This window comes from Pelodiscus sinensis, chromosome 5, assembly GCF_052426305.1.
Source record: "Pelodiscus sinensis isolate ZL-2025 chromosome 5, ASM5242630v1, whole genome shotgun sequence".
Lineage (NCBI taxonomy): Eukaryota > Metazoa > Chordata > Testudines > Trionychidae > Pelodiscus > Pelodiscus sinensis.
In genome coordinates, this window is record NC_143056.1 from 113,280,044 (window position 1) to 113,352,132 (window position 72,089).

The window sequence follows — 72,089 nt, forward strand, 5'->3', positions numbered from 1 at the left end:
TGAGGAATAAGGGTTACTTAGAGACAAAGGTTTTCTCTCGAAATAACCGCATCTTAAAAGCATCGGTTATTTCAAAGTAGCGCTATTTTGAAATAGTTCCATAACGTGAATATGCAAATGAAGTGCAGGATTCTTAAATCCTGGCTTCATTTGCAATTTTGAATGTCTTCATTTGTATCCCTCTCTCGAAAGAGGGTGCAAGTGTAGACATACCCCAGGATATTAGAAAGACAAGGTGGGTGAAGTAATATCTTTTTACTGGAAAAGCTTCTGCTGGTCAGAGACAAACTTTGAAGCTCACACAGACCTAAAGATGAATTCTGTGTAAATTCCAAAGCTCATCTCTCTTTGCAACAGAAGTTCATCCAGCAAAAGATATTCCCTTACCCACCTTGTCTCACTAATGAAATATATGTAGATTTCAAAGCAGAAAAAGCCCGTCAGCCAAGAAATGAGTGCTTCTAGATTTATTTGCATCAGCATGAAATTAAAAACATCAGGTCTGGTTTTCAAAAGTGCCTAAGTGATTTAGGAGCACAAGTCCCATTGACAACCTAAGATGCTAACTGGTTTGGGTGCCTAATCCCAGGAAATGGCTCATGGTTGAGAATCCCAAGCAGAAGGAGGCACCTGTGCCTCGCTAATCAGGGGCCTAAAGCCCAGATCTATGGGGATTAGGCACCTAACTATCTCTGAATTTGGGCCCTAAGATTCTGTGTTTCTCTTTTGGCTAGTTTAGGGGCTCCTCTCTCAGCTTGCTGTCTCCTAAGGTTGCCTTTCGTAGGTGCCTTTGCGTTCCCCGTGGATGTCTAACTTGGGGCTGAAGACCCTGCTAGGGAGCAGGACACCAGAGTGTTGCTGTCTAGAATTTCAAAATCACCCGTGATCATCAAAATACTTTTGACAACATTGAAAATCACAGCCTAAATTACCTTTGACCTGTCCAGATGGAATGCATCATGGAAACATTACCAAGGGCCCCCAAGAGAAGTATTTAGTCTAGTCTGTTCATATAACAACATTATCAACTTTATGTCTGAACAATCAATAATATTTGTTCCAAAAGAGCCTGTATCTACCACCGTATGTGAGGAGAATTTCAGGCAATGGAATGTTGGAGCTTAATCTTGCTAGGTGCTGAACACTCTCTCGAGAGGTTCAGGGTCATTGTCCCCCACTGAGATCAGTAGCAATGCAGGATGCTCCCCACTTTGCAGGACTGAACTTCTAGGTCCTATTTATTCACATTACTCCGTTAGGAATTGTGGCTACATGAATCCTCCCATTCTTCCCAATGCCACCTGGAGAGATGGGGGAGATGCTCTGATGGTGGATGGAGAGCTTACACTAGATTTAGGATGGAATAATGGCCACTGAGCAATGCCAGTGACTTTCAACTAACTGGTAGGAGGGAAACATGCACACACACACACACTCATTCAGCCACGTGGCTCAGGCTAACCTTAGAAGAGAGAATTTTGCCCCAAAGAATCCAGGATCTGAAACCAGAGGAAGGAGCCCAGGATGTCAGGAAGAGAGAAGGGTCAGGATGAAGGGGGCATGTTGTACTGATTCATACCCACCTGCCCTCAAGCATAAAGGATGCTATGCTGATGTAGTGACCTTGGTTTTGTTAACATCTTAATCAGAAATGTCCGTTACCTTGTAGCTGTTGTTTTCTTAGTTTAAACAGGCTGGGGCTGCAGGGATCCACAAACTTATGCCAATTACATCTCTCGTTGCTCTATGGTACTTTCAGCCCGACAAGGAAAATATTTTTTGATGTTAGGAGCTGTGCTAAGAGGGAGCTGAGATATGCTCACTGTTGGCTGATGGCAGAGGTGCTGGAACAATTTGTATAGTGGGTTTGCTGAGAGACATTGAACCAAACTGTAAACCCTGTACTTGATGGAAACCCCTTGAAGCCAGGGGATGCTGTTGCATGCACAACACACCTAGGTTGTGTCTAGACTACATGGCTCCATCGATGGAGCCATGTAGATTAGACAGATAGGCAAAGGCAAATGAAGCCGCGATTTAAATGATCGCGGCTTCATTTAAATTTACATGGCTGCTGCGCTTGAGCCGACAAACAGCTGATCAGCTGTTTGTCGGCTCAGCGCGGCAGCCATGTAAATTTAAATGAAGCCGCGATCATTTAAATTGTGGCTTCATTTGCCTTTGCCAAAAAAACAAATCTACATGGCTCCGTCGATGGAGCCATGTAGTTTAGATGTACCCCTAGTTCCAGCCCCTACAACTGATGGCATATATGGCTCTGGGCATCTTCACATGCTGATTTGATTGACCAGTTATCTATAGCTGAGGTTTCTGTTTCTTTATGGAAAACATACTGGTACTTTTTACCTAATTCTACTAGAAAAACACTGAATTCAACTGAAATACTCCTGAATTACAATGATGGAAATGAAAGAAGAATCAGATCCAGTGAATCTAATTTGGGAGTCAAACTTGTTTCTGTTCCCCAGATGTTTAAAGCTGTAGCAAATTTCCTTATTTGGAACTAGCCTATTTGGAGACTGCACTTTTTCTATTTAGCATTCTTGTTTTTCCTTCTATTTAGTATCTTTTAAAACATTTTATTATATAAGCATACACACTGGGATAGTTCCACCCATCAGTGAAATGTAGCTACCTACGAACGAAACTGCAACTGTTTAAGAGCAAATTGTAATGTTCCACAAATATTTAAATGGGAAAAGAAGACATTTATTGACCTACAGACTGAATGGGAAACGAAGGCAAGTGAAAGATATTTAAGCTAGTCCAAATGATGCTCTGGCAGGCTGCAAATGATTCCAAGGTATTTGCTACTGCATCCTTTGAGAGAGCTATGGTACATGTCATTAACCTTGTGGCGTCCTCTCCTCGGACCTGACCCCGTGTCCATTGAAACCAATAGAAAAAAAGCTTCAGATCATTTCAGTGATGCGGGAGCAGCCCTTTGGGTCTTAAGGAAGATTTTGAAAGGATCAGAGTAGCTTGTATCAGGACTAGTGCACTCAAAATTGGAAACCTGGCTCTCAGAGAACTTGTGCCCTTGAACTATGGAAAGAGATTTGGCTATAAAAAAGCCTGATTCTCATTGACTATATCTAGACTGCAGGCTTCTTTTGGAAGAAACTTTTTTGGAAGAGATCTTCCGGAAAAACTTTTTTCGAAAGAGAGCATCTACCCAGGAAAAATGCAATGAAAAAGCGATGTGCTTTTTCGAAAGATAGTGTCCACATTGATTGGACGCTAAATCGCATTTAATGTGATTACTGTGGACAGAGTGGCTACCAGCGCACCTGTGCTTTTTCCTGGAGGACTCTTCTTTCGAAAAAACACTCTCTTCTGCATCCATACTTGCCTTTTTCTGAAAAAGCTTTTATGGAAAAAAGCTTCTTCCTCGTAGAATGAGGTTTACTGCCATCAGAAAAACCCCTCCGTTCTTTTGACTTTCTGTCAGAAAAACGTGTGGATGTAAGTATTGTTTTTCTGGAAAAATGGCCGTTTTTCCGGAAAAACTCTTCAGTGTAGACATACCCATTGACACAATTCTCTTTGCATTTCTGTTGATAGGAACTAAAAGCTTCCCTATGTCATGGAAGCATAGATGGAGAGAGATTTTATACTTACTCAAATCCCAGTAATTGTTACATTGTGGTGCCTTCAATATCGCATTTTTAAAAGAGACCATATAAAGAGGCAACTTTAAAAAAAAAATTGAAAACAGGCAGAGAGGCCGGTCATAATGTTGAAATGGGAGAAGAGAATCTTCAAGCCAAACAGGAGAAAGATACAAACATACAGTTCCATTGATTTTTGTTTCCAATTTGGACAACTGTGTAGTGGGATGAGTTTACTGATCAACAACTAACAAAATGTATTTAACAGCTAATGGGTGAGCTTCTTATGTGGTGTGTCTCTGTGACTTTGTCTCCACTAGGGAAAAAAGAGTGTGTTTACCTCCTATCAGGACGGGTCTATACCTAAATCTTGGGTTGACATAGCTACATTGCTATGAGTGCAAAAAATCCATACCCCTGAGACACAGTGAAGCTGACCTAAACCCCTGTATAGACACTGCTCACTCAATGGAAGAATTCTTCCACAGACCTAACCTCTGCCTCTCCAAGGGGATGAATAACTCCAGTGATGCAAAAACCGTTCTGTTGCTAGAGCAAGTGTCTGTTCTACAGCAGCACAGCTGCAGTTCCCTAGCTGTACCTCTGTTGCATAGACATAGCGTTAGCTAACATGGTCTCTAGCACAAGGCAAAATCCCAGGGGTTATGGGAGATGTCATTTTAACTTGAGTTACCTGATTGAATCTTTCCTGTAGACCGGTGTTCCTCAAAGTGGGGTGCAGGCCTGCTTTAGGAAAGCCACTAGAGGCCAGGGCCACTTTATTTACCCAGATGGTCCTTAGCCATTGAGCCTCATGGCTTGGGCTGCCACTTCCCATGGCTTCCCTTGGCTGGAAACCACAAACCAGAGCCAATGGGAGCTGCAAGGTTCTGTGGCTACAGACCCTTTAGGGAAACAAAGTGGTGTAGGCCCACTAGCAGCTTTCCCAAAGCAGGCCCGCGGTCACTTTGAGAAACTGCTGAAGATTTTACTTAAAACTTAATGCGTGTAAATTACAAACTACTAGTAGTTTTTTTCTTAAAAAGACATCCTGATGCAGTGCATTTCACTCATGACCAAGGTGATGATCACTGAGAGAGAAGCTGCTAGTTTGAACGCCCTCGTTCACAGACACATGTGGTTGAGTGCATTTTTTGTTCCAGGAAGATAAACCCGACAAGCCTTTCTCTTCTAGTCCGCAGCATTAGAAAATTAGCTACGACTTCCGAAAGAGAAAACAGGTTTTATATAATTTAAAGATATCTGTCTATAATTTAATAATGTCTTCAACAAATATGATTGATGTTCTTGGGGAAATGATTACCTCAGTGGGATTACTTTTGAGTAAAGGTATGCAAGCCTTTGTAGTATTGCAGCCTAATGTTTCACATGCTCTTGGAGATAATGTACGCAGCAAGCTATAGCATATGCTATACGCCAACAGTGACCTTTCTCACAGGAATTCCATTCCTTGACTGGATTAAGATCCTTCCTATTTTGCCTTCCTGGAAAGGCTGAGGGTGTGTGCTCAAAGGAAGATCTATTTTAGACAAGCAATGGATTTCATTAAATCTATTATTAGTTAGGAGTAGTTCTAGACTTAAAGTGGAGTTTTTCTTCATTTTAAAAAGTGAAAACACTCACCTTTATTTTTGCTCCTGTATCCAGAGCCTTCATTCTCCTTTTATTTAAATTAAAAAGTGAAATTAGTGCATCCTGTCATAAGTATCAATGAAAAGTATGACAATACTACAGTGAGAATGTTACAAAGTAAGTGTTCCCTCTGACAAGAGCAACACATTTTTTTTTGTAAAACCATCCATCAGAAAATATCTTATCAGTTGGCTGTGGGAATCAAGCTGTTGAACTCCATGGAGAGGGGTTTAGTTTCCCCAGAGCTTGATCCAAAGCCCAGTGAAATCAATGATAATCTTTCCATTGTTTCAAATGGGCTTTGGATCAGGATATAATTTGGTAAATAAAGTATGATTCACACATAACAACGTGGTCAAGTATGTATTTCTTTCTAACACTCTACTTTTGCTCCAAGAAATCTATTTCTTCTTTATATTTAAAAAAAAAAGTGTTTTCTTAACTTTTTTTTCTTTCCATCTTCTGATGCAGTTTCACCTACATAACATTTGAGATATTAACCTGCTAGTAGATACCCCAACATTCCATCTTTGTTCATTCCTGTGTGTTGTTTGTGAAGATTGCTAAGTCACCTGAATAACCTGTGATTTTTATTTATTTTTTGCTCTTCTCCAGCCCCCTTATGTAATTGAGTGTCACATTGAAGATACAAGGCAACAGTTCGCCTCTGAACTAATAAAGTTATTTCAAATCAATCTGTTTTACTTTCACTGTCTTTATCCACTGTTTGTTCCAAAGATTTAAATGTCCATCTCATTATATTCTCTGAAATCTTAATCAGTTTTCCACTATGGTAAAATCTCTGGAGTGTCAGAATCCATTTGATCCTGACTGGTACAGCTTGCCTCCTGCATGGTCAGAAATACCGTGGCAGCATCCATTTGTGGCATAAGACATTGGCCAGATACAGAATTTGAACAGATAATTTTGTATGTGCCATTTTTGCACATGCAAAATCACACAAAGGCAATATACACAGAGCTGGTCAAATTTTTGAACAAATGGGTTTTCATAAAACAAACTGACTCTTAAGCATAAATGTTTACAAACTGATTCAAATCTGCTTCTCTTTTTTTTTTTTTTTTTGGTGGGGCAGAAGGAAATTACTGACAAATTTTGGAAAGCATGTTGATGTTTTTGATTAAAAAACCATCAATTTCAAAGTTGAAGAATAGAAACAATGTAGAAATTTTGAAATCTTTTGCAATTGTAAAAGCTTTTCAGCTCACTCTAATGCTCATTTATATACTCCGTATTTTGCACTTACAAATAAGAAAACATATTAAGCCAGGCTATTCAAATACAAGTTTGCAAGATTGTAAGAATGACATTCTGGAATTTATTTTATTTGCATTGCTTGCGCGTCAGTACAGCTGGACCAGCACTGTGGTGATAATGTAGCCACTCATTTCACAACACTAATTATCAACGGTACTTATCTGAGCCCTACTTCATCAGGAATATTTGAGGTGAAATGCGTCTCCTGTGTTGGCTAGGCAACTTGCCCAAGATCACACAGGGAGACTGTGGCAAACCAGGGAACTGACCTTTGATCTTTCAATTCATCCTAGAGTACTTAAAGAACTAGCTGAAGCAGTCTCAGAGCCAATAGTATTTGCCTTTGAGAACTCATGGAGGATTGGTGAGTCTCCAAAGATAGGAGAAGGGCAAATGTAGTACCTAGCTTTAAAAAGGGAAACATAGATGACCTGGGCAATTATAGACTAGGCAACTTAACTTCAATACTTGGAAAGATATTGAAACGAATTATTAAACACTTAGTTTGTAAGCACCTGGATGATGATTACGTTTACAAGGAACAATGAACATGGATTTGTCAAGAACAAATCATGTCAAGCCAACATAATTTCCTTCTTTGACAGTATTACTGGCTGAGCAGATGCAGGGATTGGGGGACCAGGGTTGAGGGGGAAGCAATAAATACTATATACCTTGATGTTTGGTAAGGTTTTTGATCCAGTCCCACATAGCATTCTCATAAACCAACTAGGGAAATGCGGTCTAAATGGAATTACCAAAAGGAAGACACACAAACAGGTTGAAAGATCATATTCAAAGAGTAGCTATCAATGGTTTGCTGTTAATATGCGAGGTTGTATCTAATAGGATTCTTCAGGGATCACTTTTGGGTCTTGTACTATTTACTATTTGTATTGTGTTGGATTGTGGAGAGTATGCTTACAAAGTGTTTGGGTGACACCAAGGCTGGGTGGAGTTGCAAGCAGTTTGGAGAACTGAATTAGAAGTCAAATGACTTTGACAAATTGGCAAGAATTGGAGATAAAATTCAATGTAGTTAACTGCAAAGTACTTCACTTAGAAAGGAAAAAAAATCAAAGGTACCATTGCAAAATGGGGAATAACTGATTAGGTGGTAGTATTGCTGACAAGGAACTAGCGATTACTGTGGGTCATAAATTGAATATAGCTCAATAATGTGAGGCAGTTGCTAAAAAGGCTAATGTCTTTCAGGAGTGTATGTTGTATGTAGCACATGGAAGGTAATTGTCCTGCTCTGTTCAACTTTGATGAGGTCTCAACTGGAGGACTGTGTCCAATTCTGGATGCCACTGTTTGGGAAAGATGAGGACAAATTGGAGGGAGTTCAGAGGACAGTAACAAGAATAATGAGGTTAGAAAATCTGATCTACGAGGAAAAACATATTTTTTAAAGTCCTGGGCATGTAAAGTCTTGAGAAGAGCAGACCGAGGGGAAACCTGACATGTTGGCACATGGGTACAGCCTATTACAAAGAGGACTGTGATCAACTGTTTTTGATGTTCACTGAAATTAGAAGTTGCACTGGACTTAATTGGCATCAGTTGGCATCATTGGGCTTAATTGGCATCAGGAGAGATTTGGGTTAGAGGTAACTAGAAAGGTAGTTAAGCTGTGGAATAGGCTTCCAAGGGAGGACGTGGAATCTCCATCACTAGAGACTTTTAAAAACAGGTTGCACAAATATCTGTTGGGCTGGTGTACTTGATCCTGCCTCTGCTCAGGGTGGGGCTGGACTTCATGCCTTTTTATAGTCTCTTCTAGCCCTATGTTTCTGTGACTCAAAAAGTCCTGAGATATCACACTAACCACTGGGTCATGCTAATGATACACTTTTAAACAGGTAATATTAGACTTGTCTTTGGAGGCTTTCTATGTTGCAGGGTGTGATAGGTTGCAGGCCCATTATGTAGAGGGTTCACATTTACAAAAACAAGCACCCCTCCCTTCTTCCCAAAATTCCTACCTATGGGCCAGCTTGGATCAAGCTGAGACAAAGCGTAAAGTAAATCCTGTTGTATAAGAGACCAAAGAAACAATGTGGAAGTACCTCTGTATCTTGATAGGGTTCTTTTTAGCCAATCCATGCTCCTTCCAGACAATGTCAGCAATACTACCACCTAATCAGTTATTCCCCATTTTGCAATGGTGCTCCTACCTACAGTAGAAAATCTGGCATTATTTATAATAATTTGTTAACATTATTAATATGGCAATGGATTTTCTAAACTGACTTACGATTATTTTAAGTGATTGCATAAAGCAATTACATTCATTAATACTAATAAAGCATTGGTAAGTGAAACTGGAATTTAGTGTTACTAAGAGAAGCATGCATTTATGTTGTTTGTTTTGACAAGAACAACTGCACTGCAACTAAACTATTACTTTAAAGTAGTGCTTGTGCCATATTTTTATAGTCCTAATGGTTATGGGTTATTTACGCCCCTTTGTTATTGAGGAATAAATGTATAATATGACATTGTCTGGAAGAAGTAATTACAGGGGAAAAGTGACTTGTAAATTTTTCCTTGGGAAAAAAAAACTCACCATATAAAATGTCTGAAGTAGCAATGTCACATAAAACCAAAGTGGGATTTCTTTTTTATGTATAAGGCAAAAATGTAATTTATGCCCATGTAATTAGTGGTGTTTTAACACTGAAACATACACCATATACAGAAATAAAATCACTACCTCTTTCACACGTGCATAGCATATGGAATTCTAAACAATTAAAGCAATCAATATCCACTGAAAAAGAAGCAAATCTATAGTACATTTATTTAGAAAAAGACCATATGGCAGGACTGGAAACAAATGCAATAAATAGAAAATGTGATAAGTGAAATATGGATTAGCTTTGAAAAGTTGTTTCATTATCTAAAGTGGACATGGAACAATTTTGCAACCAACTAAAATGTTATGAATCTTCATTTATTCAGGTCAGCTTTTTGGTTGGTATTTTTGTTTGTTTTTAATAGTAACATGGAATCAATCATGTGTCTAATTGTAAAAAAATTGTTTTAATCCACTGAACAAAAATATAATGGAAGAAATTTATGGGTTAAAAATCATACTTAAGAAAACAAATGAGCTCTGTTTCTAATTATGATCCAAATTAAAACAAATGAAAGAATGTTTAAAAGATAGTATTATTCATTGTACTTTCTCCAGTGTATGCAATTAGTTCGTTATTTACATTTAATTCAGCCTGGAAGATGTTTCTATATGATAACTGGATCAGTTTCACTTTCTGATTCTCATCTATCATACGGGCATTCATTTGCCATAGTTGTTTTGTTTTTCCCGTTAATCCAAGAGACTGACATGATTCCCAAATAGGCTTGATGCTTTATTTACTTGTGCGTCCACATTTAAGGCCACTTGCAGCTCCCATTGGCCATGTGGAATGGCGATCTACTGCCAACAGGAGCTGCAAGCAGTCATACCTGCCAGGAGCTAGCCCTGGTGAAACATGTCTGGCCTGCAGGCTGCTTATTGCCCACCCCAAGTGTAGACCCATGTTACAGCAACAGAAAGGGTTTTTACATAGGCGTAGTTAATCCAGCACCTTGAGAGATGGGAGATTGGTTAATGGAATTCTTCTGTCGGCCCCACAATGTCCACACGAAAACTTTGGCTGGCTTAAGTATATCTGGGTATGTCTACACTACCCCGCTAGTTCAAACTAGCGGGGTAATGTAGGCATACCGCAATTGCAAATGAAGCCTGGGATTTGAATTTCCCGGGCTTCATTTGCATAAGCGGGGCGCCGCCATTTTTAAATCCCCGCTCGTTCGAACCCCGTGCCGCGCGGCTACACGCGGCACGAACTAGGTAGTTCGAACTAGGCTTCCTAGTTCGAACTACCGTTACTCCTCATTCCACGAAGAGTAACAGTAGTTCGAACTAGGAAGCCTAGTTCGAACTACCTAGTTCGTGCCGCGTGTAGCCGCGCTGCACGGGGTTCGAACGAGCGGGGATTTAAAAATGGCGGCGCTCCGCTTATGCAAATGAAGCCCGGGAAATTCAAATCCCGGGCTTCATTTGCAATTGCGGTATGCCTACATTACCCCGCTAGTTCGAACTAGCGGGGTAGTGTAGACATACCCTCTCAGAGTTGTGAATTTTTCATATTCCTAGCAACATAGATAAAGTGATTTAAGTTTTAGGTGCAGAGCACGCCCAAGTGAATTCCTCCCATCAGCTTTCTCCTTTCTACCGTTTTTAAAAAAAATTTTTTGTTTTAGTTAAATAAATGCCAATAAATGAAAAAGTTAAATAGTGCCAATAAATGAAATCCCTGCGAGGTGCATGGAAACTTTTTAAAGACACCATACTAGAGGCTCAACTTAAATATATTCACCAAATTAAAAAGCATGATAAGAGAACTAAAAAAAGCATCACTGTGGCTAAACAACAAAGTAAAAGAGACAATGAGAGACAAAACAGTGTCCTTTAAAAGTGGAAGTTAAATCCTAGTGAATAAAATAGAAAGGAGCAGTATAGCTGCTTTATACTAGTAACTGCAGTATAAAAATATAATTATGAAGGCAAAAAAAGAATGTGAAGAATAGTTAGCCAAAGACTCAAAGTAATAACCATTTTTTAAGTACATCAGAAGCAGGAATCCTGCTAAACAACCAGTGGGGCCATGGGATGGTCGATATGCTTAAGAAGCATTCAAAGACGATAAGGTCATAGTGGAGAAACTAAATGAATTCTTTGCATCAGTCGTCTCAGCTGAGGACATAAGGGAGAGTCCCAAACTTGAGCCATTCTTTTTAGGTGACAAATACAAGGAAGGTTTTGAAACAAATTGATAAACTAAACAGTAATGAATCACCAGGAGTTAGAACCATATGATATTTACCCCTGGCATGCATATAAAATGATAGGATCTAAATTAACTTTTACTACACAAGAAAGAGTGGAATCATTGTGAATCGTTCTCTGAAATCATCCATTCAATGTGCAGCAGCAATCTAAAGAGTGAATGGAAAATTGGGAATCATTAAGAGAAATAGCTAATAAGACCAAAAAAATCATATTGCCTCTATATCAGTGGTTCTCGAACTTTTTGGCCCATAGCCTACTCCGCTCAATGTCAGTCTTTCCAAGGATCATCAGCCAACCATCTATGACAGGCATGTCCAAAGTCCGGCCCGCGGGCCAATTGCGGCCCGTGTTCCGGTTTAATACGGTCCCCCAGGTAATTTGGCAATATCTATCTTTTATGGCCCCCAACGAATCCATATGTATTGAGATGAATACATTGTAAAATCTCAGTTAATGTCAGTTGGTCTAAATCAGTTATAAATATATTTGGACACAACATGTATACTTGGTGTTATGTTCCTGTTCATATTTTTTGAACTTAAAAGTTGACAGACAACCTTTATTACCAATAATATGTAATGTACTTTACAATGTTCCTGACATATATTTCAGCTTCCTGGATTTTTTTTTCATCTGGCCTTCAGATATGAAAGGCAGAGTGATTTAACACCTGTTTAGATTTGTCATCCATGTGACGAAATGAAAAGTATGCCGTTTGCAATAAACTTTGCATAAAATAGTTAATTTGCATTTAATTTTAATGGTTCAAAGAATGTCAGGCAAAATGGTCGGCCCTCACGCATGTTCACTTCACCAAATCTGGCCCTCTTTGAAAAAAGTTTGGACACCCCTGATCTATGATGACAAAATGGATGTAGGACGGGGTGGGGTGCAAGTGCAGGAGGGAGGGTGTAGGAGCAGTCTGAGAGCGGGGGGGGGGCAATTGGAATGGAGGATGCAGGAGCAGGATGGGGGTGTGGGCTACCTGTGGGACGGTGTGTGTGTGAGGGCGATGGAGGTGCGGGGTCTGGCATGAGGGGTATAAAGGGCATTTGCTTGGTTCTGTGTGCCCAGGCACTGCTCCCTGCTGCTCCCATTGGGTGGGATTTTGGCCAATGGGAACAGCAGGGAAAGCCTCCAGACAGAACATCCATTCACTGCTGTTCCCCCAGCTGGAGGGGAATGGCAGGCAGTGGCAGCATGAGTCGTTTTCTCACCCACAAGCTGGATCCGTCCCACAAGGCTCAGGGATCCCTTCCCTGCCCCACTGTGGGGAGCCTGTGCTGGCGCTCTAGACTTGCAGGTGGATGTGTGGCTGGAGCACCAGCATGGGCTCCCCACAGTGTTGGTGGGAGAGGTTGAGTCTCATGCCTGCGGCTTACCTGCAAGACAGTCACAGACCACTAGTGGTCCTCAGGCCATGCTCTGGGTACATCTAAACTACACCCCTTTTTCGATAAAGGGATGTAAATTAGATGTATCGAATTGTAAATGAAACTGGGATTTGAATTTCCTGCACTTCATTTACATAATGCTGGCTGCGGCTTTTTTTCGAAACAGGGCTTTTCGGGGAAAAAAAAGTGGTTAAGACGGGGCATTTTTGACAGTAATGCCCCGTTTTGAAAGATCCTGTAAACCTCAAAAAATGAGTATAGGATCTTTCGAAGCGGGGCATTTCTGTCAAAAATGACCTGTCTAAGCTGCCGGGTTTTTATTCCCCCAAAAAGCCCCTTTTCAAAAAAAAGTGGAGGCCACCATTATGCAAATGAAGTGCAGGATATTTAAATCCCTGCATCATTTGCATTTTTGATATGTCTAATTTACATCCCTCTGCTGACAGAGGGGTGTAGTTTAGACACAGCCTAATTTATATCCCTTTATTGAAAAAGGGATGTAGTTTAGATGTACCCTTTGAGAACCACTGCTCTATGTAAATCCATGATGCACCCACATCCTGAATACCGCGTGCAGATGTGGTCAGCCATTCACAAAAAAACTATATTGGAAAAGGTTCAGAAAAGGACATGGAATGGCTACCATATGAGGAGAGAGAAATAAGATTGGGATTTGTCAGCTTGGAAAAGAGATAATTAAGGGGGATAGGATAGAGGTCTATAAAATCAAGACTGGTGTAGAGAAAGGAGAAATGGAAGTATTATTTACTCTTTTTCATGACATAAGAACTGGGGTTCACCAAATGAAATGAATAATCAGCTGGTTTAAAACAAAGATTTTTTTCATACACTGCATAGTCAACCTGTGGCACTCCCTGCTAGAGGATGTTGAGAAGGTCAAGACTCTAAGGTTGTGTCTACACTGGCATGAATTTCCGGAAATGCTTAAAACGGAATACTATACTGTTTTCAGTTTTTCCGGAAAAGGAGCGTCTACATTGGCAGGCTGCTTTTCCGGAAAAGCCCTTTTTCCGGAAAAGCGTCTGTGGCCAATGTAGACGTGCTTTTCCAGAAAAAAGCCCCGATCGCCATTTTCGCGATCGGGGCTTTTTTCCGGAAAAGACTACTGGGCTGTCTACACTGGCCCTTTTCCGGAACAGTGTTCCGGAATAAAGACTTATGCCCGAGCAGGAGCAGAATAGTTTTTCCGGAATAGCGGCTGATTTTGTACAGTAGAGCGTCGTTGCTTTTCTGGAAATTCAAGGGCCAGTGTAGACAGCTCGCAGCTTATTCCGGAAAAGTGGCTGATTTTCCGGAATAAGTGGCCCAGTGTAGACACAGCCTAACAGTGTTCAAAAAAGAACAAGATAAATTAATGGGGGATAGGGCCATCAATGGCTGTAACAGGGATGGTGTCCCTACCCTCTGTGTGCCAGAAGCTGAGAATAGGTCACAGAGGAGGGATCACTTGATGATTCCCTGTTCTGTTCATTCCCTCTGGGGCACCTGGCATTGGTCACTGTCGAAAAACAGGATACTGGGCTAGGTGGACCTTTGATATAACCAAGTACATCCATTCTTATGTTCAATACAAATAATTATTTGAAACAAAACAAAAAGCAGACCCCCAAAGGGTTGCTTGGGAAGTCAATCAGTGTGTTCCCTCTTTCCATCTGTTTCCTTAACAATCACCTCAAATAGATTTCATGGCCTAGAGCCTCAGCTGATATAAATTAATGTGACTCCCCTGAAGCTGCAGATCTTCCCCCTTATGTGTGATCTGCTATCCTGCTCCAATATCATTCTGGCTTTGGTGTGGTATTTTTTAGTCTCCTCCCCTGGTTGCAGTAGTGGGATTTTATTCAAAAACACTGGTTTTTACCTGTGTTTTTAAGAGCATGTCTACACTAGGAAATTATTTCAAAATAATTATTTTGAAATAATAACTCCCAAAACAACTACAGAGTGTCCACCCTACAGAGAAGCCTTGAAATTATGTCTACACAGCAACATTATTTAGAAATAACTAGTATAATTTTGAAATAACTTTCTCTGGGTATGTCTACACTACCCGGGCTTTATTTGCATGTTCCCGGGCGCCGCCATTTTTAAATGCCCGGTAGTTTGAACTACCTGCCCGCGGCTACATGCGGCACGGGCTAGGTAGTTTGAATTAAAGCTCCTAATTCGAACTACCGTTACTCCTCCTGCAATGAGGGAATAGGCCTGCAATGAGGAGTAACGGTAGTTCGAATTAGGAGCTTTAATTCAAACTACCTAGCCCGTGCTGCATGTAGCCGCGGGCAGGTAGTTCGAACTACCGGGCATTTAAAAATGGCGGCGCCCGGGAACATGCAAATAAAGCCCGCGATATTTTAATCCCGGGCTTCATTTGCAAGTTTGAATGACTACATTAGCCACCCTAGTTCAAACTAGGGTGGCTAGTGTAGACATACCCTCTGTGTCTATGCAGCAGGCAGTTATTTTGAAATACTGTCTAAATACTATCAAGTTGGAGGACTTTTTACTCCTACTCCTGTAACCCTCATTGTATGAGGAGTAAAAGAAGTCGAAGGAAGAGTGTTCTATTTCAAAATAAGTGCTGTGTAGACGTGCCCAAATTTGAAATAGCTATTTCAAAATAAGCTACGCAATTGATGTAGCTCAATTTGTGTAGCTTATTTCGAGTTAAACCCTGCTGTGTAGACGTGCCCATAATGTGGATGTGCTACCTTGACATACAGCCCTAGGAAGCACTAGGGAGTAATTACTTTTAATGCCTCTGGGGAGTAGTTATTTCAAAATAGCAGCAGCAGAACATCCACACTACCGCTATTTCGAAATAGCTATTTTGAAATAAACATTATTTCTTGTGGAAAACAAGAGCTGTTATTTTGAAATAACCAGCCTCTTACTTTGGTAGTGTGGATGCTCCATGTCTTATTTCAAAATAACTCCCTACTGTAGACGAGGCCTAACTGGGTTTGCATCTGTTGTCAGGCCTGTGTGAAGATCAGATGGATTCGTGAAGAGTTTTCTGCAAAACTCGGGGAAATGGGTATACAAACTGAGGACTCTCAGAAGGAGGTAGTATGAAAAGTGTGTGCGTGGAGGGGGGGGGGAGGGGAGAGGAATTTATGCCAGAAGAACGAACCCTTTGCTTCCATTGTTGCTTTTAGATTACCTCTGATCACAGGAGAAGGGAACTTTATAAAGTCTGTTCTGGTAAACAGTGGAAGTGAATTTTTTTGGCCAGTTAAATTAGAATGAGACACAATTCAAAGCAACATAAAGATCTTGGTCCAGGTCTTGGATCACCCACATTTGTCAGAGTCCCAGCCTACTTCTTAGTTCATGTTCCACAGAGGTTATCTTTATTAGTGGTTTCACATCAGTCTGGGGCTATGTCTAGACTGAAGGCTTCTTTTGGAAGAAGCTTTTCCGGAAGAAAGCGTCTGCAATGCAAAAGCACATCAAAAAAGTGATCGGCTTTTTTGACAGTGTCCACACTGAATGGACACTCTCTTGCATTTAAGCTGTGATTACTATGGGCGGAATGGTCACCAGGGCACCTGTGCTTTTTCCTCTTTCCTCTTCTTTCGAAATAACTCCCTCTTCCCTGTCCACATACGCCTTTTTCCAAAAGAGCTCTTTTGCAAAATGGCTTCTTCCTTGTAGGAAGAGGTTTACCAATGTCGGAAAAACCCCTCCGTTCTTTCGATTTTCTTTCAGAAAAACATGATTGCAGTGTGGACATAAGTGAAGTTTTTTTGGGAAAATGGCTGTTTTTTCAAAAAAAACTCTCTTCAATGTAGATATATCCTGGGAGTTTGGGCGCAGGAGGGGAGACCAGGCTGGGCTAAAGGATTGGAGTGCAGGAAAAGTGCAGGGTCCCGTCTTACTGGCATGGACTACCTCCTGTACCCTGCTGTGGCAGCAGAACAAAATCTTGGAAAAAATCACATGGCTGAGTGGGGGAGAGTCCCCAGTGAAGATACTGCATAAAGCTCCTGCAGAAGCTGTATATAGGACCCCTTGCAAGCCCAGGAGCAGATTTGGAGCTGGAGAAACATGATCGTATAATGGCCAACACACATAGCACTGTAGAGATTTTGGGCAAAACTGACATTCATAGACAGCTGGGGATGGGTTGCTGTAATTTATAGGACTGGCTAAATTGTTTGGGGGTTAGGAAGGCTTACAGTTCAAGCTCATGAAACAATACAGAATCAGGTGCACCACTGGCTCCACTCCTCCAGTTTGCACTTGCATTCTGCACTTCCACGAGGTACAGCACATAATGGTATTAGCGTGTAGCTAGCCCTGCTAACGAAATAGCAAAGGAAGTACAGGCAGTCCCCGAGTTACGCGGATCCAACTTATGTCAGATCCGCAGTTACGAACGGAGTTTTTCTTGCAGTTACGAACGGAGTTTTTCTCGCCCCGGAGGACGGGAGCGGCGGGACGCCCAGATGCACCGTGGTCCCGCCGCCCGCGTCCTCCGGGGCAAGAAAAGCTGCTCCGTATCTCCCTGGTCTGCTGGGGGGAGGGAGCCCCCCCCCCCCCCCCCGCAGACCAGGGAGACGCTGAGCAAAGCCGCGGAGCACGCGGGCAGCGGGACAGCCCAGACACGCCGCAGCTGTCCCGCTGCCGGTGTCCTCCGAGGCTTTACTCTCCGTCTCCCTGGTCTGCTGGTCTGCTGGAGACCAGCAGACCAGGGAGATGGGGAGCAAAGCCTCGGAGGACCCAGGCAGCGGGACCGCGGTGCGTCTCGGTCCGCTGCCGCTGCTAGTGCGCCCTCCCCCCCCCAGCAGACCCAGCTTTTCTCCGGACGCCTGTGGTAGAGCAGCTGGGGCGCTGCCGGTTAGTCCCGCAGCGCCGCTCCGGACCAACCCGGCAGCACCCCAGCTGCTCTGCCCCAGGCGTCCTGATTTAGCTGCTGCTGAAACTGACCAGCACTGACTACAGGAAGCCTGAGGCAGAGTTGCTCTGCCCCGGGCTTCCTGGAATCAGCCGCTGATCAGTTTCAGCAGCAGCTGACTTGGGGACGCCTGGGGTTCTTAAGTTGAATCTGTATGTAAGTCGGAACTGGCATCCAGATTCAGCCTGTTGAAACTGATCAGCGGCTGATTCCAGGAAGCCCAGGGCAGAGCAACTCTGCCTCGGGCTTCCTGTAGTCAGCCGCTGGTCAGTTTCAGCAGCGGCTGAATCTGGACGCCAGTTCCGACTTACATACAGATTCAACTTAAGAACAAACCTACAGTCCCTATCTTGTACGTAACCCGGGGACTGCCTGTAATGCAACCAGACTTGAAGAAGTGCTAGCTAATCCTGCAACTTGTTTAATATTTGCAGCTTATTGTATCGATAGACAGTTCTGAGATTCTAGACAGGGCTAACAAACTTCATGGTTATGGGAGAAGCTCATTGTTTCAGGGGTCAGAAAGGAATTTTTCTCTCCCTCTGCACAGCATTGTGTAACAAAGGGGGCAGGGCATGGGTTAACCTCTCTAGGATGGCCACTGCTGAGACAAGATATAGACTGGATGGACTAATGATCTAAAATGGGATTACAAATCTGGTGAATCTATTATTGAAATATTTATATGGTTCAAGGCTCTGGTTCTTCGAACACTGCGAAACAAAGCATTTGCACAAATTGCAGTTTTCAAAACAAAAACTAAAAGACTGTACTGCACTCCATTCGTGTAACTCACAGAAGTTGCTCGGTTTAAATCAGTGTCCAGTACCTCGTAACCAGACTCCATCTTGCCATCATGACACAGACTGGAGGAGAAATGTTACAAACGCTGAAATGAAAAAAAATGACTAGAATTGCCGATTGCAAATTAGCTTGTCTCTAACAAGTGAGAGAGTTTTGGCAGCAATCATGCTAAACAGGGATTTTCCAAGCTTGGCTGCTAACACGAGATTCCTTGTTTAGGATCACATTGCTTGTAGATTACAGAATTGGCCACAGAATAGACACACTGCTCAAATGACAGATTTGTCCAACCTGTGCTGTGTTACAGGAAACTGGGCCATGTTTTGTAAACCAGAGATAATATTTTCCATCTGTAACCAAGTACAAGATTGATGAAGGACATACAGAATATTCTGCAGTGCAGAGTGACACAAAGGGAAGGTGCAAGGCATCAAAATCAGAAAAGGGACAAGATTACATTTTGTTCATATTTCCTGCTTTTATATTTCTCCCTTTATCATGTGGCGTTCTGAGCATCAGTATTTGTTTCTCTAGAAAAGGACCTCTAGGAACATGACCACATCAGAGCAGTTCCCAGTCAATAAAAGGATCCTCAATAGAGGCTTTTGTGGACTCTGCTTCACTTTAAGCAACAATTAGGAGTCAATTTTGACATTGTGCCCAAAAACAGATGTGGTGCCTTTTCATGGGAATGTTGCAAAGGAGAGGGCTAGCGTTGCCAAAGCTGATGTCTTTCCTAGTATTCTCAAACATGCACTTTTTTTTTCAGAAACCCCCAAATCCCCACTGGACATTACAAAATCAATCTGGAAACAAGAAGCCAGACAGCAATACAAAGCAGCTTCCTGGTTCTCATGGTGCCATCCCTTAGCAAGTGCTCCCCTCCTCCCAACCAGGAATATTTCCCCCTATATTAAAATTAAGAAAAATTTATGTTATGGTAGCACTGAAAGGCCTCAGGGAGGACTGGGGCTCTAGCACAGGAGAGTATCGGCTCCTGGTCACTGTCGTATCTGAGCACTTCACAAGCTCTGTCCTTGTGAGGTACTATTCTTTCCATTTTGCTGATAGAAATCTGAGACAGAGAGAAATTATATGACTTGCTAAGGTGACTTCAGAAGGGCAAGGATTTGAAGCAGGTCTTGTAAGTCCTAGGCTAGGAATCTAACCACTATATGACACTCTTTCTTCTTCCTTACCAGGTGTGATGGTTCCCACTGCTTTGGGTGTGTATATATTTAGACTTTGTAAGGTGCCCAGCTACCAGGATAACATGCTGTGCTAAATCCTGGGTTATATACCTTGCTCCCAATTTAACGCTTACTAAGTATCAATTTATTCTTGAGCTCCTCTATTTAATTCCTCATGCTACAGCTTACCTCTCTTCTCTATTTTCCTTATTTGTTATTTGCTCTGTGGTAGTACCAGTCATGGATCAAGAGCCCATTGTGATAGATGCTGTACAAACAGGAATAAAGAGAGCCCCTGACTATAGAATACTTAACAATCCTGTTCCCTCCTATTCAACTCTCCAGTAAATGAAAGCATCGCTTTCCACAGAGGAGAGTTTCTATGCTTTTGTTCACTCTAGTCATCTACCTCTGAACCATCTTTATTTCAGATGAGCTGCCCAAGACTGAATACTGTATGCCAGGTAGAGCACACTGTTGATTTGTGAAATTATATTTACATATTTTCAGAATTATCTAATCCTTTCCTTATGCAGCCTAAACCATTGCGACATGCTGAGTAAAGGTCATAACTAAGCTTCCCACAATGAGGCACAGCTCTTCTTTCCTGAGTGGATACAGTTCATTTGGAATCTGTCTATGTGTAGGAGTTTTCTGAATCATGGGGAGCCAACTGCCTTCTTGGGCCCCTGGGCAAGGTGGGGAGCTCCTGGCTCCATGCTTGCAGCATGGGCAGGGCCTTGCATGGAAGGGGTGGGACTGGGGCCGGGGCAGGCAGGTCTCCGCACTGCAGGAGCATACTGTGCAGCACTCCAGAGGTGACTGAAAGGGCCTGAGGCTCCTGATTGCCACCGAATCACTGGGCCCTGGGACAGTTGTCCCCTTTGCCCCCTTTGTTGGCGGGTCTGCTTTGAATGATTAATTCCACAGGGCAGTACTGTGCACTTTTATCAGTGTTTCATTCAAGCTTTGCTTTCTCCTTCTTACATGTACCTTAACATTAAGCATTTTGTTGTTTACATTCATTTGGAGGGTGTCATTTGTTGTTGTTTGAAGCAGAGCATGCTCTCTTGGAAGCTGGCATTAGGTTTGCTCAGATGCCTGGGATCTACAGCTTTTATAGGTGCGTGACCAATGGTGGAGGTGCAGAATGTGGACGGAGCCATCTCCAATGACTGCTCCCCCTCTTTTCCCCCATAATGGGAGTCTGTATCTGCATGTCAGGAGAAGGAGAAAAGGTGTGGGATCCAGGAACAACCATTCCTTTCTAAGTACTTTTTGGATTTCTACCATCCTGGAAAAATGAACAAGTGTTAGTGCTGGTTCTTTATACCAGTGGTAAGAGCTCCCACTATGCGAGGCACTGCAGGGAGACCTAAACAGAACTAGTTCCTGCCCCCAGAAAGCATCTGATCAAAATAGGCAATGAGTTAAGTGACTTGCCCAAAATCACAGAGCAAATCAAGGGCATAGTCAGGAATAGAATCCAGACCTGCTGGTTTCATGCCACATCCAGGAGACCACACTCACTTGCCAAATAAGGTATGGATTTTACAGGAAGATAACTCCTGGCTACATAAATGACATGAAGGAGACTGGAGAGTAGCACTGAGTGGACCCAGGATTTGCAGGGATGGAGGCTGGTTTCTCCAGGGAGTTGAGCAGTTTGATGGCTTTTAAACTTGCCCCTTGTTTGAACCTGGAAACCCCTTCAAATGAAGGTAGGATGTGGAAGAAATGATGAGGAGAACCTTGTCCAGTCTTCAATAAACTTAATGGCACAGCTCACATCAGAAAAACTATGCCTGGGTTTGTAGGATCAGAGATACTGTTTGGAAGATGGTCATTGTTGGGCTGGGAAGAAAGTGGAGAAGGACTGGGAAACCCCAGTTTGTAATTTGAAAGTCAAAATGCATTTTAGGGAAAAAAAAACCTAACCACACCAGGGTTAAAAAGTAGTTGGAAATGGGCAGTAAACTGCATGAAGATGGCTAGCCTGCCAACATGGGTCTCCGAAGGAGCAGAGGCAGCATACCTAGGACATTATGCTGTGCTTGTGCTGCACAGATGTCCATAAAAATTTCACACTTAGGGAAAGAGATCCTCAAACACACAGAGATTGATGAAAATTCTTTCTTCCAGACTGAACCCTGCAGCAGCCATTTTCACTTGCCTTAACCACTGTCTGACAAATGTATCATGTGTGAATCAGGTGGTCCACTGCTCAAGTATATGGGAAAACCCACAAAAGTTTCTGATGTCATTGTTTTTAGTGGTTTTCCAAGACAGGAATATCTTGCACAGATTTCTACTTTAGTCTAAGCTCAGGTCCTAACTAAGGGTACGTCTACACAAGCCCCCTAAATCGATCTAGGGAGGCTAATGAGGTATTTCTCCTGCAATGACGTTTACCAGCTAATTCAATTTAGGGGCTTTAAATCGGAATCCCGTTTCACTGCCGCGTGTAGACGCGGGCACTTACTTCGGGCTCGTCAATTTCTAAAATGGCGACCGGCCGGGACATGCAAATCAAGCGCGGGATATTTAAATCCTGGGCTTGATTTGCAATTTCGGTCGCCCTCATTAGCCTCCCTAGATCGATATAGGGGGCTAGTGTAGACGTACCCTAAGTTTCTTAAACACATGTAGAGAATATTGGTAGAAGTATGTCCTGTGCAAAGAGATTAAGCATTGAGTTGACTGCCAATTTTCATTTAGAAAATCTCATTTAGACTTTCATTTAGAAGGCATGTATTTTTTAGCTATCAAGAGAAGAAATCTAATTTTCTTTTAATGATTCAACAGCTATAAAATAGTCAGACAGATTCAAGCAACATTTTTAATACTAAACAACGTTGCTTCGCAGTATAGTATGCTCTCCCAGAGCAAAATTTTCCAGTGATGTTATAATCTATTGAAAACTGGGGTTTTATAATGGAAATGTTGGCCGACTCTTAGTGCCATATCTAGAGGGTGCCACTCTCATAAAACCTTCATCCTACCTAGACTAATCACAGTGCATTTGACGTTTGCTGGAAAATCAGTCACCATTCTCCTTTATTCTTGTTGGTTGACACTAAAGAGTGCTTAGAATTTAGGTATTAGGGTTGTGCCACGGTTGCCAAAAGTGAGATCCCTACAGCTGTTTCATCTAATCATTTTCATTCCATTTAATCTCCCTCTGTAGTCTGTGTTCCTTCCTTCCACCTCATCCACTGAGCAATATGTTGAAGAAGATTTGTAAAGTAAACTATCTGATATTTTGAGAAGTCATTTCAACGTCCTTTTGTTCCTGAATGAATTATGAATCAGAATGCAGTAACCAAGCCTTGAATGGCTGGCAAATTAGATGCACAATATTAGATACCAGAATAGATGAAGTTTTAAGTTGTTGGCCTGCAAGAAGATGCAGTGCATGGAGGTTCAAATCTCACATAGCCAGGATGGGCAGGAATGGTGTCCCTAACCTCAGTTTGTCAGAAGCTGGGAATGAGCGGCGGGTGATGGATCACTTGATGATTACCTAGGCCTAGCCTTAGGGCAAGGCGAGCTAGGCTGTTGCCTTGGGACCCGCACTGCCCGGTGCCCGCCTGCTCACCCCGGCAACTTGGCTCAGGCAAGCCAGCACTCATGTGCATAGCTCTGCCTCCTGCTCTGCCACTTGCTCAACATATCACAGTGGCCCGGCTGGTGCTACTTCCACCTGCCAGAACAGGCTGAGACCCTGCCCCCTCCCCCCGCTTGACCGTTGGCTAGCTGGCTGCTGTCTCCCTGCCTTTTTGCCTCCTTTTGCCCATCACAAAACCCCGCCCCTCTGCTTGCCACTGCCTGGCTGGCTGCTGGGCCTGGGGTCCCGCTCCCAGCATCCTGCCTTGGGTTCCACAAACCCTTTGGCTGGGCCTGTGATTACCTGTTCTGTTTATTCCCTCTGGGGGCACCTGACATTGGCCACTGTTGACAGATAGGGTACTGGGCTAGATGGACTTTTGGTCTGACCCAGTATGGCCGTTCTTATGCTCACTTCTGATGTAAATGCGAGTTCTAACACATTTTAGAAGGACTATTAAAACTGATAGCCAATATCTAATTGTTTATGGGGACAGGACAGGGATGGGGGAAAGATCACAGATCTACTTTGTGGGGAGGTTCTCTATTCCTTCCTCTGACACTACGGCTGTGTCTAGACTGGCAAGTTTTTCCGCAAAAGGAGCTGCTTTTGTGGAAAAACTTGCCAGCTGTCTACACTGGCCGCTTGAATTTCCGCAAGAACAGTGACTTCCTACTGTCTGAAACGAGTGCTTCTTGCGGAAATGCTATGCTGCTCCCGTTTGAGCAAAAGTCCTTTTGTGCAAAGCTTTTGCGCAAAAGGGCCAGTGTAGACAGCTCAGATTTGGTTTGTACAAAAAAGCCCCGATCACAAAAATGATCACAAAAATGGCAATGGGGCTTTTTTGCGGAAAAGTGTGTCTAGATTGGCACAGACGCTTTTCCGCAAAAAGTGCTTTTGCGGAAAAGCGTCCGTGCCAATCTAGACGCTCTTTTCCGCAAATGCTTTTAACGGAAAACTTTTCTGTTAAAAGCATTTGCGGAAAATCATGCCAGTCTAGACATAGCCATCTAGTTTTTGCTCCAGTCAGAGACAGACTATTAGACAAGGGCTAATCCATTCCAGCAATTCCTATGTTTCTAAATTATCAAATCTTGACAAAACCAACCTCTTTTATAGTCTCTTTTTCCAGCCATTCACTGGCCTTTGCTTTTCTGAATCTTCAAATGATTTTACGTGAAAATGAGATAGTAGGCTTTTGGCAGAACTAGGCAAAGGCAGGTTACTTGTAATCAGGTCATTCAGTTCTGTCAGGGAACTTCCACTTCAGTTCACCTGTGTTGGTGCCTCTGCAATTTTGCTTTGAGGCTCGGGTTCAAGCTCATCTGAAATGCAAAGAGAAACTCAGTGATGATTGCAGTGATGACCTATAACAAAAGAGCTAAATGTAACCAACCAGAATTACTGGCATTGAGAGCTGCTCTGTGATTGGGTATATTGTGGAGTGTTAATGAGCTGCTGTGGGCCTACTTTGCCCTGCAAGGTTACACTTGCACTCCCTGTCAGGGAACAAGGTGGCAATTAAAAAGAGGAGAAGGACAGCTCAGGGGCTGGCTGGCTGACTCAGAGGAAAAGGCTCAACCCTGTCCTTCTGCAGGGAGTATGAATTGCCAGTGCCACCTGAAAGAAAGCAGGCCTGGCCCAGGACAGGTGAATTTTTTTAAGACTATTTTTCTGTGCTTAATAAACAGTATTGGCCCAGATTACCTTGCTTGGGAACAGCCTGGGCTGCTGGCTAAGACAATTTCAAGGAATGCTGGCCTAGGATTGATGTAAGGGGACTGTCTCAATGAAATCTGTGAGCTCTTGCACCTTTCTGGAGCCTGCCGCATGAGTTACCTGGAGCCCTAAGTGTTTGTGATCACAGGATTAAATAGTAGAAAAAAGTAGCCCAAAAACTCTCATGGATATGAGCCCTGAGTTTGATCTGTTCTTATGGTCTTAACGGTGAGTACTTGGTGACACTGGTTAAAGTATCTGTGAATTCTGATTGCTTCATGAATTTTAATTTCTGCTTGAAAAATCTTCTGTGTAAATCTCTCTAAATAGCACGTCTACTCTAATCAGTCATTATTCATCCGAAAATGTGTGCTCTAAGGATATGTCTACACTACCCCGCTAGTTCAAACTAGCGGGGTAATGTATGCATACCGCACTTGCTAATGAAGCCCGGGATTTGAATTTCCCGGGCTTCATTAGCATAAGCGGGGAGCCGCCATTTTTAAATCCCCGCTGCTTCGAACCCCGTGCAGCGCGGCTACACGGGGCTCGAACTAGGTAGTTCGGACTAGGCTTCCTATTCCGAACTACCGGTACACTTCATCAGATGCATGGAGTGGAAATCACAGTGGTAAGGAAATATATTGGGTCAGATCCAGACCACTTGATAAAAGGAAAATATACTGGCCACTGGACAAATAGTTTTCTGTTCCCTGCAGGTGTGTCTACACAGCAAAGTTATGTTGTTAAGTTATGTTGTTATTCCAAAATAACTATGCGAGCGTCTACACAGCAATTTCATTATTTCAAAATAATTTTGAAATAACAGACGGCTTATTCCGACTTCTATAAACCTCATTCTACGAAGAAAAATGCCTATTCCAAAATAGCTATTTCAAAATAAGGCATGTGTAGATGCTCCACTGCTGCTATTTTGAAATAGCCCCTCATCAGGGCCATTCTAAGTTATTCCTCCTAGGGCTCTGAATCGAGCTAGCTCGTCTACATTAGGGAAGCCTGACTCGGATTAATTTTGAGGCTTCCCTGCAGTATAGATGTGCTATTTCGAAAAAAGCTTTTCCAGAAAATCTCTTCCGGTATAGCTTATTCTGAAATAACTGTGCAGTGTAGACATACCCTGAGTGTCCAGGGCAGAGGCAGTTGTATGGCAATTAAGTCAGGCACACAACTGGAGCCCATTAAGAGCATGCCTGAAGCAAAAGAGGGACGGGCTAATCAAAACACCTGCGGCCCATTAAGGACCTGTTGGGGCCAGTTTAAAAGGCTTTATTTCATGGAAGGCAAAAGAGGCCAAGGACTGGAAGTGAGGAAATGTTCTGCAGAGGAGCAACAAGAATATGGTCAGGTAATGGAAGGGGTTGTTTGGGAAAGTGGCCCAGAGAAGGGCTGCAATGCTGCTAGTGGAGAAAACTCTGCCGGTTCTACTGCCTTAGGGTCTGTGGGCTGGAATCTGAAGTAGTAGATGGGGCTGGGTTCCCCCACAACCTTCCCCACACCCACTGCAGAGACTACCCCTGAGAGGAGAGGCTGGGACTAATGAGGGGTTTCACCCCAAACCCATTGACTGACTATGATGAAGGTGGCTCAGTAGGCTGTGGCCCTTGCCTCTAGTAAAGGGTGAGAGGCTATATTGAGGGCCACAGCAAGCCTTTGAGGTAAATGCTAACAGTCCAGAAGTGCAGGACCCAAGGCAAAGCTGGAGCTCTGCCACTAATATATATATATACATATATGTAATTTGTGTGCGCCTCTCACAGAGGTTATTCTGTGAGGCTATATGTATAATTATATATAATTCGAATAACCTCTGTGAGAGGTGCACACAAACAGGGGCTATGCATTTTCCCCAAAATTTTCCAGAGCACCTAATTTGAGATTTTGATAAATGTAATCCAAAATACTGTGGACTATGTGAATCTGAGACAAATTTCTCTCAGCTCTGAAGTAACACTTCATCCGTTGGTGCAAAGATCCCTCTTCATGAAGACCTGAGTGGTTTTGGAAACTTCCAGGCCCTCCTTTGATATTATAGAGGGGTATGTGATCCTAGAAGCTACCTAAGGGTATGTCTACACTACAAAGTTAATTCGAACTAACAGACGTTAGTTCGAATTAACTTTGATAGGCACTACACTAGCGCTCCGCTAGTTTGAACTTAATTGTAACTTAGTTGTAACTAGCGGAGCGCTTAGTTCGAACTAGGTAAACCTCATTCTACGAGGACTGAGACTAGTTCGAACTTACTAGTTCGAATTAAGGGGTGTGTACCCCCTTAATTCAAACTAGTGGGAGGTTAGGCCTCCCCAGCTTTCCCTGGTGGCCACTCTGGCCAACACCAGGGAAACTCTATTGCCCCCCTCCCGGCCCTGGAGCCCTTAAAGGGGCACGGGCTGGCTACGGTGCCCGTGCCACGTGCAAGCCTGCCAGCACCCAGCCAACAGACCCTGCACCTGGCACGGCTCGAGCCAGCCACCCGATGCCCCCCAGCCCTCCCCCTCTTCCTGGGACCAGGCTGGCAGCTCCCGGGAGCTTGCCCAGGACCGCAAGAGGCAGGCACCCGCCTGGTCCAGTGCAGACATCATGGACCTTGTCCACGACCTCCGCACTAGGCACAGGAAAGTGGCCATCTAGGGCAGGAGAGCTGCCAGCCTGGCCACCCAGGAGCAGGTGTGCAAGAGAATCAAGGTGGTCCACTGAGACCCCCGACCCTGAGCCCTGAGCTTAGAATGGCCGTACTGGGTCAGACCAAAGGTCCATCTAGCCCAGTGGCCTGTCTGCCGACAGTGGCCAACCCTAGGGACCCTGGAGGGGATGGACCAAAGACAGTAACCAAGCCATCTATCTCGTGCCATTCCTCTCCAGCCTTCCACAAACTTCGGGCAGGGACACCACTCCTATCCCCTGGCTAATACCACTCCATGGACCCAACCTCCATGAATTGATCTCACTTCTCTTTAAACTCTGTTCTAGTTCTAGCCTTCACAGCTTCCTGCAGCAAGGAGTTCCACAGGTTGACTATTTGCTTTGTGAAGAAGAACTTTCTGTTATTAGTTTGAAGCCTGCTACCCATTCCTTTCCTTTGGTGTCCTCTAGTCCTTCTATTATGGGAACTAATGAAGAACTTTTCTTGATGCACCCTCTCCACCCCACTCGTGCTTTTATAGACCTCTATCATATCCCCCCTCCATCTCCTCTTTTCTAAGCTGAAAAGTCCCAGTCTCTTTAGCCTCTTTTCATATGGGACCTGTTCCAAACCTCTCATCATTGTAGTTGCCCTCCCCTCTCCCACCCTCTCTCTTCCCCTCTCCCACCTCCTTTTCCCAGTCTCCCCCAGTTTTGTTAATAAAGAGAGATTCTATTTTTGAACACAATTGTCCTTTATTTTGTACATCAGGAAGGGGGGCTAGGGAGGGGTAAGTGGAAGGAGGTGAGGGAGGAATGGGGTACGAGCCCCCGATGGGGAGGACTGGGCTGGATCTGTTGGCTACTGGGGGTGGAACCTCTCCTGCAGCCCCCCAATTGCCTCCTCTCCTCATATGGCAGCCTGCGGCAAGTGCAGCCGGGCTGATGGCCGAGTGCTGTGATGTGCCCAGTGTGGGTACTCCGGGCAATCCAAGCCAGGACTGCTTTGCAAGCGGGGCACCCCTGAGAACTGTCTGTCCGGGGTGGGGGTCGGGTCCCTTTATGCACAGCCCTCGGCTAGCCTGAGATAGCAGCTCCACGCTCTATGTCCTCCTCTGATGCCCTGCCGGCACTGCTTCCGGCCATCCTTAACCCCGGTTCAGGGTCCACTCTGTGTGGACATGCTAGTTCGAATTAGCAAAACACTAATTCGAACTAGTTTTTTAGTCTGGATGCGTTAGTTCAAATTAGCTTTGTTCGAATTAACTAATTCGAACTAAGTTAGTTCGAATTAGCGCTGTAGTGTAGACATACCCTTAAATATGTGGTGGAGTGGGGAGTTACAGAATCTGAATTAGTCCTACATTTAGAACCATAAAAGGCAAAGTTCTGTGATGCAGGTCATTCACAGGTTGTTGGTTTCTAGGCTAGATGCTATGAACGGGCAGGTGCCTGTGTCTGAATAAGGAAGGGGAACCCACCTTCCACCTCAACATGTGAAAGATAAGTTACTGCACCGCCTTGCAGGAAGTCACTGCAAAGGACACCATAGACAGTAGGGGTAGATATGGCAGAGGAATGTAGATAAACAATGTAATTAATCACCCATCATTTCAGGATGCTGACAGGAGGAGTGTGGATCACAAGGCTTTTGTGGTATTGCCATTTAGAGAAGGCTGTAACTCTCTCACAGCATGTTTATTTGGGTTTGAACTAGGATGCCTCAGGGAGAAATAAACTGGTCATCTGCTCAGAGTCATATGGCAAATAGGTCCCAAGGGCTTGGATATTGACCAGTCCAACTTGCACCTGGCTTCATTCTCCCCTTTAGTCACATGCCCTTCTGTTATGTTATTGTAGCTTGATCCTGATAATTAAGAGAGGACAGGGAACCAAAGAAACATTCCCCTTTTTTGGGGAAGAAAGTTAGTAAAATCATAGCTAGTTTTCATGAAGGCTACTAGGTAGGACTAGGCAAAGTATTTTTCCTCCCACATCAAACTATGCCTGTAGGTGGATTCACAAAAACTGGTAAAGATGGAAGCAATTTTTACAAACACCCGAAGTTCTTCAGTAAAGATTGGTGAGAAAACTGAAAACCGTTTATGCTAAATCTGATTGTTATGTTTTCAGAGTTTGGGCTCTGCTGATCCTATTGGTCATGCATGTCTCACGGTCTTACTTCCAGTATTCACTGACTGCTGCCATCACTTTCTCCTGGGGGCTGATGAAGCACTAGGTTCTCTAACTTCACTAATTGTGCTAATGTGCTATTAACATGATGTGGCTAAACAGCAGTGGCTAAATGGCTACTGGAAGAGAAAAAGAAGGAAGCCGCTGGCCAGTGCTTCAGCTTTGCTTGGGGGCTCGTTGGTTTTCTCCAGCCTACATTCCATTTCCCTCAGTGTCATGACTCAGTGCCAAAGCACTTCCCTCACGGCAAGAAACATATTTGGCAGTGTGGTTAGATTGTGGCTAGCGTTGGCATGTGAGAAATGGGGAGGAAGGAAAAGGTCTTTGTTCCACAGGCCTGGACTCCCTGTGTGGAGGTGAGTCACAATCCCTGCTCGTGAGGGCTGTGTTCTCCACACACCAGCCTGCAATGCTGATCCAGCACAGGGATAAGGACTTGCTGTGCCCTATTGAAGATTGTCTGTGCACAGTCTATGCATTTCTCCAGTGTTGCCAGAGGTGTGGGATTGCCCTAGACCAGTGGTCCCCAACGCGGTGCCCATGGGTGCCATGGCACCCACCGGGCCATTTCTGTGTGCCCGAGTGATCGGGGCCGGCCCTACCCCCAAGCACATGGTGCATGGGCGGAGCCAGCCCTTGAGCACATTGGCGGTGCTGGTGCTGGCCCCAGTAGCGCAGCACATGGTCAGTGCCGGCCCGAGTACACGGCGGTTAGGCGACCCCACCCCCGGGTATGTGACGCGAGGTCTGTGCCAGCCCCGGCCCCAGGCGTGGCCCGGTCGCGCAGCACATGGGCGGCCCCGCCACTGAGCACGCAGCACATAGAACTGCCAGCTCCTGGGTGCGTGGCACAGGCGCCAGCTCCGGGCAGCATAAGCAGGTGAGTCTTCTAACTATATTTTACTCTAATGGAAGTGAGGCGCTTAACCTTCTTAGAGGTGCTGTAAATTCGAGTAGATATCACTCTGTGCGGTAGCTTCCTACACACAATATTGTTTACACCTGGCCCTCTGGCCCTGCGGAGAGGAGCACTGGAAGCGGGACCCTTGCACAGCAGTTGCCCAGCTTTGTGTTGATTTACTGAAGAGTAATTAAGCAAAGAGAACGGCATTACATGGTTACACATAAAAGGCCAGATTCCGGCACCCACGCCTGTCTCTTTGCACTCTGCTCTGGTAGCGCAAAAAGTCAACTTTGCTGGTCAGCAAAAGGAAGTTTGTGGCAACTCTCCGGCACCTTTATATAGCATTTGTGGGGATGGTCAAGGTGTGTCTACGCTGCAGCAAAGCTCAGCTGCTGGAACAGCCCCTTGGGGCCGGAGAGAGTTGAGCACAAATCAGGGAACCCTTCACTCCACTGATGAGCCCAGGCCCTACCAAGCCCCGGGATTAAAGGCGATGGCGGCGGCAGCAGTTTAAAGCCACGTTTCTCCTTCTTGCCCCTCTGTTTTGAGAATCTGGCCCTGAGCACTTTTAATCCAGATTTGTACAGTGGATCAAATTCCTCCCTGGTGTCTGGAGTCATACAAGGGCTGAGTGTGGTCTGGGCTGTTCCAATCTTGACACAGGGCATTCCATTTACCCTTTCATCCCTGCAGGGTACATGCGTAGAACACCCCCCCACACACACACACACACACAAATGTCTGAAAAGTCATATCACCATGTTCTCGCAAGCCTCAGCCACAAAGACAATCTTTCACTAGTTTGCCTCACTTGGTTGTAAACCTTTAAAAATACCGCAACTAATACCCTGGGTGAAGCAGAAGATTAATTTCTATTCCACCTGGCAGCAAGCTATGGATTAGGCTGATGTCCCTAATGTGGGTCTAATGTTCTATGAACAGAATACTCAAGTACCCAAACAACTGGCCTCTTGTTTAAACAATGAGCTTATTGGTCTTGTTAGCCAACCCTCTTAAATTTTCATTTTCCCCCCCTTGGTATGCAAACTCGTGTGATGTGGAGAATTGGTTCAGTGAAGAGAGACTGTAAACCTGTTCAATTAAAGCAAATTATCAGAGCCAGCTGTTAAGGTCCCATGAATGCCAGTGGTTTCAGCAAAGTAAATAAGGCAGACACACTCTGCCCTTGGCATGGATACAAAGATTTGCCCCTTATTTCCCCTCTGAAAAAAGAGAGTCTTTGTTCAATACTAGTCATTGGCAAAAATAAGAACAATGCATATGAAAGCCCAGAAAGACAGCCTGCCACGAATAGCAGTATGATCTTTACATATGATTCTAGTAAGTTCTTACTGTATGTAACAAATGCTTACCCCCCACATGGCAAAACCCATGTGTTAGATACAATGCGTTATGCATGCAATTCCAAGAAATAAACTAACATAGTTTTGATGTGACTGTTCATACACTGAAAGAATATACAGAGGATCCATTGTGACTATCCTGCATACACCCCACTACCCTCCCTTATTACAAAAGTAAGATGCCCGGGCTGGTTCTTTTAACTCTAGCAGCTCTTTTCGATACATTTGACCATGAGGGTTTGGTGGCAGCCTGATGTGATTATCTGGGGTTGGAGAGCCATGAGTGGCTTAAATTCTTCACTGTGAAGTGAGTAGTGTTGGGTAGCTGCTAAGGTACCTGTGGATATCTGCAGATTTGCAGGATTCTAGATACAAAATTTGTATCTGCATCCATGGCTGTGCCCATAAAAATGAACCGAGGATATCTACACAGTCATCCGCGGATGTGGATACCCGCAAATATAAAGCAGATGTCAGAAGATTTGCAGGGCTCTACCCACAGTTACTCTTTTATGGGGCCTTATCGACTTGTCTAGTAGCCAGTGGAGAGCTGAGGCAAAAGCTGAGGTGCGAAGGGATTGCTGTGTCTTCTCTAGTATGACGCTACTTCACTTTGTACATCAAAAGCTGGTTCAGTTTAGAGCTTTCCTCAGGTCTTGTGTGCTTTGGATGAAAGCGAACTGGCTGATGCTTTGTCCTAACAAGAGGCAGACAATGTGGGTAGATTGGAGCAAGCAACAAGAAGAAATGATGGTGTTAAAACAGGGCCATAAGTAAGTGTGCTTGTCATTGGTTACGCAATGTTCACAATCTACGTATCACACTAAGCTGCTCCTTGATGCATAGATAGCAGCAGTGGACCACAGTGATTCTTGCTTTCCCTTTCCCCAGCCCCTTATGGACCTATCAGGGGAAAGGAAAGAGGCAGAACATCTTTCCCTCCCTCCCAGAGGAGGGCTTTCTGTCACCTTGAGATTAAACCAATGTAATACCTTCCTGTGGGGGCGAAACCTCAGGACAATTTCAGAGACTTCAGCCAGTGCAGAATGCAGCTGCTGGGTCATTAAGCAGCATCTTGTGCCAGCGTTATTATTACTATTATTTATAGTACAGTAGCACAACTGGGATTAGGGGCCCATTTGTGCAAGTTGGTTACAAACATCATGAGATGCAATCCCTGCCTCAAAGAGCCTACAAGCAAAATGGACAAGGCAGACAAAGATTGGAAGCAAGGAAACAGGGATACAAATGGGGAGCTGAAGCATAGATGGCTTATGTGGCTGGCCCCAGAAAGTCTGTGGGATAAAGTCCAATCTCAGTTAAAGTACAATAGACCATCCCTCCAGTGAACTCAACCTCTGTAGCACATGCAGTGGTTAGTGTATGGAGCTTAAGCTGTTAGTTTTGACTTATAAAGTCCTAAATGGGTTGGTCTCTGGTTACCTGAGTAGCACACCCCTCCTGCTACACTACAGGCAGTCCCCGAGTTACGCGGATCTGACTTACGTCGGATCCATACTTACGAATGGGGCTTTTCTGGCCCCGGAGGACGTGGGCGGCGGAACCGCCCAGACGTGCCGCGGTCCCGCTGCCCGCGTCCTCTGGGGCGAGAAAAGCTGCTCCGCATCTCCCTGGTCTGCTGGGGGGGGGGCCCCCAGCAGACCAGGGAGACAGGGAGCAAAGCCGTCTGGCCCCCCCCCCCCGCCGTGGAGCAGCACGTCTGCCCCCCCCCCCCGCCCAACAGACCAGGGAGACGCAGAGCAAAGCCGTGGAGGACCCGGACGGCGGCACCGCGGTGCGTCTCGGTCCCACCGCCCGCGTCTCCATGGTCTGCTGGGGGGGGGGGGGGCGCAGCTAGGACACCCCCCCCCCCCAGCAGACCAGGCTTTTCTCATGGACGCCTGTGGTAGAGCAGCTGGGGCGCTACCGGTTGGTCCCGCAGCACCGCTACTTGGCGCTACTGGACCAACCCGGCAGCACCCCAGCTGCTCTGCCCCAGACGTCCCCAAGTCAGCCGCTGCTGAAACTGACCAGCGGCTGACTCCAGGAAGCCCAAGGCAGAGTTGCTCTGCCCCGGGCTTCCTGGAATCAGCCGCTGATCAGTTTCAGCAGCGGCTGACTTGGGGACACCTAAGGTAGAGCAGCTGGGGTGCTGCCGGTTGGTCCCGCAGCGCCGCTACTTGGCGCTACTGGACCAACCCGGCAGTGCCCCAGCTGCTCTGTCCCAGGCGTCCAGATTCAGCTGCTGTTGAAACTGATCAGCGGCTGATTCCAGGAAGCCCGGGGCAGAGAAACTCTGCCTCGGGCTTCCTGTAGTCAGCGCTGATCAGTTTCAGCAGCGGCTGAATCTGGACGCCAGTTCCGACTTAAGTACAAATTCAACGTAAGTACAAACCTACAGTTCTTATCTTGTATGTAACCCGGGGACTGCCTGTATACTGTATGGTTGTAAGTAACGAGGCAACTAAGGGCATGTCTACACCAGAGAGTTATTTTGAAATAAGTTATTTCAAAATAACTCCTGAAATAACAATTTTGAAATAGCACCATTCCTCTTCACAAGCAGGAGTTATTATTCTGAAATAACAAGCCCTGAAATAACGAGTTTAATAGTGTGGATGCTCTCCTTTTTTCTTTGAAATAAGGGGAGTTATTTCGAAATAACTTCTAGTGTAGACATGCCCTGAGTTACTAGTCCCCTGAATTTAAATGTTGGGGGGTCAATGGCAGACTGCCCTCTTCCTCCAGAATAGTTCAAACTTGTTAACTTTCTTGATACACTGATGTCTGTCTTCTTTGACTTGAAGACCATTGGGGGAAAAAATGAGGGGAAGTCATTGTAATTGCTTGGTAAGTGATTGCTGTTTAAAGTCAATCTAGTTTAGATAATCTGTTTTCCTGTTACATGAGTGCAGTTTAAATATGTGTATCTACACCTAGAACTTGAAAACGGTGCTTTTGCAAATCAATGTTTTAAGATACTGCATGGTGTCTGCTGTGTGCAGCTGATTCCCATATACAACAGTTAAAATTCCATATTTTCCAAACAATTGTAGACCATTTCTTCAGCTGGTTTCATTCTGAGAGTAGCTCCACTGAACTTATTGGCGCTACGATAGTCTGAAGAGATGGTCCTGTATTTTTACATACTATTATGAGATCGTAATCAAAGAAGACAAATGGTCAAAAGCATGTAAGTAACTTAGGAGCCAAAGTCCTATTGCCCTTCAATAGGTTATAAGCACCTAAGAGTATGTCCATACTGGGATAGGAATCATGGCATGGCCACAGATGGCTCAAGTCAGCTGACTCAGGCTCACGGGACTTGGGCTGTGAAATTGCAGCATAGAAGCTCAGGCTGGAGCCAGGGCTCTGAAACCTTCCCCCCTTTGCGGGGTCTCAGAACCTACCCTACAGCCCGAGCCCCATTGTCTGTACTGCAGTTTTATAGCCTTGCAACCCCAACCTGCCTCAGCTGACCTGGGCTCTGAAACTTAGTGCTGTGAACTTTTTTTTGTCCCAGTGTAGACATAATCTAGGTGCTCTGAAACTCAGCCATTCTGGGTAACACCTGTGCACCAACATATCTTTACTAAGCAAGGCACTGCTTTTCAAAATGTTTAACATGGAAGATTCAACTAGCAGAAATGCAGAGGTTTTGACAACACCAGATTCTTCAGGGGTGCATATTTATAGACTAGATACAGAAAGGATAGCAGAGAAGCAAGTTCATCCCATTAGCATGCCTCCACCCTAACCTGTAGGGCAGTGGTCACCAACCAGTCGATCGGGATCTACTGGTAGATCTTGGAGCCTCTGACAGGTGATCCTGACTGGTTTGGCCAAGAGGCTATCAAGTGCAGGTACTTTAGCTGTCCCTCCCCTTGCTGCTGCTCATTTCCTGCCCTTTGCCTTGGAGCTTCCCCTCCCCCTGGAGATCCTCCTGCTTTCTGGCCTGGGCAAGGAGGGAGAAGAAGGATGCTGATGTCAAGGTGACCCCTCCCACTCTGCATCCTTTCTCCACAGAGCAGAGAGGGGGCACAACAGGACTTGGGATGGAGTTTGCTGGCTGCTTTTGGGAGCAGTGCAGGGCCGGGAGAGGGGTGAGCCTGCCTTAGCCCCACTGTACCACCACCCAGGAGCCACCTGAGGTAAGCAGAGCCTAGCTGAAGCCCACATCATGAAACCCTACCCCAGTCGTGAACCCTGCCCCCACACCTCAAGCCCCTGCTGTAGCCCTGAGCACTCCTGCATCGCAACTGCCTGCCCCAAGAGCAGCTCAGAGCCCCTCTCGCACTACAGATCCCTTAAACAAGACCAGAGCCTGTGTCCCAACCCTCTGCCACAGCCTAATGAAAGTGAATGAGGCTAGGCAAGAGAGGGAGGATGGAGTGACCAGGGGTCGGGATCAGAGAAGGGGCGGGAAGGAGGCGGGGCAAGGGTATTTATATTTGAGGTAGATCTTGGACTGCACTTAAATTAAAAAAGTGATCTCGTGCTTAAAAAGGTCAGGGTACGTCTACACAACAGCGCTAATTCGAACTAACTTAGTTCAAATTAGTTAATTCGAACTAAGCTAATTCGAACTAACGGATCCAGACTGAAAAACTAGTTCGAATTAGCGTTTTGCTAATTCGAACTAGCATGTCCACATTGAGTGGACCCTGAACCGGGGTTAAGGATGGCCAGAAGCAGTGCCGGCAGGGCATCAGAGTAGGACTTAGAGTGTGGAGCTGCTGTCTCAGGCTAGCCGAGGGCTGTGCTTAAAGGGACCCGACCTCCACCCCGGACAGACCGTTCTCAGGGGTTCCCCGCTTGCAAAGCAGTCCTGGCTTGGATTGCCCTGAGTGCCCACACTCGGCACATCATGGCACTCGGCCATCAGCCCGGCTGCACTTGCCGCAGGCTGCCATCCGGGGAGGGATCAACCAGGGGGCTGCAGGAGAGCTTCCACCCCGAGGAGCCCGCAGAACCACCCCAGTCCTCCCCACTGGGGGCTCGTACCCCATTCCTCCCTCACCTCCTTCCACTTGCCCCTCCCTAGCCCCCCTTCCTGATGTACAAAATAAAGGATACGTGTGTTCAAAAATAGAAACTCTCTTTATTGAACAAAACTCGGGGAGACTAGGACAAGGAGGTGAGAGAGGGTGGGAGAGGGGAGGGCAACTAAAATGATCAGGGGTTTGGAACAGGTCCCATATGAAGAGAGGCTAAAGAGACTGGGACTTTTCAGCTTAGAAAAAGAGGAGACTGAGGGGGGATATGATAGAAGTCTATAAATGCAGGAGTGGTGTGGAGAGGGTGCATAAAGAAAAGTCCTTCATTAGTTCCCATGATAGAAGGACTAGGGGACACCAAATGAAATGAATGGGTAGCAGGCTTCAAACTAATAACAGAAAGTTCTTCTTCACAAAGCAAATAGTCAACCTGTGGAACTCCTTGCTGCAGGAGGCTGTGAATGCTAGAACTAGAACAGAGTTTAAAGAGAAGTTAGATAAAGTCATGGAGGTTGGGTCCATGGAGTGGTATTAGCCAGAGGGTAGAAATGGTGTCCCTGGCCTCTGTTTGTGGAAGGCTGGAGATGGATGGCACAAGACAAATGGCTTGGCCATTGTCTTCGGTCCATCCCCTCCAGGGTACCTAGTGTTGGCCGCTGTCGGCAGACAGGCTACTGGGCTAGATGAACCTTTGGTTTGACCCAGTAAGGCCATTCTAAGCTCAGGGCTCAGTGTCGAGGGTCTCACTGGACCACCTTGATTTTCATGCAAACCTGCTTCTGGGTGGCCAGGCTGGCAGCTATCCTGCCCTAGATGACTACTTTCCTGTTCCTAGTGCGGAGGTCGTGGATGAGGTCCACGATGTTCGCACTAGACCAGGCGGCCACCCACCTCTTGCGGACCCGGGCAGGCTCCCGGGAACTGCCAGCCTGGTCCCGGGAAGAGGCGGAGGGCTGGGTGGCAGCGGGTGGCTGGCTCGAGTCATGCCAGGTGCAGGGTCTGCTGGCTGGGTGCTGGCAGGCTTGCACCTGGCATGGGCACCGTAGCCAGACCGTGCCCCTTTAAGGGCTCCGGGGCTGGGAGGGGGACAGAAGAGTTTCCCTGGTGGTGCCCAGAGTGGCCACCAGGGAAAGCTGGGGAGGGCTAGCCTCCCACTAGTTCGAATTAAGTGGCTACACAGCCCTTAATTCGAACTAGTTAATTCGAACTAGGCGTTAGTCCTCGTAGAATGAGGTTTACCTAGTTCGAATTAAGTTCGAACTAGCAGATCGCTAGTGTAGCGCCTATCAAAGTTAATTCAAACTAACGTCTGTTAGTTCGAATTAACTTTGTAGTGTAGACATACCCTTAGAGATCACTGCTGTAGGGTGGGCTATTTCAATATCAATATCCATGTCTGTTGTTGGTCTCTCTGGTGATGAGATTACTAATTATGCTGGTGGGCTTGGTGATGTATGTCTTAGGTGTTTGTGTTTTAGAATTAGTTATACCTGCATTTTAATGACTTCTTTCTAACAGAGAGCAGAATCAGGCCTGTGATCTGATGCAGATGCTTTGTTCTGCGTTAGAAAGCGAAAACTGCCACCTTCACTCTCACTGAGAAGTACTTTGCCCTTCAAGTATCCCGTCCATTTCAGTGGAGTAAGGTAGTACTCATTCTGAGTCAGAGTGGTCAAATCAAACATTTAATGTCTTTCATTTACTGTGCTAGGTTTGACTACAATGGGGCCATAATCAGCCCAAGGACAAGACAAGACCGTATGAGACAAGGACTTTGTTTTACAGTAACTTGGAAAATAATTCCACTCTCCAAAAGAGCCATGGGGATGCTGACAATCTCTTGTTGCAAAGCAGTCAGACTGGCTGGCACCCCCAAAAGTAGCTTCTTCATCCCAAAGACAGCTGCAGTGTGTGCATGACGACACACTTTGCCAGTCAGGAGAGAGCTGGCTGAAATCTGTCGGAGCACGCCCAGAGCAGTCAAATGCCAAAGCTGGGGGGCCAGCTGCCTGATGACCGTAAACACCATTCCAGGAACTGTAGGGTGGGGGGAGGGAAATACCCTCTTACAATTCAAGCAAGAGCTTACTGTCTAGCACCCGGCAGAGATGCGTTAGAAATCACAATCAGCTTCCTCAGTGAAACAGGCTATGCAATGACAATCCCTGCAATTTGAAAGGGATCAGAGAAATGAAGCAGCATGTTTCATAAAAGACCTAATATCAACTATTGTTTTGAATAGTGATAGAGATGTAGCCGTGTTAGTCTGGTGTAGCTGAAACAAAATACAGGACTATGTAGCACTTTAAAGACTAACAAGATTGTTTTGAGTGTGTATGTATAAAATAAAAAAGATGAATGTGCATTCCCTCCAGGTAGATGTGCCGGAACAGGTAATTGTGATAAAGTTACAGGCAGTGCATGGATAGTCAAGCTCCGCAGGGAATGGGTCCTCTAATGCCAGCATCCAAGTTTGAAAACTGAAGCCACAGATGATTACAAAGTGTGTTGCTAAGCGTTTTAATAGTGACATCAGAAATATAACTCATCCCAGAGGTGTCCAGGTCAGGGATTCTCCATTCCCTATATTTTTGCACAGCACTAACACAATAGATTTCTCATCATGATTGGGGCTCTAGATGCTACAGCAAATATAAATAATAGGTGACTTCCATATTTTGGCATATTATGTCAAATTCTATGCGTTTGAAAGATGGGGCTCATACTATTATTTAGTTCCTGATCGCTCAGGATCACAAGTGGGTATATTAAAGCCAAATTCTGGGTAATTATGTTCCACTTATCAGGCTTTAGGTTATTTCTACTTTGCAGTAAAACACAACTGGCTGGTCCAGCTCAGCTGACTTGGACTCATGGGGTTGGGCTGCAAAGCTATAATATTGCAGTATAGATGTTCTGGCTCCAGTTAGAGTCAAGCCCTTGGATACCACAAGAGGGGACGGTACAAGAGAGCTCAGGCTTTTGCTGGAGTCCAAACATATAGGGCGTGTCTAGACGACATGGCTCCGTCGACGGAGCCATGTAGATGAGTTTACTAGACATAGCAAAATGAAGCAGCGATTTCACGAGGCATAAAGGATCGGATGACAAAGGGTTCTGGGGTCGGCTGATCCCCGTCTAGACTACTGCGCTGTGCCGACAATCAGCTGATCGGCACAGTGTGGCGGCCATTTTGATGTAAATGAAGCAGTGATTATTTAAATCACCGCTTCATTTTGCTATGTCTAATAAACTCATCTACATGGCTTCGTCGACAGAGCCATGTAGTCTAGATACATCCCTAGACTGCAATTTTAAAGCTCCTTGATCCCAAGTCAGCTAACATGTGCCAGACACAAGTGCTTTATTGCAGTGTAGACCTGCCTTAGGAGTTGGTTGGAAAATCGAAAATTATGGCAAATTTTGTTTTTCAATTGGAAAAACTGAACTTTAATAAAAGTTTTCAATTTTCATCCAAAAAACTTTTTACAACCTTAATATTTTCTGCAGAAAACAAATACTTTTCGTTCATTGGAACCTAATTTTCTACTGAGAAACCATTTCAGTAGAAATTGTTAAGCTAGCCCTTTAGTTTCTTCGGGTATGTCTACACTACAAAGTTAGTTCGAACTAACAGACCTTAGTTCGAACTAACTTTAATAGGCGCTACACTAGCGCTCCGCTAGTTCGAATTTGAATCGAACTAGCGGAGCGCTAAGTTCGAACTAGGTAAACCTCATTTTACGAGGATTAAGCCTAGTTCGAACTAGCTAGTTCGAATTAAGGGGTGTGTAGCCCCTTAATTCGAACTAGTGGGAGGCTAGCCCTCCCCAGGTTTCCCTGGTGGCCACTCTGGCCAACACCAGGGAAACTCTATGCCCCCCTCCCGGCCCCGGACCTCTTAAAGGGGCACGGGCTGGCTACGGTGCCCGTGCCAGGTGCAAGCCTGCCAGCACCCAGCCAGCAGACCCTGCACCTGGCACGGCACAAAGCCACCCACCCAATGTCCCCCAGCCCACCCCCTCTTCCCGGGACCAGGCTGGCGGCTCCCGGGAGCTTGCCCTGGACCGCAAGAGGCGGGCACCTTCCTGGGCTAGTGCGGACATCGTGGACCTCGTCCACGATCTCCGCACTAGGCACAGGAAAGTGGCCGTCTAGGGCAGGAGAGCTGCCAGCCTGGCCACCCAGGAGCAGGTGTGCATGAAAATCAAGGGGGTCCACTGAGACCCCCGACCCTGAGCCCTGAGCTTACAATGGCCGCCCTGGGTCAGACCAAAGGTCCATCTAGCCCAGTAGCCTGTCTGCCGACAGCGGCCAACCCTAGGGACCCTGGAGGGGATGGACCGAAGACAGTGACCAAGCCATTTGTCTCGTGCCATCCCTCTCCAGCCTTCCACAAACTTTGGGCAGGGACACCACTCCTACCCCCTGGCTAAGACTACTCCATGGACCCAACCTCCATGACTTGATCTCACTTCCCTTTAAACTCTGTTCTAGTTGTAGCCTTCACAGCCTCCTGCAGCAAGGAGTTCCGCAGGTTAACTATTTGCTTTCTGAAGAACAACTTTCTCTTACTAGTTTGAAGCCTGCTACCCATTCCTTTCCTTTAGTGTCCTCTAGTCCTTCTTTATGGGAACTCAGGAAGAACTTTTCTGAATGCACCCTCTCCACCCAACCCCTGCTTTTAGAGACCTCTATTCTGTCCCCGCTCCATCTCCTCTTTTCTAAGCTGAACAGTCCCAGTCTCTGTAGCCTCTCTTCATCTGGGACCTGTTCCCAATCCCTGATCATGTTAGTTGCCCTCCCCTCTCCCAGCCTCTCTCTTCCCCTCTCCCACCTCCTTTTCCCAGTCTCCCCGAGTTTTGTTCAATAAAGAGAGTTTCTATTTTTGAGCACACATGTCCGTTATTTTGTACATCAGGAAGGGAGTCTAGGGAGGGGTAAGTGGAAGGACGTGAGGGAGGAATGGGGTACGAGCCCCCGATGGGGAGGACTGGAGTGGCTCTGCGGGCTTCTCGGGGTGGAAGCTCTCCTGCAGCCCCCCGATTGACACCCCCCCCCAGATGCAAGTGCAGCCAGGCTGATGACCGAGTGTTGTGATGTGCCGAGTGTGGGCACTCAGGGCACTCCAAGCCAGGACTGCTTTGCAGGTGGGGAACCCCTGAGAACTGTCTGTCCGGGGCGGGGGTCAGGACCCTCGGCTAGCCTGAAGCAGCAGCTCCACACTCTAAGTCCTAATCTGATGCCCTGCCGGCACTGCTTCTGGCCATCCTTAACCTCGGTTCAGGGTCCACTCAATGTGGACATGCTAGTTCGAATTAGCATTCCACGAGGAGTAACGGTAGTTCGAACTAGGAAGCCTAGTTCGAACTACCTAGTCCGTGCCCCGTGTAGCTGCGCTGCACGGGGTTCGAACGAGCGGGGTTTTAAAAATGGCGGCACCCGGCTTATGCAAATGAAGCTCAGGAAATTCAAATCCCGGGCTTCATTTGCACGTGCAGTATGCCTACATTACCCCGCTAGTTCGAACTAGCGGGGTAGTGTAGACATACCCTTAGCTCTCACCCCCTCTCCTCCGCTGCCACTTGCAGGCCTGCAGCTGGGTTTCCCCAGCTGGCCTGTCGCTGGCGGCTGTGTGGGTCTTCCCCCACCTTCCTGCAAAACGGCAGAGGGTTCTCCCCTCGCTGCACCCTTTCCCGCCCAGCCCCCACCCCTTGGCCGGACGCAGCGCAGGTCTGGCAGACCCATCACAGGGGTATAATCCCCTTCTCTTCTCCCCTTCCATTTCCCAGCCACGAGCGCCTATGGGGCTCAGAGCAGCTTCAATTGTCCGACTGGCTGGAGCACTTCCGGGTTCCAGTTGGTGCCGGACTATCAGGAGTGCCAGACCACTGGATGCCGGACAATTGGAGTTTTACTGTATGTGTACCTGCTTCAACCATATAAATAATTCTTGTTTCCTTTTCCTATATAATAAATCATTAGTTTATTATAGTATTGACTAGAAGCATTGCCTTTGAGAAATCTATGGTCCAGTTTATCTGGGGTAAGTGATTGGTGTTTTGGGACTGGAAGTAACCGAAATATTGCTGTGATCTTTGGTGTAAGGAACTGTCTATCACAAAGGTTAACTTACCTGGGTGGCAAGACATATCAGAGTGCCCAAGGGGACTGTTTGACTCCATGTTCAAGCCCTAAGCAAAGCTCAAGCCACGTTCTCTGGGGGTGGAGTCAGCGCTGAATGCAGAGGCTTTGACACTGACCCCTTGCACCCTTGCCCTGCCCCTTGCACCTGAAGCCCCCCCCCTTCTGGGGTGAGCAGAGCAGAGCCCTCCCTGCTTTGCCCATGGGCCCAGCGAAGCTGTTGGGCCCCACTGGTGAGGCCCTGTAATGGACAGGAGGAGTGCTGACCAATACCCGACGACTAAGGGGTTAAGCTCAGGTAGCTAGCAAAGGTGTTGGCCAGGGTGCCGGGAGAACCAATCAAAATAGAGGGTTGAAATTTGAATTGGATATAGATTCCTTGCCTGTTTTCTTTGTGTGTGAGAGAAAAACTAGGAGTTGAGAAACACAGAATGATTTAAACCCAGGCAGGACTACCATGTTTGGGGCATGGGAGTGGACTGAACAAAGAGAAAATTGAAAGTAAGTAAAGGGAAAAGTAAATCTAGTTGTATTCAGGGTAATTTCTCTTTATTTTGTGGTTTGGTTGGAACTGCTCTGTATAAATCTATGCCTCCTCTCCCCAATTACCATCTAGCACTGTGCCCAGAGACTTTTCTCAGGGTGTGCTTACAGTACAGCGTTTTTCCAGAAAAATGGTAGTTTTCTGGAAAAACAATACTTATATCCACACTGCCATTGAGTTCTTTCAACAAAAGGTCAAAAGAACAGAGGTTTTTTTCTGACGGCAGTAAACCTCATTCTATGAGGAAGATGCCTTTTTCCAAAAAAGCTTTTTCGGAAAAAGGCGTGTGAGGATGCAGAAGAGGGAGTTCTTTTGAAAGAAGAGGCCTCCAGAAAATAATACAAGTGCCCTGATACCCACTCCATCCAGACTAATCACAACTTAAATGCGAGATAGTGTCCAATCAATGTGGACGCTATCTTGCAAAAAAGCACATCGCTTTTTCGTTGCGCTTTTGCTGTGTGGATGCTCCCTTTCGAAATAAGCATTTCCGGAAGATCTCTTCCAGAAAAGCTTCTTCCGAAAGAAGCTTGCAGTCTAAAAATCAGCCTCTGTGTTTTAATTTGCTTTCCTTAGTTGCTCTGTAACATCTAGCAAATAAATATGCTTTACCAAGTTTAACTTTTGTTTTGTAATAAAAAAAATCATTTTTTAAGATAATGATTTGATAGTCTGTCTGTATGTATCTGCATGCCTCAGACTGAGATGTCAGCTACCAGAAACTGAAGCTTGTTTTTCTCTTTTCTTTTTTCAAGCTCTTTTGGGGCAAAAGAGCGTGGGGTACCCCTGGGTGAGTTCAAGTGTTCACCCCTGGTTTTAGGGATAAAATCACTTGATGGTGGCAACTTCTTTGTTTGTTTGTTTGTTTGTTTGTTTGTTTGTTTGTTTGTTTGTTTGTTTGTTTCTCAGAGTCAAGGAATCTGTGACTCGGGGAAGTTTTGGTAACCAGTGCAAGGCTTTTAAGCTCTCTTGCAGGTCCTCACCTTCTGCACTCAGAGTGCCAGAGTGGGGAACAGCCCTGACAGGACCTCTGGTGTGTGAAGCAATTGCCCTGCTTGCTACCCTCTGACAAATGGCTGTGCTGAATATGCTGAACCTCAAGAGTTTGACAGGCCACAGTAGCTTTCACAATGGGTGGGAAGTATGATGTAAAGAGGCAGCTGAATTCCATCATTTGGGGCACATCTAAACTACGGGGTTTTTTTTCGAAAGATGATATGCAAATTATATAGGAATTTGCATTTCTTCTTCCAATCTCAGTTTCAAAAGAGGCTGTTTCAAAAGTGAAAGTAGTCTGGACGTGGTTTTTTTTTCAGGAAAAAACACTTTTTCGAAAAAAACATGTAAACCTCCTTTTTTAAGGAAGAGCGAGGGGTTTTTTTGAAAAAGGGTTTTTTCTGTAAAAAACACGTCCAGACTACTTTCACTTTCAAAAGATCCTCTTTCAAAAGTGAGATCAGAAGAAGATATGCAAATTCCTATGGAATTTGCGTATTCTCTTTTGAAAATTCTACGTAGTCTAGACATAGCCTTTGAGTAAGTGTGCATCTTTGACTTTTACTGTGTTATGTGGCTCCCATTGTCTGAGGCTTGGCATTTAGCTGTGCACCAAGCCTTCTCATTGTCTTTAGCAGTACTGTACTATAGTCATGGGGACAAACTCTGATCTTAATTACACTTGTGTAAATCTAGAATGACCTAATTGATTGCATGGAAGTTGTTCTGGATTTAAACAGTGTCAGAGCAAAATCTGGTCCCTGAAATCCCCTGTTTTGAGCATCTGCTCTACATACCAGTGATACTATGTACTCAATGGTCCGCTGCTTTCTTCAGGTCATGGTTAACAGGTGAATACACATATAGCCACACAAAGGTGAAATATGATTTCCCTTGTAGAAAGCCACGGCTATACCTAGTGCTATAGCATTCACTATGTTTTCTGAAAAGAAAAATAAAGCTATAAAGATTACAGACTTTGAATCTTGATCTTATCAGAACAGGGATTTGGCATATTTCTACGGAATAGGTCATTTGAATTACATTTTTAGGTTCTAAATCTTGGGAGAATTCTGAGAAAATAGGCCTGTTTGCTGCAGGTGTCCTTGAATCCTCACAATGCATTATTTAAAATAGCCTATAAGGTATTACTATTTTGAGATGTTCTTACTAACCACTAAAGCCATGCTGCTGCCACTTTGTTCTGGTCTACTGGGCATAAAAGGAGCTGCAAAGCCAATGGATCTATTTGCCTGAGTACTCCCTCTCTGGGAGAGAATCCCCAGCTGGTGAAGAAGCAGGGTAATTGCTCCTATACCACCTTTTTTCTGCCCCATGTTTAGGGATGTGGGCAATTGTTTCTCCTTGGAGTAATCCCAATGCTGGAACAAAAGTGAACAGCGGGGTGTCCCAAGGCCAGGTTTTGGGATTAATGATTTGGAAAAGAGAAAGGTGCAAAACCATTATTTTGATTTTTTTTTTTAAGACTAGAGAAGACTGAGGGATATGACACAACTACAGTGACTGGACAATACGATAACACATTGAATTCAGTGCTAAAAATGCAAGGCCGTGCACATTTGAAAGGAGTAATTTGAACCACTTGTACAACATTCTGCATTAGCAATAACCACGAAGGAAAAAGGCCTTGATCCAGTAAGGATGGATTAATGAAAACATTTGTCCAATGTACAAATAAAATTTGAGGCTATATAATGTATGCAACCCCAGAAATATTATGACATTCTATACATTCATACTCACTGATACTGTTGTTTTCAGTCACGGTTATCTTAGCTCAGAAAACAGATACCAGAAGTAGTTCAGAAATGGCTAACAAGTTGTAAGAGGATGCATGGTCTTGTTTGTTGAGGCAGCAGGTAAAACCTCAGGAAATATGGGTTCAATTCCTAGTTCTGCCGTTGACTTCTTATGTGGCCTTGGGGAAGTGTTTAATGTGTCTGTGCCTCAGATGCCTGTCAGGTATAAAAAAGAAGAAAGTGATGTTTCCTTTCTTTGTCATGTCCATTTAGATTGCAAGCTCTTCAGAGCAAGGACTGTCTCCTATTATAGGATGGAACTACACCTAATACAATGAGGCCCTGATCTCAGTGAGGTACTTAAGCACTGTTGTCATATAAATAATAAAGACATATGATAGGGGTATATAAAATAATGGATGGCATACCAAAGTTTGACAGGGTAAGTAGGAGTGTGTATTCTCATAATACATGAACAAGAAGATATTGATCCTTAGTCTTAGTGTACCAGGAGGAGATGGAAGAGACCAGTCATTTTGAGGCCCTTACCTCAATATTAAAAACTTTCCTAGCTGCCAAAGAGATTGCTTCTTCCTCCATCACTATGATGTTCTATTATAACAATGTGACCCAGTAATTCAGGGGTGGCGAACCTAAGGCCTGGGGGCTGGATGCAGCCCTCGGCTTGCCTGAATCTGCCCTCGAGGCTCAAGGCTCCCTCTCAGCATTGGGGAGCCCATGCTGGTGCTCCAGCCCTCTACCGGCTCTCTGAGGGACAGGAACACACACAGCCTACTAGCTTGTGCTCCACTAGGCTCTGGTGTGTGAAGGGAATGTGGGGAGCATCTTTCTCCTTAGTCAGGGGTGATTTCTTTTGTGTGTTTGTGGGGGTTCTTCTAAATTGTGTGTTCTCTTTACCCAAAAAAGGTTCCCAACCCCTGCATTAATGCCTCAATGCTAACTGGCTAAGGACATTACAAGAATATCCTGCTCCTGATATGTACTTTCTGGTTAACCAACAAGTTCATGTGAGGCTTCAAATGAAATCCTGGGCCATGCTTGTTGTCAGTATCATGAAATATATGTACGTATACTATGTAAGGAGTTATGTATGCATGCTGAAAATATATTCCTAAAGTCCATAGCAAGGCAGAGTTGACACACAGGCTTTCTGCCAGACAAAAGATGTTTAGTCACCTATCTCTCAGTCAGCATGTAAGCTAAGATGTATAAGACAACATTATGAAGCCCTATATACACACAAAGTTAACAAGAGGATGTAAAACCAGGGAGAACAAGAGATGGTGAGTTCCTCTGCCCCAGGACAAAGATTGACCTTTGAGAATATAAGCTGAAGGCTTGTGCTGCCCCCACCCCATTTCCCAGGCCAATCTCTCATCTCTAATTGGCTGGCTGTTTCCAGCCAATAGGAGCTGAGAGATTGGCTGAGATCAGTTCTTTTTGGCCAGTTGTTTCTGGCCAATAGGTGCTGAAGATTGAGCTGGGATCACACGATCACACAAAGCTTCCCCCCTTCCCGCAGAGCAGAGAGCCGCAGGAATTGTGTTTTAAACCATGGTAACTGTGTGTGCCTGAGGTTCCCTGCAGGGTGGTCCACGGGCCAGATCTGGTGGCTTGGTGGGCCGGATCCAGCCCCCGGGCTGTATTTTGCCCAGCCCTGCCCTATACTATGCTGTAGACATTAAGCAGCATTTTTATATATGTTACTTTACAACATGTTTTGCAAACTGGATATATGAACTGTGGACATTTTTTAACCATCAGATTAATTGCACATGTAAAATAAATTTTGAACACAACAATATTTACAATATTTAAGAACCTCAGGTCTGGGAACGATTGAGAGGGAAAAAACTAGTCATACTAGTTGTGCACATGTTATCTCCCCCCTGTAACAAGCTTTTATTAACTCCAGTCTCATAAATCTATGGGTTTAGTGACCTTTGAAAGGTTAAGAGGTCCTGTGCCACCCTGCTATCTGGGAGACATCCACAATAGCAAATAGCTGCAGTAGTCAGAGTGTAACTAAAGTAGCCACTATTGAATAGTTAAAGGCACCGTGCTTTCCTTCTTCAAATTAACCCCCTTCTGTGCAGAAAACCATGCAGTAGTAAATCCTGTTGAACAGACTGAACCTGAGCGTAACTTTAAAAGTGCTGTGCTAAGTATCCTTAGCAATCATTGACTTCCATTATACTTTCTTCTGTTTTGCCCTTTTAAGAAATGGATGATCCTTTTTGGAGGCATTAACATTGACATTGCTTAACATTTGAAGCACAGTTTTGGATGCTCAGAAATGTCTGATTTCACCCCTCACTTCCCTCTCCCCACCCCCATCCCCTACTGCATTTCTCATTTCAGTGCTTCTTTGCACCTCCTAATTCTGGTCCATCTAGAACAGGGTTGGCCAATCATTTTTTGCCAGGGGCCACACCAGAAATTTTTGAAGTAGACCTGGGCCACACAAGAAGGGGCAGAACATCAAGCAGAAGGGACGGGGCATAAAATGGAAGGGGTGGGGCCAGGATACTCCCAGATTCCCCACCCCCAGACAATGATTGGTCTGGGGGTGAGGGACTGCCTTCCCCCCCCCACATTCTCCCTAGGTGCCCGTGCCCCTAGAGTGGGAGGAGACTTCCCACACTCCCCTGCCCCTAGGCCAAATAGAGTGTGGGTACGGGAGAGCATGCAAAGCTTCCTGCACTCTGCCCCCATCCTACAAGCAGTGCATGGTGCTTCAAAGCACCATGTTCTGACAGGGCGGGAGGATGCTTCACACGCTTTCCCGCCCCCAGGCCCTAATTGGCCTGGGGGACAGTAGGGCCGCCACAAGCCACATCCACCCACGGAGGCCCTTTTGCCCACCTCTGATCTAGAAGCAGACACCATCATGAATGTCACAAGAAATCTTGTTTTATATAAACCATCTTCTCAGTGACAGAGGTTCATCTAATTTGGACACATATCACCAGCAGTGGTATTTTACATCTTGAGCTTCTCTTTATCACATTAAGGGCTCCAATGCTGCAATTGATAGTTGATGGGCAGACAACTGTCCATGCATAGCCACTCACTGACTTTAATCATTTGTGTTTTGCCTTTTTCTGGTGTCCCTGACTGCTATTTTCAATAACGGAGAAATCTTGGGTGGGGAAAAAAAAACTCTCCAGTCAAGCTGTGAGCAGGTGCAACATTCCATCTATTCTCTGTCAACTGCAGAATTGGGGCCTTTATTGTAAATATCTCAGTAGAAGATAGTATATGGCAGAAATAGAACCAAGAGGGAACAAACCATCATGATGCAAATAGTTTTCAAATTAACTGACTATAAAAGAAAGCAAATTATTTTGCTTCCATGCCTATTTTGTTTGACTGAAAACGAAAGAGGCAGCAAAAAGTGTATGAGAAAATGCCAGTTTCTGATGATGATACCCCTCCCCGCAAGTTATTTCATTTAGTGTTGAGAGAGATTTTCAACCAATAAACAGTAACTATCTTCTGGTTATCTTAAAACACCCTCCCCCATATTTTAGCAAATATATATCTGGATCCTGCCCCAATGCAGAACCCCAGTGGATCAAAGTAAAAGGTCAGGGCTTAACATTTTATTTTTGCTTATGAATAGGTAAGAGCTGATCAAACTTGCTTTAAATGCATTAGTAATGGGTGAAATTCACCCTTGTGCAGGGACCAGACAACCAGCATACCTGTGATTTTAATCACTCCATTGGTTTTATGCTAAGCACTTAAATCATGCATAGGCCTTGCCCTAGTTCTCTGGGATTTGGACAGGTGTGAATTTCATCCTGTTTGAATATATTCAATGAATATGGTTTGAATGATTAATTCTATAGATTAGTCACAAATAGTCAACACAATTGTGTGGCTTCACTGTAACAGTTCTTTGCTTAGATGAGAGTACAGGCAGTCTGGGCAGGAACATTTGATGCTGGAATTTAAAATTCACTTGATTGTGCATGCAATTTGAAATTAGATGTGTGACCACTCTGTCAATACAAGAGCATACCAGCAGAGACAGGACAGTTGGCCAGTTAAGGAACTGGACTAGGCTCAGGCCAGGCCGAAGCCCAGATTCACAAAGATACTTAGGCCATTAAAGTCAGCCTGTGTTAGGCACCAAAATACCTTCGTGAATCTGAGCCCCAAAGGAGAAAATAAGATCCCAATCTGCCTTTCCCGATCTCCGTTTCCTGCCACAGCCTCCCTGTGAAGAAGACAGCCCACACAGATCCAGTTTCAGGATGCAGCCTTAAGTGATTTGTCGAATATCACACAGGAAGTCTTCAGCATAGCATAGATTTTCTGAACCCAGCCCAGTGTCTTCATCCTAAATCTGTTGTTCCTATTCTGTTTACCAATGTGGCGTGTGAACACCTTCAAGCTGTGCAATATGGTTGCTGCTGCCTCAGCGGATGATTGGAATTATATACACAGACAGACAATGTGCTTTGGGTATAATAACACTTTAGTCAAACAGTCATTCATGCTATCGTTAATGTATAAGACTGCCTCATCTTGTCAGCAAGTGCAGCATCATTTCAAAGGGTTTCTTTCCAAACAGTCCAAGTCTTGTCCTCTGCCCAATTCCCTAATACATGCTCCCTTCTTTCTTCAGTATCCAGCTATTTCTTCTCTGTCTGGTAAATGATTTGCCACAATCTTCTACTGTAAAGTTATTTGTTGGGGAGGTTAGATATTAAATTGATGGGAGAAGCAAATACATTTCTCTTTTAACCACAACATAGGTATAAACACTGAGCAATTTCTGAAAGGAATGGGCAGTTTCTTGTACCCATGCAGCCGTCTCCATGACCACTCAAGTCCACAACTTCTTTGCTGTGATTTCTGCAGTAGAGAGACAACCAGCAAGAGTGTCAGTGACAACTGTTGTGGTAATTTTTGTGATGTGGACACCTGCCTACTACAACTTTCAGTGGAAAAACAATTCATTTCACATAGCCCTTTAGACAGCTGTCAGAGGGCTACGTCTTTCAATCATTAATGATCCGAGCCAGTTTCAAAGTGACCTGCGGGTTACCGCCTCTGTTGTCCATAACCAATTCTCTGCATTCTTGACTCACTTTCCTCTTTTGTACAGAATTGCTACGGAGCACCTTCTGTTCATAGAAACACAAATGGCTGAGTTAATTAGAGTCTGGCATCTTTACTCATATTGTCTAGTATCTCACTCTGAGTAGTTTCACTGGTTTCAGTGGGGGCACTCAGAGTATAGTATTGCTCACTTGGTGGACGGTTGGCTAAATCTGGCCTACTGGTGGCTCATTTCTGTTTATTTTTAAAAGGGGTATTACACCTTACAAGGTAAGAGGACAAGGTAGTTAGGGAGGATGAAAAGTTTTTTTTTTTAATTCTAGAACTCTAGCTGTAACTAGAAGTTTGTGTAGCAGTAGCAGTCACAATAGTTCACAATAATAATTAAGTGGATAACAGATTCAGAACTCCTAAGTAAGGTCCTACGGGGAGAAATTATTTTATTGCTTAGAATTTAGGAGAATTGGCTTGGAGGGGGGGGGATTGAAGGCCCCTTCTGGCTGGGGAGGTTGGGAGGTGAGAGAGTCTCAATGGGTGGGACTCAACCCTCCCTGTGAACCCCTTTTCACCCCCCAACCCTCACTCTTATATCCCCCACCTCCCCGGGCACCTGCCCTGAGCCTCTCCTCAACTACCCATTCTGATTCCTGCACCCCCACACTGCCAGCCCCCAGCCCTGAAGGACCTGGGCAACAATGGATAAATCTTCAAGTAGAGTTATAAGTAATAGCCTAATCAGTGGGGGAAGCAATGGATATGCTATATCTTGATTGTAGTAAGGTTTTTGACACTGTCCTATGTGATGTTCTTATAACTCAATTGGGGAAAAGGGATTTAGATTATATGGTGGGTGAACAAATGATGGAAAGATTGGATTAGAAGAGTAGTTATCAATGCTTTGCTGTCAAACTGGGAGTGTGTATCTAGTGGGGTTCTGTAGGGGTCAGTGCTGGGACCGGTACTTCTGCATGGAGGGACCATCAAGAGTAGTCTTTAGAACTATTTTTGCTTACTGGTATTTGTGTTAAGGGAGCAGTCTTCAGAGTCTGCCACACAGATGCTATGCTTATTCTTATTCACTTTCCTATGGTATTGGTCCCATCACGCTGGACATTGGGTCATCTTGGTTTTCCAAATCTCTAAGGGTACGTCTACACTAGCTCGTTAGTTCAAGCTAGGTAGGGTAATTAGGGCAAGTGGAGTTGCAAATGAAGCCCGGGATTTAAATATCCCAGGCTTCATTTGCATGTTCCCAGGCGCCTCCATTTTTAAATCCCCCTTAGTCCAAACTCCGTGCCCGCGGCTACACACGGCATGGAGTAGGTAGTTCGAATTAAAGATCCTAATTTGAACTACCGTTACTCCTCATTCCACAAATTAGGATCTTTAATTCGAACTACCTACTCTGTGCCGTGTGTAGCCGTGGGCACGGAGTTCGGACTAAGGGGGATTTAAAAATGGCGGTGCCCGGGAACATGCAAATGAAGCCCGGGATATTTAAATCCCGGGCTTCATTTGCAACTCCACTTGCCTTAATTACCCTACCTAGCTGGAACTAATGAGCTAGTGTAGACGTACCCTAAGTTAGAAATGGATAAACCTTAATGTTACAGGTGCTCAACTTGAAACATTTTAAAAGAGCTTAATTTACAGAGAATGGGGTCAGACGTTTCCTGGAAACCAAGTCCCCTTTATTGGCCTCAAGATGGACATCCCAAAACTGAGTCATTAAAAATGAAGTAGTTCATGTACTACAGATGCATATTGATTGTCTGTTACACTCAGGTAAAGGTTGACACTCGTTTCTTCTCTGTGAGCTACTGTATGTGTATGCCTATATCAGTGGTCCCCAACCTTTTCAGGTTGTCGGGCGCCAGGGGGCGTGGCCGTTCGCCCGCCGGGCGCCAGGGGGCGGGGAAACTTGCGCACCCGGGGGCGGCCCCCCTCATAGCCGCACGCCCGGGGGCGGCCCCCCCCATGCGCCGTGCGCCCGGGGGTGGCCCCCCTGCAAGCGCCGTGCGCCCGGGGGCGGCGCTCGCCCCCTCCCCGCAAGCGCCGCGCGCCATGTGCCTGGGGCCAGGCCAGCCCCGAGCACCTGGCGGGCGCATGAAAATGTTGGGGACCACGGGCCTATATAAACATCAAATGCAACTAAGGCTGCTGGAATTAACCAGTCTGAACTTCAGTGCCTTCTAGAGAGACTACTTTGCAGCTGAGATTTCAGTTTATCACAGTACAATTTCTTTAAGCAGCCTTAATCATATTGGAAATTGATGCTGAAGAGTTTTCTCCTTTCATTACATTGCAATGTATTATTTTCCCACGGAACATTGAACATTATGTATCAGTATGGACCCTGGTCCAAAGCCCATTGAAGTCAATGCGTGTTAATTTCCTAAATGAGGCATATTAAAATTCAAGCATACAACTAAAGACACAAGGAATTCTCTTCCAGACTACTGAAGTTGTGAAGATTATATCCTCGTGACTTTCTCTCCCTAATACTATTGAATTGATTTCTTTACATTTATTTCATGTCCTAAATCAAAACTGTTTGGAATTTAAAAGTTCATGTTTACTAAATATTTTTTTCTGAATGATCAGTGACAGCAGGAAGGGGCTTGTGTGTAGGTTGCAATGTGAACTATAAAGGAGGCTATGTCTAGACTGCAGGCTTCTTTCAGAAGAAGTTTTTCCGGAAGAGATCTTCTGAAAAAACTTCTTCTGAAAGAGAGTGTCCACACTGCCAAAGTGCATCGAAAAAGCAGTCTGCTTTTTCAAAAGATAGCGTCCACACTGAGGACGCTATTTCACATGTAAGCTGTGATTACTATCGACAGAGTGACCACCAAGTCACCCTGTTCCCCATCTATACACGCCTTTTCCGAAAGAGCTCTTTCGGAAAAAGGCTTCTTCCTCATAGAAGGAGGTTTAACAATGTCAGAAAAAACCCTTTGTTCTTTTGATTTTTTTTCGAAAGAACGAAATTGCAGAAAAATGTCAGTTTTTCAAAAAAAAAAACCTCTAGTGTAGACATAGCAGGAGAGAGGAAACAATTAGATAATATTGTACTTGAACTGCAAAAAGAACAGGAAATAAGTAATTTAATGGCTAACATACCTAGTCCTCAAGGAAACTTAAATTAGGAATTCTGTGGAGAAATAGACAAACAGTCATGACTTATTACATTTCCTGTCTCTAAAACCAGAAAGTGTGTACAGTGCTCCGAAGTCACAATTTTATTGCAAGCCTCATACTATTAGGTGACTTTCTTAAAGCCCCACTTCCTGAAGTCAAATGATTATGGGAACATCTAGTTGTCATGATTTTGGAGAAAGTTTAAAACCACGATCCCAAAATACACAAACCAGCAGGTAAAAAGAATGGAAACCCATTTTTTTTAATTGTCACAGTTTTTAAACTAGCACTCAATGCCTTTTTTTAGGCCCCAACTCATAGGTTTTGAATGTTTGTGTTTGGCAATACCGGGTGTATGTTGTCTTTAGTTCTAATATTTCAATTGAGTCAAATATAGTGTTTAAAACAATACAATACTCTGATACTGGGCTGATGAGCATAATGTAGGATTCCTCTAGCTCTTATATTACAAAGACTATAAATAGAGCCAATATTTCATAAAAATCCTTTTATCCTTCAGGCACCGAGTGCAAACACATGTCGTCTTTGAATGCAAACCTCCCTTGATCCAGAGATAAAAGATCCTGAACATAATTAGAAAAGTTCTTATTTTCTTAACTGGAAGACCAGTTATGAGGACAAAGGAGTTAAGCAAAAATCAACATTTTTCTTTTTTTTACTTTATGGTAAGTCTTCCTATTCTTCCACGTTTGGATTCTGAAAATCAGTAACTGCTGGGGGGAGAAAGATATATGACCCTGTGAAAACACACAGCGAAAGGTTGACACCAAACATCTGCTGCCTACTTGTGCAGAGTTTCAGGTATAGTAATTATGTACAAGGTTGTTCTGACTACCTTCAGGTGATGTTTTCCTCCACAATATACCGTTTAATAGTGAGGGAGGGGGGGAACATGTGGTGCCCTTTTGCATGCATGGGGGATTTTTTAAAATATTACCTTCCTTAATGGATTTCTTGTAGCAGTGTCTTTTTTGCACTTTTAGGGTAGGGGTCTTATTGTGCATAATTTTCTATTAATTCTTTTTCTATTAATCCTTCATGTTGATCCCCTGCCCACCCAGCCATTGTTATACCATACTTTTTAGTATTCACATTAGTGATATACTAAACTGCAGGTTACTCAGAGACAGCCACAATTCTCCGTGTTCTCTGTTGGAAGCAGTTCTTTTGATCAGTTACACAAATGGTGGACATTCCAGCTTGACTACACGACAGATGCAGTAGAATGCCAGGCCAATAAGCAAGGTACCCCCTCTAGCTTTTTGTATGAATAGCAGTACACAAGACATATTTGTTTATAGCCCCCTCTGGATCTTTTCTTAAAGGCATGTGCTAAGCATCTCAGTTGCCATCATTGCATCATTGTTGTTAGAGGGTATTTATTGGCTTTCCTATAAACTTCTAAGACCGTAACTTTATCCTCTTTCTTTATGCCAAGTATCAGCCTATAGCAGCTGGTTGCAAAGCTGTTTAATCTCTCAGAGTGGTTAAAATCCATGACTCACAACCAGACAAAAGTACATCTAGGCAAGATGCCTTGAAAATGTTGAGCTTTAAGACCAATCAAGTATCAGCTATCCTCCAGAACTTCTCGAACACACTCCAGCCCTATTCTTGTGTATTGTTCTGTACAACAGACGACTGTTCCTTGCTGAATCAAATTAGTGTTTGAAATTGTGAACATTTTTCAATTTCATTTAGCCAAGTTCTTTAGCAATGGCAGAACAGTGTTCTTTTGTTGCATCAACTCTTTACCACTGTGGTCCTCTTGGCATAAAGATGCTGTTGCTGTCATGTAATCTGCTAGCCAAATATTCTAAACAACCAGGGTAGAAAAATACAGCTACATGGTAGAGCTCCTAATGTGTGTTTCCTTCTTAGAATTGAGAAGAATGCCAGTGTATGTGTCTACACACTCATGGCTTCATAACAATAATAATTACTTGGCTTTATGGTCCTCATGGACAAGACATGAGTCAGTCACAAGCAGAGCAACCTTGACGAGATTGTTTATCCAAAAATAAATTGACTTGGCTGGTGACTTTCTATACATCTGTTGCTCTCACTACCATGAGAGAGATTTTTCCTTAACAAACCATGGATAAATTCTGCCCTCGATATTGTCTCAATACACCAGTCTGGGAGGGTTTAAAGGACATTAATGCACCTCAAGGAGCTGAGGAAAAATTCCAACACTGCAAGCACAATGTAGAATCCTGGTAAGCGCCTATTAGCACAAGAAAAGACTCAGGGCACGTCTACACAGCAGGGCTAATGCCGAAATAAGCTATGCAACTTAGGTTATGTCAATTGCATTGCTTAAGTCAAAGTAGTTTATTTCGGCTTTTGGCACTGTCTACACAGCAGGAAATTCAAGAAAGAGCACCGGTCCTCCAACTTCTCTTACTCCTTGTAAAAATGAGGGTTACAGGAGTTGGAGTAAGAAGTCCTCTGACTGGGCATTATTTTGACATTGTGTCCAAATAACTGCTTGCTGTGTAGACGTGGACTATGTAATTTCAGAATAACATGAGTTATTCTGAAATAACACTGCTGTGCAGACGTACCATAAGACTATTTCTACACTGCCGGTTTTGCCGGAAGAGGAATAAGGACTTTGTGGAAAACGGGGTTTTTGCACAAAAAACCCCCGTGCACACTACTTTTTTCCCCCTGCAAAAACAGTGTGCATAAATTATGCAAATGAGGCATGTGATATGCTAATCCCCCTGATTTGCATACTCACTGCCAGCAAAACTGTCAGTGTAGACGAAGCCTTAGAGTACTACCCAAGGTGAAAACCATTTGCTCTGCCATGCTCCCTCAGTTCTCCAGAAGGCCACAGCCCCTGCAAAAAAAAGTTGTAATCTATTTTTTTTGTGCACAATGCATATTATATAATTTTAATACTGGCACTTAGTTGCTTTTTAAGGTAACATGGGTTTAAAATCTAATTTTCCCCTTGGTGGTCAAAAGATGTAAAAACCTATTTGCTGAATTAGAAGCTTACCCTGTTTCTACTCATTTCATTCTGTTAAAGGTTTGCGAAAATATGAGCAACAGGGAGGGACACTAGTGTTGTCCACCAACTCAGAAAGCACTTCATAAACCTCCAGTTGGAAGAATTTTGTTCCCCACAACTGTGAATGGAGAAAGCTAACACCTGGTGCAAAACTAAATTAACAGTGGTGAATCAGGAACACAGTGGGCAGTCACAATGACTCTTGCAAGTTACGATGTGAAATTTGATGCACCCTGTTGTCTGCAGAAGTCTGGCAACTCTTAAATACTTGTATGAAGCCTAATTTAGCTATTTGGGTTGTGGGAGGAAAGTACTGGACATATCTAAAGTGTCATAATAAAACCAGAGTGCCTGACATCCTTAGAATTCCCTAATTCTCACTTCTAATTGTTTATTATAGATCAAAGTAACTGTTAAACCCCTGCAGTGTTTTAGACTGTCCAAAAAGAAATATATAAAAAAATCTTAATTAGATATGTAAACTTTCATTGAGAGAAAGGTGGTAATTTTCAGTCCAATTATTTGGGCCATATCCATCAAGAGTTTTATTAAACATCTCAGAGGAAATCCATACAGAAGTGTCCATACAGAAAGTATTACTTACCTCTTTGTTTGGAAGATTTACTACATATCAAGTGTCCTTGAGGTGAGGCAGAGTGTAAAGTCATGTGACCTAACAAACCCCTTTGAAACATGCACATGTGAATGAAACACCCAGGAGAACTGGAGAAATCCAACCTATTTCATTCTGAGCTGAGGACATCTTAATAGAGGATGTAAATAGAGGCTGTGTAAGCAACTTTGGGTGTGATAATCAAAGTCACCTCACTCTAGCTCCACCAAAAAAAACCCCAAAGCTGAATTGGTTTTTTCCCTTATCCAAGCTGAGCCAAGAACACATAGAAGCAATGTTCAGAAAGTAAGGTTGGTCCAGGGGCTAGGCTATTACCCTAGGCAGTGGGAGACCCGTGTTTAATTTCAAAGTCAGCTACAGATTTCCTATGTGACCCTGGATAAATCATTCAGACGTTCTGAGCCTTCATTGCCATCTGTAAAATGGGGGAGAAGGGCACATCCCTACAGCTCATGGATATTTAAAAGTCTCAGAGCAGTAGCAGTGTGGGTCTATAACTGAAAAAACTTACAAACTAACGAATGGTCCTGCAGCACCTTAGAGACGAACAAAAAATGTAGCTGGTATCATGAGCTTTCGGGGGCACAACCCACTTCTTCAGAAGAATGAAGCAAGGGGAGCAGAGGTACAAATAAATAAATCCCCCAAAAAAGAGGGGGATTGGGAGGGAAAGAGAAAAGAAAAAAATCTTGTCAATTAGGGTATGTCTACACTACAAAGTTAGTTCGAACTAACAGACGTTAGTTCGAACTAACTTTCATAGGCACTACACTAGCGCTCTGTTAGTTCGAATTTAATTCGAACTAACGGAGCGCTTAGTTCAAACTAGGTAATCCACAAGGATTTAGCCTAGTTCGAACTTACTAGTTCGAATTAAGGGCTGTGTAGACCCTTAATTCGAACTAGTGGGAGGCTAGCCCTTCCCAGCTTGCCCTGGTGGCCACTCTGGCTAACACCAGGCAAACTCTACTACCCCCTCCCGGCCCCGGAGCCCTTAAAGAGCCACGGGCTGGCTACACAGTTTGTGCCAGTTGCAAGGCTGCCAGCACCTGTGCCAGCACACCCAGCAGCTGACACCCATGAGCCAGCCTCCCGATGACACTCAGCCCTCCCCCTCTTCCCGGGGCCAGCCTGGCGGCTCCCAGGACCCTGCCCGGGGCCACAAGAGGCGGGCGCCTGCGTGGTCTAGTGCAGAGATCGTGGACCTCATCGAGGTTTGGGGGGAAGCCTCCAATGTCCACGATCTCCGCACTAGCCACAGGAACGCGGCCGTCTACGGCCACATGGCTGCCAGCCTGGCTGCCAGGGGCCATCAGCGCAGCCGGGAGCAGGTGCGCTGCAAAATAAAGGACCTGCGGCAGTCCTACTCCCGGGCCTGCCTGCCAGGGGCCGACCCGGAGGCGTGCCCCCACTTTCTGGCTCTGGACCACCTCCTGGGGGCTCATGCCGTCCCTGCCCCCCGGGACGTGATAGACCCCGGGGCAGAGGGACCGCTCCAAGAGACGGAGCAGGAGGAGGAGGAGGAGGAGAAGGAGGGCTTCGAGAGCCAGGAGCCTGCCGGCAGCCTGCCCAGAACCCGGGACCCCCGAGGCACCCCACAGAGCCGCTCGCCTGTGTCGTCCGAGGCTGGGGAGGCGTCCACCTGTGAGTACCATCATGCTCCCCTTACGTGTACGGGGGGCTGGGGCGAGAGGGAGCCCCGGGACCGTGCGCCTTGGCCTTGCCCACCACGGAGCAGCAGCTGGGGATCCTGCAGGGGCCCTGGCCTTGCAGAGGGGAGCTGGGTTTCACACACCTGGGCCCCTGGGGTAATTGACCGCTGTTCTTGTTTCACCACAGCCTCAGCACCTGGGACTGCAGGGTGCACCACCCCGCCTGCAGCAGCCGCCCGCGCCCGGGCAAGCAGGAGAGCCAGGAACCAGGAGTAGTACCAGAGGCGGCACCTCCGGTTCATGGAGGACCTGAGGCTGCGCCGGAGAAGCTTGGAGGCACTGGAGGAGCAGGGCCGTGCCCTGCGAGACCACCTCCAGAGCCTGCTCGACCGCTTCCCAATTCCTCCTGCTCCCCCTGCTCCTCCTTCTCCTCCTCCTCCCCCTGCTCCCTCTGCTCCCCCTCCTGCTCCCCCTGCTCCTCCTCCTCCTCCCCCTGCTCCCTCTGCTCCCCCTCCTGCTCCCGCTCCTGCTTCCTCCACACCCCCCGTCCCTCCTGCCCCACCCTCCACAACCATTCCCCACCAACGCCCCCGGACCCGCAGTGTTGCGAGACAGGAGAGGCAGCCGGACCCCCACCCCTGAGCTTTCCTTTCCCTTCCTCCCTTCCCTCCCCTTCCAGCTCCCTCGTTCCAGGTTTCCCTCTCCTCTCTCCCACCCTCCTCACTCCCTCCCTCCCCCCACCCCAGTTATGTAAAATAAACATACGTTTTTGTTTGAAAAACAGGTGTCTTTATTTGACAGTAGGTAGGGAGGGGAAAGGGGAAGGGGGGTAGGGTGGAAGAAGGCCCCAGTGGGGCATGCAAGGGAGAGGTCAGTCCTCCTCCTCCACCAGGAAGCTCTCCCGCAGGGCTTCCCGGATCCGGACGGCCCCCCGCTGGGCTTCCCGGATGGCGGCGGTGCGGGGCTGACCGTAGTGGCCAGCCATGCGGTCAGCCTCAGCCATCCAGGCTGGCAGGAAAGCCTCCCCCTTTCTCTCACATAAATTGTGGAGCACACAACATGCTGCCACCACGGGAGGGATGTTGTGCTCGGCCAGGTCCAGACGGGTGAGGAGGCATCGAAAGCGGGCTTTCAGTCGCCCGAAGGCCCCCTCCACCACGATGCGGGCCCTGGTAAGCCTGGCATTGAAGGCCTGGCAGGAGGGATTGAGGTGCCCTGTGTAGGGCTTCATCAGCCACGGCTGCAGTGGGTAGGTGGCATCCCCCACCAGGCACACGGGCATGTCCACGTCCCCAACCCTGATGTGGCGGTCGGGGAAGAAGGTCCCGTCCTGCAGCCGCTGGCACATGGAGGAGTTGCGGTACACCCGGGCGTCGTGTGCTTTGCCGGACCAGCCCACATTAATGTCCGTGAACTGTCCCCGGTGGTCACACACGGCCTGCAGGAGGATGGAGAAGTACCCCTTGCGGTTCACATAACGGGACGCTTGGTGTTCCGGGGCACGGATGGGGATGTGCGTCCTGTCGATGGCCCCCCGCAGTTGGGGAAGCCGAGGGCGAAGCGAGGCGGACCACCCTGCGGAGCAGCACCCGGTTGATTGCCTTGACCACCTGCAGAGAGAGACACAGCAAAGCGCCAATCAGTGGGGTGCCCGGGTGGCTGGGAGCATTCGTGCCCTGGCAGTGCCCCGCGCCCCACTCCCGGAAGCAACCCCCCTGGCGGCGTGTAGTACAGCCGGGACAGACCGACCCCTCCGGTGCGGGGTGCTTAGACCTCCTCCTGCCCCCCCTTTGGCCCTGGGGCGGCCCATCCCCTCCTTGCAGCCCCCCTCCCGCCCTGGCGCAGTGGCTGACGAGTGCCATACCTGCATGAGCACCGCTCCGACGGTGGATCTCCCCACGCCGAACTGGTTCCCGACGGATCGGTAGCTGTCCGGCGTGGAGAGCTTCCAGAGGGCGATGGCCACCCGCTTCTAGAGGGGGATGGCAGGCCTCATGCGAGTGTCCCTTCTGCGCAGGGCAGGGGCGAGCCACTCGCAGAGCTCCAGGAAGGTGTCCCTCCTCATCCTGAAGTTCTGGGTCCACTGTAGGTCTTCCCAGCGCTCCAGGACGATGTGGTCCCACCAGTCGCTGCTGGTATCCAGACGCCAGATGCGGCGGGGCACGCCAGTGCCGGGGTGCTGCCGCGGCTCCTCCACGGCCCCCAGGGCAGCCAGGCGGAGAGGCAGGGGGCTGACGTGCACCAGGTGGTGCCAGGCAGCCTCAAGCCATTGCTGGCAGGCTTGCAGCAGCAAGTCCAGAAAGTGCACCAGAAGGTGCAGGGCGAGCTGTGGCTCCATGTTGCCACCTGCGGCGGCGTCCCCGAAGGGAAGCACCGACACAGACGGGCACAGAGACCAATGCCTTGCTGTCCCTCGGCGAGGCTGGCAAGCAAGCAGGAAAAGCTGAGAACCGGCTGTCCAGGGGGGTCCCTTTAAGCACGAGCCTCAGATAGCCTCAGACAGCAGCCACACAAAGCAACTACTGACCTGATGCCCTGCCAGAGCCAGTTTCAGCCGCCCTTAAATGCGCCCCTGCATCCAATCAGTGTGGACGCGCTAGTTCGAATTAGCAAAAGGCTAATTCGAACTAGCTTTTAGTTCTAGATGCGTTAGTTCGAATTAGCTTAGTTCGAATTAACTAATTCGAACTAAGTTAGTTCGAATTAGTGCTGTAGTGTAGACGTACCCTTAGGGTATGTCTACACTACAAAGTTAGTTCGAACTAACAGACGTTAGTTCGAACTAACTTACATAGGTGCTACACTAGCGCTCCGTTAGTTTGAATTTAATTCGAACTAACGGAGCGCTTAGTTCGAACTAGATAATCCTCATTCCACGAGGATTAAGCCTAGTTCGAATTAGCTAGTTCGAATTAAGGGGTGTGTAGCCCCTTAATTCGAACTAGTGGGAGGCTAGCCCTCCCCAGGTTTCCCTGGTGGCCACTCTGGCCAACACCAGGGAAACTCTACTGTCCCCCTCCTGGCCCCGGACCCCTTAAAGGGCCACGGGCTGGCTACGGTGCCCGTGCCAGGTGCAAGCCTGCCAGCACCCAGCCAGCAGACCCTGCACCTCGCACGGATCGAGCCACCCACCCGATGCCCCCCAGCCCTCCCCCTCTTCCCGGGACCAGGCTGGCGGCTCCCGGGAGCTTGCCCGGGACCGCAAGAGGCGGGCACCCGCCTGGGCTAGTGCGGACATCGTGGACCTCGTCCACGATCTCCGCACTAGGCACAGGAAAGTGGCCGGCTAGGGCAGGAGAGCTGCCAGCCTGGCCACCCAGGAGCAGGTGTGCAAGAGAATCAAGGGGGTCCACTGAGACCCCCGACCCTGAGCCCTGAGCTTACAATGGCCATCCTGGGTCAGACCAAAGGTCCATCTAGCCCAGTAGCCTGTCTGCGACAGTGGCCAAACCTAGGGACCCTGGAGGGGATGGACCGAAGACAGTGACCAAGCCATTTGTCTCATGCCATCCCTCTCCAGCCTTCCACAAACCTTGGGCAGGGATACCACTCCTACCCCCTGGCTAATAGCACTCCATTGACCCAACCTCCATGACTTTATCTCACTTCTCTTTAAACTCTGTTCCAGGTCTAGCCTTCACAGCCTCCTGCAGCAAGGAGTTCCACAGGTTGACTCTTTGCTTTGTGAAGAACAACTTTCTGTTACTAGTTTGAAGCCTGCTACCCATTCCTTTCCTTTGGTGTCCCCTAGTCCTTTTATTATGGGAACTAATGAAGAACTTTTCTGTATGCATCCTCTCCACCCCACTCATGCTTTTATAGACCTCTATCATATCCCCCCTCCATCTCCTCTTTTCTAAGCTGAAAAGTCCCAGTCTCTTTAGCCTCTCGTCATATGGGACCTGTTCCAAACCCCTCATCATTGTAGTTGCCCTCCTCTCTTCCCCTCTCCCACCTCCTTTTCCCAGTCTCCCTCAGTTTTGTTCAATAAAGACAGATTCCATTTTGGAAGACACGTTGTCTTTATTTTGTACATCAAGAAGAGGGGCTAGGGAAGGGTAAGTGGAAGGAGGTGAAGGAAGAATGGGGCACGAACCCCCGATGGTGAGTACTGGGCTGGCTCTGCGGGCTTCTGGGGATTGAAGCTCTCCTGCAGCCCCCCAATTGCCCCTTCTCCCCAGATGGCAGCTTGCGGCAAGTGCAGCTGGGCTGATGGCCGAGTGCTGTTTTGTGCCCAGTGTGGGCACTCAGGACACTCCAAGCCAGGACTGCTTTGCAAGCGGGGCACCCCTGAGAACTGTATGTCTGGGGTGGGGGTCGGGACCCTTTAAGCACAACCCTCAGCTAGCCTGAGACAGCATCTCCACGCTCTAAGTCCTCCTCTGATGCCCTGCCGGCACTGCTTCTGGCCATCCTTAAGCCTGGTTCAGGGTCCACTTAATGTGGACGCGCTAGTTCGAATTAGCTTAGTTCGAATTAACTAATGGAGTGTAATGTACCTAGCCATTGTCATGTCCTTCTAAGTTAGTTCGAATTAACGTTGTAGTGTAGACGTACCCTTAGAGAGTCTGTGCTAAATGAGGCTAATAGAGTGGGATGTAAGTGCCCATCACTTAACTTTTGATGTCATGAGGGTGTTGAATGTAGCTTCCCATCCAGGTCAGGTCTTTGTTCAGACCCTGTTTGAAGGTGTCAGATTTGCAGATGAAGGCAATTTCTGCGGCTTCTCTTTCCAGCTGGTTTTTAAAATTGCTTTTTAATAGTATGGTCTCTTTGAGATCCATTCATTAGTGCCCAGGCAGGTTAAAATGTTTCCCAATAGGTGTTACCATTTTGAATATCTGATTTGTGTCCATTAATGCAAGGTCAGTAATGTAACTATTCTGCAAAGCAATTTGGGGTGTCTTCTTCTTCTTACACCCTTGTACTCCAAGTGGAGCATAGATCATCTACAAGTCTCCTCCACTTCACTCTGTCTTGAGACAAAACCTTCTAGCTGACTCCAGGGGTGTGTCTGGACTACATGCCTCCGTCGACGGAGGCATGTAGATTAGCCAGATCGGCAGAGGGAAATGAAGCCACGATTAAAATAATCACGGCTTCATTTAAATTTAAATGGCTGCCCCGCTCTGCCGATCAGCTGTTTGTCGGCAGATCGGGGCAGTCTGGACGCGCCGCGCCGACAAAGAAGCCTTTCTTGATCGGCACAGGTAAACCTGGTTTCACGAGGCATACCTGTGCCGATCAAGAAAGGCTTCTTTGTCGGCGCGGCACGTCCAGACTGCCCCGATCTGCCGACAAACAGCTGATCGGCAGATCGGGGCAGCCATTTAAATTTAAATGAAGCCGCGATTATTTTAATTGCGGCTTCATTTCCCTCTGCCGATCTGGCTAATCTACATGCCTCCGTCGACGGAGGCATGTAGTTTAGATGTACCCCAGGAGTACCCCAGATGTTGTCCTTCAATCTCAATAGATCTTCTCCATGTTGTTGATTTGGGGTGTACTTATGAAAAATGCAATTTAAGAAGTAGGTATTAAAAAAAGCCACAATTTCCCTCCTCCTAGTTGGCTAATAAAATGGAAAGCTGGGAAACCACACAGCACAGGAAATGGGGCACAGCAGGAGTGTGAAGAGCTCTAGGGGTGAATGGTGGTACATATTTAAAGCCAGTGCAAAGATAAAGTAGCAATAGTTGGAAGGTGACCTGAAGCACAGAATGGCCTTGAAGAGGGTAAGAATGAGAACCTAGAATAAGGAGTGAATGACTGAAGAGAAACCAACAACAGAAGACAGGCCCAGTTATCCCACAATGGCTGTCCATGGAAAGCTGATTCACATAATGCATGGAAAAGGAGTGTAATGTACCTAGCCATTGTCATTGTCCTTCTAGTGATCATGTCTGGTAAGTGCAGCAACAGAAAGTGCACTAAGGCCAGACAAGAGGATGCCAACTCTTGCCATCAGGGCTAATATTTTCAAAGGAGCTTAAGGAAGTAGGTACACAACTTACTTTGTAATTCCATGGGAATTGGGCACACAACTCCCATGGGACCCTTTGAAAATCTCAATTGCTTCTGGTGGTGATAGACATCAGTAAAGTGCATCGAGCTATGCTCTGGAATTACTAGATGTCAGACTGGAATGTAACATCCTCAAAATATGGGGATGAGCACTGATTATTTTTATTGGTAATAGTAACATAGTTTTTGTGGGCAGAGGAAGGTATGATATGGAGGAGCTTGGGTGAGCATAAATCACAATAAAAGGGCAAAGTCAACATTTCCCAAGTGGCAGGGTTATAAATTTAAAGTAGAGCTGGATAAATAAAATCTGGGACAGGGTAGTAGTGAACCAACTCTCAATCAATCACTCATTCTGCCTGCAGTCCCAATAAACACTATTTAAACAATAGTTCTTTGAAAACTGTTGTAAGAGCCCCAAATACTGTAGCATAGGACAGTGTTATGACAGTGGTTTGTGCTGTTTCTGTAAGGAGCTGCACATTTGTCTGTTCTCATAGGATAAGCTTTGGAAAGGAAAAGTAGGAATTAGATAAGTTTGCAGAACTACTTCCATGCTCAGAAGCAGAGCTTGAACAAAAAAGATTTCTTGCACAAATTTGGGCACAGAAAATGAAATACACCATCTACATAGTGCCTGAGTACAGAGTCTGAGGAGTGATATAAATTCACAACCTCAGTCCAGCTCCAGGGTGTGACACAAACCAGCTCTCTCTCCTGTTGGGGCTTTTAGTCCTCCAACAGGAGAGAGAGTGGAGTAGCATCTGCAGCTCTTTTGTGTTGGTTGTGTAAGGACAATGGATGTGCATAAACACAATTCCATGGCCCCTCTGCTGAACTGTCTGCCTGATCACCCCAAAAGAGACTTGTTAAAACAGGCCTACAGAAGGCACTTCTGCAGTGCACATGAACCTCTCTGCAACTGCCCAGCCAGCTGTGCCTTCACTTTAGGGTTAGGTGTTTGACCCAGGGAACATAGGTAGCTTTATTAGTCAGGGATGTAAAACCCTCTAAGTAAAACTGTAAAGAGGCAGATTGAATGTTCATCTCTGATTAATAAAAAACACAGTTATTGGCCAACCATGTTCAGGAACTTCCCAGAGGAAAATAAACAAAGATGGGTTGCTTGGCCAATGGCTAAATCTGGCTGTTGTGTAGTATGCAAGATTAATAATAGTACTTTCTTATTTTGCCAAAGAATTAGCTACAATGTTTTAAAAATGTGAGCTATGAAAATTCATTCAGGTGGAATTATGCCTCAATGTCCGTTTATGTCTACTTTAAAATCATTTAATGGGGCATGTGAAACAAATCAATTGTACATAATTGGTTTTGGTAGTTAGAACTATTCAGTGTCTTAATTTCCATTAAATAATGGCAACATCCACAGGAACATTTAGTGTTTTCCACTGAAAAACAAAACAAAACTTGTTTTAAAAACTTTTCATTGTTCCCAGCTTGTGTGCTGGGGAAGTGCTTTGGTTTTGACAGTTCATCTGTGTAACATTAGCTCTCTGCAGCATGAATAACAATGTCTGAAAGCAGCTTAGAAATATGAAAACATCTCCATTCCATGGGGAGAAGAAAGTCTTAAAAACAGTCCGTTTTTTTTAAGTGCTGTTAAAACATGCCAACCGTGCACACAAATCTCTTCTGGATTTGTTCCTTAATGAGAGAGTGCAATGTGAATATTTGTCTATATGCAGCAGCTCCATGGTTGCCACTCTACTCCCTGCTATTTAAGAAACAGGGTCAATAAAGGCAGTGCTGATGTACACCTAACACAATCCTGCTGTAGTCAGTAGGTTTCCCAAAGGCTTTGTGGGATGGTGGGACAGTGAGGGAGGCAAGATCTGAATGTGGATGATAAACTCCACCCAGGGATCAAGAAATAAGATCAGGACCTCAGACCTGAAAAATAAAACTCATTGAAATGTGTGCAGCAAGCCTGAATCTGATTTTTCACTACCTCATGAAAAAACTCAGGCTGCTTTGACCATTTTCCCACCTACTGATCATATGCCTTTTGACCACACAAACTGAAAATTCTTCCTCCCCTAAAATTTATTTCTGAATTGTCAGATTTCCCCCTAGCACTGGTCAGAAAGGGAAAGTCACTTCTGTGTAGAGGTACTGTCACAATGCCTGCCTACTTTTATTCTAACGGTTGAAGTAGTGCTTGCCTTGAGCTGGCTGTGCGCAAAAGGGTGTATATCAATTCTGTGAAAATAAAAATCATATTCAACACCCATTAAAGCAATGTGAGTCTATCCATGGACTTGAATGGGAGTTGGATCAGACCCTAAGGGTACGGCTAGAAAACTCCGCTGCATCCAGGGAATGCGTTTGCTCTTCCGCTTTTTTTTTTTTTTTTGCGAAGAGCAAACATGCTCTTTCAGAAGCCCCTGTATTCATCATTCCGTGAGGAAGAAGGGGGCTTCTGAAAGAGGTTTTTTTTTCCAAAATTTGGCCAAATTTTGGAAAAGCCTCTTCTGACAAAAGTATTGGACAAAGATATGCAAAACGCAGAGCACATTTTGTATATCTTTTTCTGATTGATCCTCACAGTCTAGACGTACCCTAAATGAGATGTAGAGGAACTAGTGTGTGTTGGTTGGATATCTGAAGAACAACCAGAAATCCTTATACATCTGGTGCTGGAAACGAAGAGCAGGTTTCTCAATCGTAAAGTGTGTTCTTGGAGAGGACCGCCAATTGGCAGTTGTCCATTATTTAGTGCCCCAAGGAATCTTGCACTGGTGGTCTTATCTCGAAAATATGTTGATGGCATATTGTCACATTCATGAACATGCACATGCCACTCCACTCCCCCACACTGAACATGACCTCTGAGACTAGCATTGTCTCTCTCCTTCCCACAGATCACATCATTAAAAATAAATATTCTTCATGGTTAAATTGCATATTTTGACTGCCTTCCTGAATCTCCAGGTTCCTTGTTTGAAAACCATTAATCCACATTTACATGGTTCATCCACTGAGCCTATCTATCAGCATTAAGTTTAACTCCAGCAGTTGGGTAAATATATGAGTTTGCCTGACCACATATCCATTTCGGCCTTATGAACTTCTTTTGCTGCCTCTGTTAAAAACTTAATAACCTTTTAGTTCAAGTACCCCATCTCAGTAGGTCACTTAAATACTCACTGGTTTTAAAGAACTAATTCATAACTTGTGTGATCTTGTATCCACTTGCAGAATTGTTGCAATAGATGTTGTGTGGTTCTATCATCTTCAGTAAAATTATAATAGGCACCAAAGTTTGTGACATGGAATATTGTTATTTGTTAAACAGTATTGTTGCAATCAAAAGAATTATCACACTGGATCATAACAGTGGGCCACCCAGAAATAGGAAGGAAGGCCAGAGGGCTTAAAGGAAAGGTTCAGGAAATCCCACATTGGACAATCTGAAGAAGTGGGCTGTGCCCACGAAAGCTCCTGATACTATCTACATGTTTTGTTAGTCTTTAAAATGCTACCAGACTATTTGTTGTTTTTAAAGTTTTTTTTATCCACTGTATATTTGAGAGTCTTTCTGTTTGTTCAAGGATTCCTCCTAAACAGTAAGAGCTAAGACCACCAAATTTAGCATACAGCTTCCTCTTGCCATAACTTAAAGCAAGGTAAAGGTTTGGCTGTGCCAGGAAAATGGGATGTGCCTGGAATGGAATTGCTTCTCATAAAACCATACAGAAAAGAGACAGAATCGCTAGGCAGGTGAAAGGGGCTACCTAGGAGCACACTTCCCCCCTTTTAGGTCTACCCCTGAGCTTACTACCCTCCAGGTGCCCTTTAGAAAGAGCGGGGGGGGGGGGAGCTACTCTCCCCCCCGCCCTGATTTGTACGAGAACATTACTGGCTGTTCTCCTTCATCAGGAAGCAAGGGGAATGTGCACAGTTTGCTGCATTCCTCACCCTGGCTGGGGAATGCAGGGGGCAGATGGACCTGCCCTAGTTGGAGGGACAGGCACCCCTTCCTGGCTGTGCCTGCTGGAGCTGCAATGGTCCTGAAGGGTATGTCTCACCTGGCCCCAAGTTGCTGCAATGAGAGAGGGATGAGGTTGTCCTCTCTTCCCAGGGCAGCCTGCACACTGAACCTTTCATCCCCAACCCCACCCCATAGCAATGATTTAAATGAAGCATGTGTGGCAGTACAAAGGAAACACCAGACACTGTAGTAACATAGGCCAAGTCAATATTGTGTGGAGCAAGTCGGCTTAAGGTATTCAACTCCAGCTACATAAATAACATACCTGGAGTCCACATACCTGAAGCTGAACCTGATGTCGTCTCCTCAGCACGAGGTCGATGAGCGAAATGCTCCCATTGACTTCCTTTACTCTTCATGACATCGAGGGAGCACCCTCAGCATTTGATTTAGCAGGTCTTTCCTAGACCTACTGAATCAAATCCCAGAAGTGCCTTGATCCTCTGGTAAGTGGAGACATGGCTGTAGTGTAATAGCACTCATGATGGGACTAGAAGTATGAAGGGAAATGGGAATAAAGGAAGGGTCATGGGATTGCTTTGTACAATGAAGTGGCAAATTGTAGAGAAATACAAAATGATAGTATGGGCAAAACAGATCCTGAGTGGGCCCAAATCACTTTGGGGAAGCATTGTAAAAGAGGTTCTGATGGGATAGGGTTAAGGGGTCTATATAGATTCCCAGAGTCTGACTCTGATCTGAATAGTGTTCTGTTAGAGAGAGAAATAATTTTGGGGAATTATTCTAATGGGAGACTAACTTCTTGGATATATTTTGGAGAATAAATGCTGCTAATAATGGTAAGGTTGACAGTTTTCTTCATCAAGCAAACTGAGCCAACAAGAGGTGATGCAAATTGTGATTTGGTTTTGGTAAGTAGTGAGGACACATAAAAGAGCTAGTCGTAGGAAGTGATATTGGATCCAATGACCGTGAGTTGATTTCAGTTTAAATGGAAGGATAATCAAAACCAGGATGGCATCTATGATTTTTTTATTTCAAAAGGGCAGTATTTAGAGAAATTAAGGAAGTAGAGAATTTACAGGGAATGGATAAAAGGATAATTAGCAAAGAAAGCTACATTACGAAGGTCAGAAAATATAGGAATAAAGTGACAATTCCTAAGAGTCGAGTTGAATTAGCTTTTGCCAAAGAAATTAAAATAAGGAGATATTTTCATTATATGCAAAAAGGAATGAGAAAGGAAGGAAGATTTTGCACTGTAGTATGGATGGGAAAGAGATTAAAAAATAATGCATAGTCCAAACATGACATGAATACTTTGCCTCAGTTTTCAATGAGGATGAAAATATGGAATATGTACTTGAAGGCAGTATGGCCCATGAAAATTAATGTCTAGAAATTGAAGCTACAGCTTCTGAGGTGGAAAAATAATTTAAAGAACTTAATGTGCTCAACTCAGAATATTGATAATTTCCATCTTAAAATACTAAGAAAGTGCTAGCTCAGTAACAAGGAATTAAGGGATTATACCCTACGACTGGAGAATAGTTAATGCCATATCTACATTTAAGAATGGAGGGGGTGGAATGATCTGGGTAACAATAGACCTATTAATTTAATCTAATTAGTATGAAAGTTTTTTGAACAAGTGGTGAAGGAGAGAATAATTAAGTTCTTAGAGTGTCACAGGGCATTTAGCCTGCACTGGCCCTTTAAGGGAAAACCCCCCAGCCCTGAGTGAGGGCTGCCAGAGAAGCCCTAGCTGAGGCAGTTCTGGCTAATGAGGGCCCAGCTGGGGGGCTATATTAAAAAGGGCTCCTGGAGGGAGGGGGAGAGTTGACAGCTGCTCTGGACAGAGAGAAGTAGGGACCTGGCTGCCAGGGAAGCAGGAGGCTTCCTGGAAGTAGAGCCGTGCTTAGGG